This window comes from Lichenostomus cassidix, chromosome 10 (assembly GCF_008360975.1).
Source record: "Lichenostomus cassidix isolate B80296 chromosome 10, HeHo_3.0, whole genome shotgun sequence".
NCBI classification, from domain to species: Eukaryota; Metazoa; Chordata; class Aves; order Passeriformes; family Meliphagidae; genus Lichenostomus; species Lichenostomus cassidix.
Window position 1 is genome coordinate 5,198,549 of NC_139491.1, and position 66,182 is coordinate 5,264,730.

The 66,182-nt window shown below is 41.6% G+C and overlaps 1 protein-coding gene across 1 annotated transcript; it reads right to left on the reverse strand.

The window, feature by feature from the left end:
- Positions 1-17,331: 17,331 nt before the first annotated feature.
- Positions 17,332-59,967, reverse strand: LOC146432607 (uncharacterized). Its single transcript, XM_085070387.1, has 11 exons — positions 57,000-59,967; positions 52,819-52,938; positions 45,908-46,003; positions 39,590-39,630; positions 37,742-37,951; positions 36,721-36,800; positions 34,642-34,707; positions 25,814-25,933; positions 24,821-25,030; positions 23,185-23,262; positions 17,332-18,299 (listed from the first exon to the last, which is right to left on the reverse strand). Exons 2-5 carry the CDS (start codon positions 52,880-52,882, stop codon positions 37,811-37,813), a joined length of 342 nt encoding a protein of 113 aa, XP_084926513.1. The 5' UTR covers positions 52,883-52,938; positions 57,000-59,967; the 3' UTR covers positions 17,332-18,299; positions 23,185-23,262; positions 24,821-25,030; positions 25,814-25,933; positions 34,642-34,707; positions 36,721-36,800; positions 37,742-37,810.
- Positions 59,968-66,182: the final 6,215 nt, after the last annotated feature.

The following is a 66,182-nucleotide window of genomic DNA, read 5'->3' on the forward strand; positions in this document are numbered from 1 at the left end:
TTTCTTTCTTTTTTTTTTTTTTTTCTCTTTTAATATATAATGAAACAATAGGTTAAGAGAGAAGCCCCAGCCCAGTCCCAACAGATCTCTCCGTCCCCCGCGCTGCTCCATTTCCTGCCTTTTTTCGAAGCACACATCCCGCTTTTGTTCTCCCCCAGCCTGGCCAGCGCGTGTCGGCGTGGCGGCCACCAAACAAATGGGTTTTGGCCAGTGTCACCTCCCGGCCGCTGCCTGCCCGCCCGCCGCCGCTCGCTCACGGCTTCCTGAGGCCCAGCGGGCGCTGCAAGGCCTCGCAGGAAGAGATGGCGCGGCCGAGCAGCCGCCCGGGCGGAAGGGACGGGAAATCCCTGCAGCCGCCCGATTGCAGGCCCGGCCATGCGGCGCGCGGCGAGGGAGCCTTCCTGTTGGCCTGACCATGCTTCTCCCCCCGACCATGGAAGGCCGTGGCACGCTGGCTCCCACACGCATGCCGGGGGAAGTGCTGGGAGCTGGAGATAAGCTCTGCTCCTGCTGCGGCTGCCACCAGGCTCTGCCGCCATGGGGAAAGTGGGGAATGAGGCCAAGGCGCCTGGGAGGCTCTTCCAGGAGCTCTCCTACCTACACTGTGTGTCTCCCCAGCTAGGGTTTTGAAATGATTTTGACTCCAACACTGTGGTGGGAATTAGAGGGAAATTGCTTAGATATATCTAAATCCTCTGGGCAAAATTCTAAATCTTCAGAAGGGCAGGGCCGAGCAGATCGCTGGACAGGAGCAAAGGGATATGCTGAGATCTTCCAGCCTCCAGAGAGAGGTGTGGAGCAAGGATGCTCGAGGCTGGGCTCAGGTATTGAAATTTTAACACCCCTTCCCAATCTGCCAGTCTGTCTGCAAACTGGGATGCAAATGGGTTGTTCCAGACATATATGAATTCCAAAGGTTTTGGGAGTTTGGTCCCTGCCTTTGGCCAGTATGACACCAGGCCTCCTCCGAAGAAATATGTCTCTAATCACAATAAACAGGGTTGAAATTAAAAAAAAAACAGCCACTGATTTCTTTTTAAGTTTATATACACCCTGTCTCTGTCCAGGAGGAATTGAGTAGAACTGGGAAAACCAAATATTCCCTTCTGGCTGGAACTTCCCAGTTCCACATCAGCCCATGTTCTGATTTTGGTCTAAAACACTGAAAATTGAATAAAATTGAGACCTCTTAAATTGCTCATTAAGGTTCTGAGTTTTCCACCTTCCATCTGAGGACATCTTTATTATTCCCTTCATACGAGCGACCTTTCCTTTTGCACAGTGAATGCAAAGCTCACCAGCCAGGCAATGCAGGAGTTAAAAATATATTCATATAGACAAATTTGAACACTAAAATAAAATTGTCTTCCTGAGGTCATTGTCTCTGTAGACCAAAGTGAGGGAGGAAGTGCAGGAATGTGATGCTGATTAAGATACCACATGCTGGGCAGGTTTAAACACTTTAGACTGTTACCTGCTCAGCAGGAGAGACCTGAATCCACATTTGATGATTAGACCATATTTATGTCTCAGCTCAGCAAGTTTCCATACATTGGCCTGATGAACAGAGTGTATAAAACTCATGCTGGTGTCTCCATATTCCTCAGAGGGGTGAAAAAAAGTTTCACAGGTATGTCAGATTTTTAAATATGTGGGTGTCCAGGGCCCATTTACCCCAGGCTGTATTATGGGGAAATGAGATTCCACCCAGTCTGCCCCCTTTCACATTTGGGATGAATCATGCAGCAAACTGAGTCATCTCAAATTAATACTCATTCACAGTTGCACAGGCAACAAAACCAATAATGTGCTGCCTGAAGGAGGGACTTTCTAGCACATGGAAACTCTGCAGATATAGATACATACACAAATATACACACATCTATCTATAAACTCTACATGCACACCTATATGGGACCAATGTATAGATGTTTTGCAACTTTGCATGACAAGCAGTAGCTGCGTTCCTTTGTATGGTATTTGAAGGTCTCAAATTCTGATTAGCATTCTTGATGGGTTCTTTCAGCATGGTTTACTCAGGAAACCAGGCTTATGCAATCACAGTCTGTGTATGTGTGTACGCGTCTGTCACCATTAGACATCAGATAATTTACACAGGAGAGAGGCATTATGAATGTCCCTAGGCCAGGAAAAGCTTCCTGGAGAAATGCTGCTGGCAGTGTTTGCACCTTAAAGAAACAGAGTGAACCCAGCGACACGACATGTCTCCAGTAAAATTCTTCATTAGGCTTTATTAAATCCTGTACTCGTGGAACTGTTTACTCCATATCTGAAGAATTATTCTGAATAAGAAGTCACCAAAGAAGAAAAATGCTACTCATGTTTCATATTAATCTGCTACATTTTTCACTGCAAAGTGTACATTTTTAAAGGTTTTATTTTTCAATTTACTAAATTCTCCTCTTGGCTATACACAAGTAGGTTTGCAGTTCTGGGCAGAGCTCAGCTTTCAGGATATTGCACTCCCACATGACCCAAACCTTCTCACATGACACAAGGACTAATAATTCTATTTGGGAGTTAAAGTTGCCCTCCAAACACTCATGAGTGATGTGTGAGAGGAGTCTTTAGCCCACATGCTCTGTAAAATAGAACTCCAGAGTAAGGTCTGATTAGCACAACTTCTGCCGATGGACATGAGTACTCCTTCAGCAACAGCCCCTGAAGATTAAACCCCATAAGACCCAATTATGAACTTAGGATTTAATATAGGACAGTGGTCTAATTTTTTTCCTGGTGTTTTATGTTTTAGGGATCATTATTATATTTATATATATATATACACAACCTTGGCACCGGGGTCACACAAAGAGCAAAGAATTGGGCTGTGGTGTTGCTTACACAGAAAATCCAACTCAAACAGCTGTGATTTATCCTGGAGAAGTCCTGGCTCCTGCCAAAATCCATCTCTGACTTGGAGAGTTACTCTAGTACCCTGTTAGGCATTTTTACCCATGTACCCACTGCCTCAGCTCATTGTTACTGTTGGAGAACAGAAAATTTACTGGAGATCTTTTAGGGCAAATAATCCAGGGATATGGAGAAACCAGAAAGAGAAAGGGAATTATGGTTTGAATTGCTGATGTTTCTAAAGGAAAAACACCAGTTGCCATGACAATAAAAATGTGAAATATTCAAAGAGGTCAAAATTAAAATACATAATTTACTCTTCACAAAGAATGTGCTACACACACATACACATAGCTTGTGGATTTTAGTTCCTCAGATTAATTTTTTATTTTTTGTTATTGTTTCTTTATGTTCAGGACCATATCTTGTAGTATCCCTCACTGTTAAGATACCTTCAAACTGACCTCTGCTGTGAAGCCCCTTTCTGAAATAGGGTCCTTGTGCTTTCTGGTAATTTCTATAAAATTAGAAAAAATGTATTAAACATATCTAGTCCATCTTTACATCTGTGACTAAATGGGAGTGAACAGGCCTGGAGAGATGGAGAATCCCCAGCTGGGAAAAGATGAGAGCATTTGCTTCTGGAATACGAATATGTTGGCAAACAGAGATGCTTTGGGAAGGACAGACCAACAATCAGTGTTTTGTGTTTCTTTCTTTTCCAGTTCTCTGGAGAGGGAGGGCTGTTTTTTATTTTTAATTTGGTTTTAGCCTCCCTATAGCATATTTCCAATATAGCCACCTTGGCACCTCCTCTTTCCTTCTTTTTATGCTTCTGTAAGGAAGACTAGCTTGTACCAGAAGATTAATTCAGTATCTACATAAAAAAACTGTCCAGACACTCCATCCACAAAATTTAAAATTTGCCAAAAAAATCCAATACTTTTTGGAACGTTCAAGATAAAAAAACAGGTTTTATTTTTCCCCCTTGTGGCAGCATTCTAAAATGAAAGAAGAGATTGTCATTAAAAAAAAATTAAAACAAAATTCCCAGAAATTCCTCCTTCCAGGCTGGGATTGATCTCTGTTTACCTTGGAGGTTGCAGACTGGCAGGAGAACCTGCCATCTGAGCATGACACGTGCCAAGTTCTTCTTGCAGCCAAGTCCTTGCGCTGTAATTTACTTTCCGTGGAACAGGGAAGCATCCAGAAGGATCAGTGAGGTGTAAACCTTAAAGTGTACAAAGCCTCTTTTGTTATGAGCTAATTATATTGTTACTCATGTATGTCCTTGGCTGGAGATGTCCATGGAAGAGCAGCCAAGTTTCTACTACTTTCACCCTTGGTCACTGTTCCAGCCATAGAGGATGGTGGTGTTTTTGTCCTCAGGGCAATCAAGAGCAGGGTACTTCAGGAATTCATAAAATCAATAAAGAGTAAAACTGTGTGAGTGGGGAAAAGGGAGGAGAAAGGTCAGCAGAGGGACTAGCCTACCAAATGTCTAGGGTTTGTTCAGCGTGGGGTGGGTGGACCAGGGCAAGGTTTTCTCAGAAGCTCTCCATTTATTGAAATAGGTTGAAGAGGTTGAGCCACTTAAAATCAGGTTAGTTTTAGTTCCTTTGCTGTGCTTGCTCAGGAAATGCCACCAGTGACCCTTACCCACACTGTATTTTGAAGACGACAGATTCTGCTCTCTGTGGTGCTGCTGTACATCCCAACTGCATTAATTGTACTAGATTCCCTTTGTCCAGATCCTTACCAAATTGTGCATGTATCTCATTCACTGTCACAGGTAAAACTCAGTTGAATTAATAAGTAATGATTTTGGGAGTTCAGCTTTCTTTTCTTTTTCAGTTATGTAGAAGGCTGATTCCTTTTATTAAGAAAGTAACAATTTGCCACCAGAAACCTTTGAACCATTCATTTAAATTCTTGAATTTAGGACAAAACATTATGTGCAAAACAGGCTCAGCTCTCCTTATCTCCATAGCCTGAAGTATTCCAAGTGTTACCAGCTGTACAGTGCATATCTCATTGCAGTACATGGGGTTCTGAAGTGTGCCGAGTAATAAGCTATAAAGAGAGAAGCAGGACTCAAGCAACACAAGGATGCAAAGCAATATTTTCTCTTGACACCCAAGGTCATGGCATAAAGAAACGTGGAACAAGAGAGCGTCAATTTTCATTGGGGAACAGGGTACAGTGCCGCTGTACCAAGCTAACAGAAATAAATTAATGTGATGGCAAATTTAGAGTGTCCTCTTAAAATGTTTGTGAGTGTGTGAGTGTGCATGCAGCAGGATGATGCTGCATTGCTCTGTATATTTTCATGGCTAGCAGAAACAGGCAGCTCAGACTTAAAAAGAAACACTTTTTAAAGATAATCTACTCTGTATATGCTATAAATACCAACACACAGTTTTGCAAGGAGCTCTGGGTTAAAGAGCTGAGAGGAAGAAGTATGGTTTGCTGCCCAGTGAATTACTCATCAATACAGTCTTAACTCATTACCAATTCCCAACCAAAACATATACCCAAGATAATTTTTCAGGATTGATTATACTTATACTTGTGACCCTGGAATTACTGTTGTTGAATTCTTCTATTCTTTTGACTTCATGGTAGGAAATATCTGTGTATAGGGAAATAGAAGGAACCTTGTTTGTCTGTGTAGAAATGTAAATGAGGAGTAAATGCAGAAGAGGATTTGGGTTTCTGATTATTCTGTGCCAAATTTGGAGTCCCATGAAGTCAATGGAAAATCTTCCATTGGCTTAGATGGGGTTTATATCAGCTGCTTGAGCATTATCAAGCCAGCCAGAAAGATTCATAGCATTCACTCTATGGCTCCAAATTACTTTAATTCTTTACCTAACATTTCTGAAATGCAGACTGTAAGGGTGCATTTCTTTATAGTTAGGAAAGCACACAGTGCTTAATTTTAATGGAAAACTCTTTTTTAAACACAGACGGATCCTGCTGTGTTTGACAAATATGTTCCAGAAAGAAGCTCAATCTAGATGTTATGTGTAACTTTATCTTATTCCCTTTTGAGCACTACTGTTCTTGCAAAGTGATCTCTCAACTGCCCAAAGTCATTACACTTTTTCCCTTTCACATTGTACCTCTGTAAATGTCAGGCATAACTACATTTTTATTTGCAGAGATACCACTGCTATGAATGAGTAAAAATTTCCTGCTCCCCCGCCTCCTTCTCTTTACCCTGTGCGCTTTCTGCTAATATGATTTGTTGAACAAATTGTTCCATTAATCTGGGGCTGTTTGACAGAGTGAGAAAATAAGTGCCAAAGTGAGAAGATTCACAAGAATCGGAAATCTCAGTCCCTCTTTCTCAAGGTAAATAGTTATTATATCAGGGTGTCAGACTGGTGAAATGGATGTACTTTCATTCTCAGTTTGTAAATGTCACTTTTCCTCAGCCCATCAGGGTGACAAATGAGGTGTGGGTTACAGTAAGAGTTCATTCCTTGACAAAGTTCTTGCTGGCTTATTTCAATGGGAAGGTAACCTCCCCTTTCTGCCCCTCACCCAAAAGCAGGGGGAGGGGAACACATCTTCAGTCAGGAGAGAAACAAGAGCCAAGGCAACTTGGGCTTGAAAAATGCCCAAATTGCTCCCATTTGCTGCTAAAACCTGGCGGAGGTTTCTTCAAAAAACAAGTCATGATACACTTTGTTTGCTTTTCTACTCTTTTCTTGCTTGTTGTTTTTAGTGAAGGCCCATACGACATACTTTTACTGGTGCTTATGTCAATATTTATTGAACAAGTGGTCAAGAGAGGCCACTTTCTAAGCCCTGTGCTATCTGGTTGTTAATTACCGCACTGCAATGTGTTAATGAAGAAGAACACCCTCTTCTTTTGACAGGTAATTGATAAGAGATCAGGAGGCCCAATGAGTGACGAGGAACATGAAATGGCTTCTTTGATTGCCCCACAGATCACAACTAGCAAGGAGCTCTCAAGGCTCCTGGGGAAACACAGTGTCAGGGAGAAGAAAAAAGGATGATCTAAACAATTTGAGCACCCGGTCTTTTTTGATTTTTGAGTATCTAATAACCCTGTGGACTCTCAGGAAAGTAACATTTGCAGTAGCTCATGAAATGTCTCCCAAGGCTGGACCATTATCTTCAGGACATAGACTGTGGGGTTTTTTTCTAATGGTTAAGTAACCATGAAAGAAAGCTGCTCCTGCCAGAATTTGCCATAGTAGTTGTTCAAAAAGATATTTGTTTGATGTATTCAACTCCTTTCTTTCAGCTTGCAGCAGCTCTTAGCTTTTTGAATTATCTGATGACTCAATTTGGATTCTCATCTTGAGAATGGGTTGTGGGGTTACTGTGCTTGGTGCTCATGAACAAAGCTCTTATGAACAAAAAAGATGTGATTTTGTGAGAAATTCTGAAGAAAAATCAGGAAGAAAGTAACCATGGATGGATTTCTTTTCTTTTAGTCTCAGAATGAAACTTTTTTTTTTCAAAAATTAGGAAAACAAGCAAGCTGAATGGAAAAAACAGAAACAAGCAGCAGACTCCACTTGCATTTTCTTAGAAGCTTCTCAGAAGCAATATGTTTCCAAGTAACATTTTGCTTTTAGTGAATCAGCATTTTCTGATGAAAATACATTTCATTGCAAAATGTCTGCTCCGTTGGCACATAATCCTGCACATGTCAGAAGAAATGAAAAGGGTTGAGGGTGAATGGGAACAGGGACCTCCAGATCTGGATCTACTGCTTCAACTGAAAAGCTCCTAAATGAACAGCTATTATAGACTCCTGTGCGTGTTCGAACCCTCAGAGGGAGATATTAATTAAATGCATGTAACATGTTTCTTTCCCTGACTGATAAAATGTCAGGCTTTGAATTAGCTTGACGATGACAATGCTTGTGATTCAGAAATGGCAATTTGCTTTTCATTATTAAGAAAACCACTGTACTCCAACACTCACTTGAAAGAATCTATTTCTACCAACACGTCTGCTGTTAAATTCCCTTGCTAGAATATTTGTTGGAAATTAACATTAAAATGGAGACTACACATAATCAAAGCAAATCTATCTAATTTTTTCTCTGCGTGTGCATTTCCAGTATATTTATCTCTGTAAAATCCAAGTAGCAGATAATACTGAATTGTGTATGACATCATATGCATTTCAAACAGATCACAGTCTCATCACCATACGATTATGCTTTTCCTAACAAATCAGGGACTAAAAGGCCTTACTGAAAATAGAAATTTCAAAAAGTAATAGTACAGTGAATAAGAAAAACAAATCACTTCATACTGTGACTTTGTTTTTTTTTTAATGTTCTTCTCTTTTTCTCATCAAGCTTGCTCCAGCACATAAATTGTTCTTTGAAGACCTATTTTCTCCAGTGCTGGCTAAAATAAGCAGAACAGTTACAGTCAACAATATTCTGCCCACTTTGCCAGAGCCTTCATAATTTATGTCTAACCTGGATAGGAAAAACCCTTATAAATTTCAACAAATGTCTCATTAATTAACACCCCATCTCCCTAAGCCACAGAGCAGCTGGTGAAAGGAATTGTGTAGGTTGATTCTGTAGATATAAACTAGGTCAACAAGAGGGATCCATACTCACTATTGCAAGCTGATATTTCTCTGGAGGGTATTAATAGTTTCTCGGATCTTTCAGCTTAGACTCATAACTGTACAAAGTCAACAGTATAAAGCTGCTCAGCCTATGTACTTAAATCAAATCAAAATAAATTAAAAAAAACAAAACCCACAATGCATTACAAGATTTCTTTGCAATCCTATGCAATGGGTCAAACCCTGAAATCCCTCCTTAGGCCTTTAGCCAAGACAATAGGAGACTTTCTATTGATTTAAATGAACTTTGTATTTCAAATTTTTTCTTGTTTGTACTTGATCATGCAAACTCTTTACTGATTACACTATATATTCATGGAGAATCTGAAGTCCTTAGTCAGGCAACTGTTTCTTCTTGCCTGCATGATAAATTATCTAGAGAGCATTGTCCTCTGCTCATTTCTAAATACTCTTTTAGCCTATTCAGCATGCTAAATTTAGGGTAATTTATTTTTTTCTATAACTGTGCATAACTCCAATAAAATTAAATTAAAAATATAAGGCTGGACAGCAAGGAATTAATATTACAGGTCTATCTAATGCAAGGACTGGAAGGAACAAGGTGGAAAAATGAGAGGAAGAAAATGCCTGGGAAGCGTTTCCCTTGCTATAGATGTCTTGCATACGAAAACCTTGTCTGAAGTCATCTGAGGAGGCAGACAGGCAATTTTCACCTATTCTTAGTGTTAGTATATACTACATCATGATAGGATGCAGGGAAAGGAGAGGAGAATGCAGTGGCTAGCAGGGAAAGATTAGCATACAAAATTTAAGCAGGATCTGATAGCAGGAGGAGGGAGTCAATGGGCAGGAAGAGCACAGGAAGACTTTTCCACGCTGGCAGACTCATTTCAAAAAGGTGTAGAACCAGGAGTGTAAGACCAAAATAAATGATAGCAAGAGGGTGAGCATTTATTGGAAAAGAGGGAGAGCAAGTAGGGGATACAGTAGGATGTGAAAACAGCAAAGCAGTCAGGAGTAAAGCCGTAAAGCTCCTCGGAGGAGATAATCCTGCCTCTAGTGAAGTCAATGGGAGTTTTGCCATTGACTTCAACAGGGTCAGGATTTCACCCAGGGAGTGTTAATATGATGTGGAAAGAGATAGGAAGACTGGGGAGATACTCAAGAGAGAGAGCAACATGGTCATAGCATATAACATTAGCATATTAATGGCTATGGCTGTTTTATTTTACAGCTCTGTATGAAGCATGGAGACTATAGGAACTTAAAGAATACTAATATGTCCCTCATTATTAACTAATGCAATGTCAGGAATCCTCAAAATACAGATTCCCTGCCCACCCCCACCACTATTTCCCCCTTCAATGTCTCATGAGGGAGCTTGAGTCAGACTAATTTTGGTATTAAAAAAAGTCAGAACAAATATCATCATGTCCAGTAAGCCAAATTGATTGAATCCAAGCTGACCACAAAATTTAATTGCAGGTCCTTAATTATTTGAGGTTAGGAAAAGTTACATTATAGTTTCTGAGTTAAGCTAAATAGATCAAGACTTTTTATCTTGTAAAAGAACAACCTGGAAGAGGGATAAGGAGGTCAGAGATAGGTCTTTAACATCCTGACTGGCCTGGAAATGGCAAATAGATAATGAGTGTTCACTGTCTCTAGTAATGCAAGATTTAAAAGTCGTCAAAGGAAACTAGCACAGGGTATATTCAAAATGAACAAGACTTCTGTCTTTGTAGCACAAAGGCAACTTAGAAAATTCCTTGCAACAAGATTTAGAGGTGGTTGTATAGTTACAAAAACAATCTATGGAGAAATACATGGAAGAAAAACACATTGAGAGCTATTCAATGCATAGAGCGCTTTTGTTTGAGGAGTTTCTGAGCCACAGGGATTTTTTTCTGAAAAGCAGCACAGTAGTTTAGAAGAATATGCTTGCATAGTTCCTAAGGTATCTGCTTATATCCAAATCCAGAGAGCACACAGGGTTATACAGCTCTCAGGTCCAACATGGTGCAGCAATTCTCTGTTCTAAGGCAACAGAGGCAAATTTATTTATATAAAGTCTACATTTTTTTTTCCCACTTTTTTATCAAATATTCTGGTGATTCCACGTACAGGATAAAAGTGTCTGCAGGTAAACATTGGGTTTGTCAGAATAACTCCACCAGGCAGCTCTGGAAGGTTTAGCTCTGCCACTGCTCACTAAAAGGAGATGAGGGTGCCAAGAAATCGACAGCTTTGTTGGCTAGGATTTTGCCTTCTACTGGAAATTCACTTAGGAGCTAATCCAAAGCCAACTAAGTCAATGAAAAACTCCCATTAAGTTTAATGGGTTTGGGATCAGGCCCTTAAATCATATGTAGGCAGCTAAATCTGCCAGTCCTTTAAAGATGCATAAATTTACCTGCTATTCCCCAAAGCACAACTGCATCCCTCCAACACCTGTCTGACAGAACTATTGCATATAATAAGAAAACCTTCCAGAATCACAAGTAAGCTGTGAACACCAGCCTGCCACCAATCTCTTCTGATGCAGAGGTAGTTGGTACCTGGGACTGCTAAAAAACTATAATCAGGGATGGTGCTGAGATATGAAATACAAGCATTCCATCTGTTTAAGCTGAGCAGCTCACAAAACATTAGCCAACTGCTAAGTTGCTGCTTTTCTACAAACTGAGTCATCCTCATCACACATTCCGCTGGGTTTTAAATGATTGACAGGAAAAAAAGCTAAGAGAAGCAGCTATTTCTTTACATTTAGCTGGTTTGTCAGGGCATTTGAAAACTTCTGGATTAAGGTGAAAATGCTTAAGGATTAAGTGGGGAGTGAAGGGAAAGGGAATGAAAACATTTTAGTGCTGTGAATTTAGAAGTCAAGCAGACACGCTCAGGAGAGCTAGCAAGACCTTTACCAATATGCTGGATCTAATCAACAATATCATTTAGAGTTTTCCACTTTATGGAGGAGAAAAAAAGTAATGTTTGAAGGTTTCTCTTGCCAGCACTCTATCTCATCAGGCCCTTAATATACTCAGCATGTGTTTTGCAAAATGAGATTTTGCAAAAATCGGGGTCACCCCTTGCACCCAGGCAAGAGGTATTAAAAGATATTCATCTTTACAAAGAGTGTCCTGAAATGATGGAAATAAATATAAGTCTCAAGAACTTTTGAGAGAGTTACCAGAGGCTCAATCACACTAGACAGTTGTGAATCATAACAAGAGATGTCTGGGAATGTATTATTCAAATGGAAGTGCTGATATTGGTAATATTCACATTTAAAAGACTACTGTGAATTGTTTTAATGTTGCTCATCACATGAATAACAGACGAAAAAGAGGTACCTTTCTGTACTCCTAATTTCTTCACACTGTGGTAGGCAAAAGGTGACTTGAGGGGGTCAGGAAATAACAATTTCATTCCTTGGCCTATTGCAGGTGTCTGGTAATGTTTTGAGTACTTGGTTTTCTGTGTTTATTTCCCCATCTAATATTTTTGGACAGAAAAAAAAAAAAAAGAGAAGAAAAATCACATATTATCAATTTTACAGAGAATACTGGATAGTTCTGTGACATAGCAGGAGATTAAAACATCTTCCACTGACTGTGGAAGCTTGGTTTGGAAGTCTATAGGAAAAATTAAGGAAGTTTTTCAAATGCTCAAAGTTTAAAGACCCCAGGGAGGAAAAAAGCAAGTAGGAAGAAGAAGAAGATTTCATATTATCACTTGTAGGAAGATGTTTCTTTTGCAGAGACCCCCAGAGATGGGAAAAAAAAAACATTAAAAAAACCCCAAACCAAAACCACAACAAAAAACGAAATAGTGAATCATTAATTCTCAGCTCAGTTGTTTTCTTTCATGTTTGCTATTCAGAGTAAGTATTTTATGTCCATTCTGGGACTGGAAACGTTTATATACACAGTAGCAGCAGCATCAGCATCATAACAACTGAATAATTTATATTTTAAAAAAAACATTGCACATTTTATAAAACAGTACACAGCATTTTATAAAACAGTATACAGGTATTTCTGCATTTGCTCATGTAAAGGACCACACCAAATCTCTGCCTAGAAAATGTCCCAATGTTTAGGGGGAAAAAAATGTAGATAGCTAAAGACAATTACCACTATTGAATAAAATGTTTGAGATAATTTCACTTTATTGCTAAAGATTGATTCATGTAACACACAAAAGGAGCAGTTACAATTCAGGCACCTATCACAGCTCTGATTATTTCTGAATTTTCTTCCTGGGGCAATATCTGGAGACTCCCAGGCAGCTCAGATTTTGGGTGGTGTGGCTGCTAACACCAGGTTTTAAGGAGCAGTGCTGATTTCCTTAGTGCTCCTCACAGCCTTGCATGGCCCATATCCCACTTATTTCAAGGGTCTGACTGGAAATTCTTCTGCTCCCATGGCAGAAATATGCTTTAAGGGAATTGAACCCTATCCTGAGGATGTCTCTGTGATGGCATCTTCACTCTGAAATCTGCTTCCCTTCAATCCCAAACCAAAATTCCCTGGCTCCTCTGACCAACACCAGCTTGTGGACACACCATTGCAACAAGCATTCTCCACTGGGCACCAGTTCAGGGTCTGCTTTATCAGAAAAGAGGCTCCAGAAATTACACTGATTCTTCTACCCCACAAAAAAGCCCAGCCTGACACTGTGTGTGTCAATGAGTTAGTTGGATTTAATTTTTTGAGGTACCTGCTTAAAATAAAGGGGGCAAAAGAAAGACGAAACTAGAGTCTTGAAACATCACATCATCAGCCAATCTGCACCCTTCCAAGCCCTGTAAAACACATGTAGGTTAACATTATTAAATCCCACTTAAAAATAGGTTGGTTTTGTTAAGTGTGGCATGATTTTTACAGAGTGTTCTGCTCAGCCTGGATTCTGGACCTTGGGAAGCACATGGAAACACACGTGGCACTTGCTGATGTAGCCACCTGGCTGCAGCTCTCTATCAGGTTCTTAGCCATTCCCTCTTATTAGTAGAGAGGATTTTTTCCTTGTTTTAATCTGCACATTGCACATGCATTTAGTTTTACATTAAAATGCATGCATAATTAGGCATAGCAGCGATGAAACATTCCCTTTTGGAAATGTCCTGCCCAAACCCACACAATTCAGTGTCACATTTGGTACCAAGGTTTTTTAGTACATGACAGTCCATTATCCATTAGTTTTGAATCTCTTCTGTTAAATGCCTTGTTTCAGTTAGAAACTGCACAGTAGGAAATTAAAACATGTTGATAGATTGGAAAGTTATTAAGCTTCCTTGCAGTGTTAAACAAGAATTTACAAGAATTCGCTCTCCAGATTTATCAGGGATATATTTACAGTACTTGAGTAAGTGTGAATATTACTCACTGGAGATATTTAGTCACATACTGTATCTCTCTGAAGGGAGACCATATTGCATTAAATGTCTCCACCATGTTCTGTAATTTGAAAGATAAATCCTTGAGTGCTGATTAGTCATATATTGATACAGAACATCTATTATTTTGGGTCTATAAGAAGATTTTCATCTCTGTAATATTAATTTCTTGGCTATCATCATGCTTTTTCTTAGCAACCATCTTTCATTATCATAACTCAGGCCACTCGATATTGTTAAATTTCCTCGTGTACAGTGCCAGAAATGGCATTGCAGGTGGGGGAGGTAAATCTTACTTAAATTAAATGGTTCGGTGTGGGCTTAAAACAAGAGCAGATATTGCTAAGGTTTTGTGTGAAGTTTTTCCAGTGACACATTTTGTGGCATTATGGAAAAAGCTCAGACTCACAGGGACTCCATTTCCACATCCAAAAACTGGGTTGTAATGTAATTTCCCAGAGACATGGGGAGATGTTGTTTTTATTCCCAAATTATTATGTAATATATTAGTTAAAATAGGGTCCAATTGCTAAGATCAAAAATAGGTTTTAGCACCTCGACTCCCACTGAATTCAAGTATCTGGCTCTGCTTGTGTATCTGGTAAGGGGAAAAAAAATAGGTACTCTGTCTTGCATGTGTATTCTGGTCTAGTTATGAAATATAGGTAGCAATGGTGACCAGAATTAAACCTCCATTTACCAAAAGAAAAGATAAAATAATTTTGATCATTTTGTAGGTAGTGAGAAATATCAGCTGTATCTGATACACGTGAGCTTTACTCAATACTCAAAGCCAAAATAGCTCTCGTAGTCCCATAGCTCAAAGTTGAAGTTAGGAGCAATTTTTAAGCATTGATTTTTGACTAACCATCAGTGTAGCACTAGATTTTTCTGTCTTTAAATCACAGCTGGGAATGGTATTCTCAAAATACTGTGGTTGAGTAAGAATCGAAGTTCCACAGAAAGTTACTTTTCACAATGCGATATTGTTCCTATACATTAGAGAAATATCAGCTCTCCCCATCTGTCTTCAGCCCACTTGTCAGGAGAAAAAGATTGTCATGTTTTTTCAGTTTTTCTCATTTCCCCCCCTTTCCATTGAAAAGCAAACAAACAAAACCCCCAGTAAAATAACTGCCACTAACAAAGTCCACCAAGGGACCCTAATTTACTTCTCCCCAACATCAAGGTAGCGCAAGTGTTTCAGAAAGAAGATTTACTCTTTTCCTGGACAACAGACACAGCAAAGGGATTTGGTGCCAGATATCCTAATCCTGCCCTCTTAACACCTCTCAGCTGTGAGACAGAGGGAGGCAGAATTCGGATCTCATCCCTGTGCCTTTCCAGCCCTGGTCTCTCCGAGGCACTAATGATCACCACAGCCTAGGCAGCTCCACGTCTTTTGTGATCAGAGAAGCTGCTCCAACACCAGCAATTAATTTCTCCTATTGGGACATCAGGGGCTTCAAACAGTTCACAAACCCAGCAAAATAGATGGCAAGACTCCAATTTTCTTCCATGAACTTTCTAGGTCAGAAATCAGGTTTTAAGGGCACAGGAGATCATACTGCCTGGTTGCTCTATAATCCTGAAAAAGAGACCTGTCCTAGGCTGACCAGTTTGTGAATCGAGGCCGCCGTGTTACTTTAGTAGGTCCTGCAAAAAAAAAAAAAAAAAAGATTTTTTTTGGGCTGAATGCTCAGAATTCTTATGGAAATAAAGGATGAAAAAAAGGGAACGGAAACAAAAAGAAAAGGGAAATGGAAGGGGAAGGGAAAGGAAAAGGGGAATGAGAAGGTGAAGGGGAAGAAAAAAGGGGAAGGAAAAGGGGAAATGAAAACAACTTCTACTATGTTAAAGCCAGCTGGATATAAGCCTGCCATAATTTCACACACAAATCTTAACCTTTCCTCCCTCAGCTCGACCAGACTCCTGTAGTTCACAAAATGTTATCACAACCAAATGGAGCTGGCTGCACACTCACAGCCCTCCGAGCACTCAGACCAGTATGAGACAAACCAGCTGTGCCAAAATCCTGAGCTGAAGCACTGCCATGAGGTTCATCTGGTTTAGATCAAAGGGCTATAGGGCGATTCTCATCAGAAAGTGCTGGGAATAGGAAACCTTTTCATTCTTTCAGTCCTTCAACCTCCATTAAATTAAAATATTTAATCAAAATCTAATGGTAGTGATCTTGTTTGTAGAAATGCTTTATTATCCTGTGCATTTGAACCACAATCTGCCTGGCTCCTAATGCGACCTAAAGAACTAGTCGGCATTTATTACAAATGCAAGGCAGAAAGCTTCTGCCTCAGCAATTAATCACTGACATGGAGGAATTTCTTCTCTCCAGGTGGGGAACCCATCCAAAAACTAAGAAAAATAATCGGGCTAATTAATTCTTATCTGCAAAGAGCAATTAGATAAATGACCTAAAAACAGGCCTGTCACCCCTAGTGAGGTGCTCGGCTTCTAAATAGAATAATGTCTCTTTGCCAGGCCATCTCTGCAGTGAAATGGAGATCACAGGGAGGAAGGGGAAAAGATGCCATGTGGGGAGGGAATGGACTGATAGGGGAGTAGGTTAATTAGAGCTGAGACCAGCCATTGATATAAAAAAAAATTAAACCAAAGCTCTGCACTCGGGTAGATTTGCTGTGATCCCATCACCTTCACAGCGATGCCTTTGTGCAGACAGAGGTACTAAGGAGAGGGAAGCCAAGTCTCCAAGCTGCTTTTCGAGAGGAAAACCACTCACCAGGCTTATCCAGCACTGGATTGCATTTTCACCTTGGTGAGTGGCACCCCTGACATGACACTCTTATTAACTCTGAACTCTGTGTCTGCGGTGTGGAATGATGGTGCAAAAGTGAGATGCAGAGTACTCTGCTTCAGTTAGTTTGCTCCAGCAGACTTCTGGTCTAGTTAGGAAATGTGCAGTGCAGAAAGCTTCAGGAGTGAGCCAAATTAATCTAAGCAGCACAAGTGGGAACACAACAGCATTTGCACAGCAGAGCTTCAGTCAACTGTGTGTCCTCAACAAAAGTCCTTTCACAAACCTTGTCCAGGCACAAACCAAGAAAGGTGATCAAAAGAGGAGAGAAAGGGTTTTGGGACATTCTAATATTAAGAATTGGTTTTCCCTCTCCTGTTCACAAATATGTTCCTTGCTCAGTGGCACAAGGTATCATTGCCCTGATCCTGCAGTTCTGCTTGCTTCTGTCGTGACACCATGCCATTTCCAAGGGCAGGAGACAAAGGGAGACATTGAAATAATTGATTCAGACTTATTGAAATATATATAGAAATAAGCCTAAATGACCAGATATCAAATACTACAGCAGTCAGATTAAAACAATCCACCCCAGTTATAGTTAATCAGTGCTTTAGCCTCCAAGGAGCTGATTTGAAACTAACAAAGTGTTTTCCAGCTCCCAAAACCCATGTCAATCATGTTACTCCTGCCTTGGAGCTGTTAACAATACCAAATACAAAAGTAAATACAAGTCTGTGGATAGTTTTACTGTTTCCAAGATCCAAAGCTTCTTACAGTAAAAAAAAGAATTAAAAAAATCACTATCCCCAAGGCTACAGATGCTGGTAAGAGACCTTTGTCTCTGTCTGAAACCTTGTGTGACCAAGGTTCCTATAATTTATACAAAGCAGATGCCTGCTTAAATGCTTTACTCAAAGCTGTCATGGCCCCTACATCCAAGCAGTTAACAATAAATTACAAGGACTAATGGATTAGATTAAAATGCATGAAAACACTGTATATATTCTGAGGAATGATACTTCACGTACCAAAAAAAAAAAAAAAAACCACCACCCTGTGAATGTTTGGAAAAGGGAAGAAATATATATTCCAGTTAAGTACTTTGCTGCTTGCATTGGCTGAAATGCGGCGGCACAACAAAAGCAACCATCTGTGTTTAAACACAAAGGAAGAGACAAGCAAGTCTGTGTCAGTTTAAATTTATATTTTCCCTCGATGATGCTAATGTGAGGTTTAAGGCAGAGCAGAGCCCACAGGATGCCTAAGGATGTTTCTGGAAGATGGATGCATGTGTGGAAGGTGGGCAGCTCAGGCCCAGGTGTGAGCTTCTGCAGGACTGGGGATGGTCTGGGGAGAAGGTTTGCTGCAGGAGTGATTCCTTGCTGAGCTTGAGTCCACTTTGTAAACTTTGCCAGAGTTCAGAGAATTCAAAGATGAATAAGTTTTAGTTTGGACTTTATGCTGCTTATATTAAAATGGACAAGGCTCCAGGCACAGGCTGTTGAGGTGGGATAATTGGAAGATTGCTCTAATAAATATAATCTATTCATTTTTTGCTAAGATGCAGAAAAGTTCTCAAGAACTGTAAATTCAGACATAGATGCATTCCAGAGTGGTTACTTGATAATACTGCTGCATAATAGAAGTGCTGGAACAATCTGAAAATACCACAGGAAAAAATGAAAAAGTTGGGAATTTTGCAGGCAAATTGGTGTTTTCAGACAGTGTCTTTACAAGAAATGCCAGTGGCACATTCTCCAAACTTCCCAATAGAAAGACTGAATGATGCAAATCAACACAGATTCACTAATAATTTAATTAAATTTAATAAAGTAAAAATCAAAGCTGCATTTTTTCTGCCAAAGTTCTTCCCTTTTATTCCTGAGCCTGTCAAGAAAGGCCAAACCAAGACTCATTCCTATCTTATCTAGAGGGTATTGACTGCACTGCATTGGTAATATTTATGGTCACAGGAAAAAACTGGACCTACTTAGAACTGAATTTTTGGGAGCAGCTGGTACATAAGAATTAGTCTCCAGCCCACTGCAAATATCTGCAAGAGGTGTTTACATGCATCCTGCACAAGGATTTAGAGTCAGGAGAAACACGTTTTTGTTTTTTTTTTTATCTTTCAACCAGCTCACTTATGTTTAATTTATACAGAAATAGGTACAGCCTCCTTCAGCACAGAGCATTAGGGTGTTTTTAATGAATAACTTACAGGAAACAGTCACCTGCTAACAGGTCAGCCTCCCTTTTGTGTTTCATTCTAGTTTCATTAGTAAAGGAAAAAAAAGCCCTTTGATTGGATTAATGGAAATAGAACCACAGGGTCTAAATTATAAAATATCCAGTGGTTATTTCTGGTAGCTCCTACTTTCAACTGGGACCATGATTTTTATCATCTCAGGCTCAAAGCTTTGGTGTTTGACTGTCTTGGACTGCAACACAGAAAGGTTTTCCTTTAGCAGAAATCACATTTCATCTTTCTCTCTTCAGTGATGCAGCTGAACAGCCTCTGGTTTTAAGGCTATCACCCCTATTTGATCCCTGAGCTGCTGGGGTTGCCCTCGACAGGAACTTCTGAGCAGATTCCCTTTGCTTGTTTGCTTTTTTCCTCCCCTCTGCTTTTCTTCTCACCGTATCCCTGCACCACCACCTTCCAGCGAGGGGCTATTTTTATTTATGTATTTATTTCTTCCCATTGAAACTGCAATGTCTGGAGGTGGCTACAGGCAGGACACAGAGCCATATGCTCAGCCTAACTTATATAAACAGCGTCCTGGGTGACAGCCTTTCCTAGCCCATCTGCAGCTGCCAGGGAATCCATTATTTTTCTGGTCCCTGGGGAGAAAAAGTTCTTGAGCATCATTACTCCTAGGCAAATGTAACTGACTCCACCATGCACCCTAATTTGCTTGCCATAATTATAGGTCGCTCACCCCCCTTTGCTATTTATAAACCCTTTTTATTTATTTTTTGTACTTATCAATAATGAATGGAGGCTAGTGAATCATGGGGCTGTAAATTTGAATATTATGAAAATGCTAATAACAAGGTATCATAGGCAGCAGCACCCAGGTCTTATCAGCTGGTCAGATGCTCTATTAAGCAGCCAGTGAGGAGTTCAAGCAAATTGGTTATGTTAATGTCCTGTAGTACTTGGGGAAGACGAGGAGTTAGCAATTAATTTTTTTTTTTCCTTCTTCTTCTTCCCAGGCTGCAAGCCGACAAGGCAAATTTATATTCCTCCTATTCTGTGGGACCCCAGCTCGTAAGGGGGGCAAGGTGAAAATGCAAGAGGCTACCAAGAGCTTTCTGAGATCTAATTGAATGGTGCAACTGAAAAAGCTGCTAGGAGGGCAAGGGGGGTGAGCAAGGAATAAATAAATAAATATATAAATAAGCAAGCAAGCCCCAAAACAATGGGAATGAGGCATTCTTACCCATTCATTCAGCTGACAGTGCTTTTGCAACTTAAACCTGTTTTATTAATTATGTTTGACATTTCCTTAATTAGTTTCATTTACATCCCATCAGCCCCTACCAGACGATTGCCCCATACATCATTTCACCAGAGGACTGAGATGCCTACAGAATTACAAAAACACCCCCCCTCTCCACAACCCTCAGTAACTCATCACTGTATATTTCACAGGTTTTGAGAATTAATCTTTTCACCTCCTATTTTTCTTTAAAAATGCATGGACATTTCATCTTTTTTTTTTTTAATTATTAGGAAATTTTCAAAGGAATGTGATGCAGGACTAAATTTCTAGTTTCCTCCCATACATACAATTTGCTTTGTTTCACATTTCCTATGTATCCTGACGTTGACAAAATATGGACTTTAGTGAAGGATCCAATTCCATGGACTCTGTCCTGGCTCCAGAGCCCTGCTAGTCACCCCAGTGCTTTCTCCAGTTAGCTCTAGAAACTCACAATATTTTAATTTATAGACAGATTCATGCTGCCCCCACAGCTGTTATGCAGTTTTCCATGTATTGATTAATTTCTACAGAAGCCATGACAGACTTTTTACAACTTTAGTAAGGATGAAAGGATTTTTTTGTCATTTCATGCCATTGCTCAGAGCTCTGGCGTGTTTGTCCTACCTCTCTCTCCATCCCCTGCAGGGGTTGGTGTGCTCACTGTCACTCTGCATGTTGAGCAGCCAAACACAGGACTGGCATTAGAGCCAGGCATTTTGAAAATACACAATATTTTAAAATTTTAAGATTTTAAATCAGTGCATTGTGCCCTGCTGTAAAGATCACTCACAGCTCAGCACCAGGAGCGTTGAGTGCTCTCAGTCTGGAAAATCACACAGCCAAAATCACACTTTGCTGCCTCAGGAAATCATGTCCTGCTGGAGCAAAGCCCTGCACACCTGACCTGGGAGCCACCTGGCAGGAGGCTGGACCTGCTGCCCACCAGGGCTGTCAGATGTCTGCTGCAGAACCCAGCTAGCTCTTCTGTCCAGCACTCAGCACAGAGTGACTGTTCCTGACTGGGGTAAAGTGACAACCTGTTTTTGCTCATCCCAGAACGTGCTACCAGGAGCTGTCATCTCAGAGTCATCACACTCTCTGTTGATATCACTGAAGTTAATCATGCAGAAGGAAGAAGCTTGTATTAAAGCAGATAATTATTCCCCAGTTCCTTAATAATACATGCAAAGGAAAGTGATTCTTATTGTCTTGGCAAACGGTGATATTTCAGCACATTTTCTGCTTAATATTGATGCCCAGGTATCTTTTCTCCTTTCCACCTCCCAGATCAGGGTTGTTGCACTGTGCAGCATCTGAAAGGTTTCCTTACTGTGGACTGCTATTCTTTATACTCAGCCCATACTTATGTTGTAACATTGGCACAGTGGGAGCTAATTGCCAATAAGTAACCTGGTTATCTTGATTGATTTGAGAAGTTTATCTGATTAAAAAGGCAGCTGAGGAGATGCTGTCCCTATCCAACCACCTACCCGTCCTTGCTGGGCTGTCCAGATCCCTGTGTAACAGCACAGTGAAGGGATCTGCCAGCTCAAGCCCTCCCAATACAAATACCAGATGGACTCACAAGCCCCAATAAAAGAAATATTAATGCAACATATGGAAATATATTCACTAAAAGAAACAGACTCAAAGAAATATTGATGTGCTTGCTTTCTCAGTGGGACTCATTTGCTAGGGCAAAGCTTGCTGCAGTCTCTTAACCACATTTCTCAGCCCTTTTGGCTCTGGAGCCAGGTCACGCCAAGCCAGGCAGATATTTCTGAGCCTTCAACAGGATCCAGATGTCACAGATGCTCTTGGTCTTCTGTCCTCTCCAGCCTTCACATGGATGGACCTAGCCTGGGTTATAACCAACTGTCTCCTCAAATTAAGTTTGCCCAAAACTTTAAGCCTTCACTTCAATAAAATTTTCCCAGCCCTCAACCCTCGGAGGGGAGGCAGAGGGGAGATGATGGGGGAATAATGCTCTCATTTCACCTCAGAGGTTATTACATCTGTGCTTTGGGAAGCAGCAGACATCAGGGCTAGAGTTCCACAGTTGGACTAGACATAGAGAAAAAATCTTGCAATTTGTTCTGAAACCAGAGAGATTTCATCCTGTTTTGGATGCCTTCCAGGTAAAAGCCATGTCTGGGACCCTCTCCAGATTTTCTGCAAAGCACTGGCTGTTTCATTTCCAGATCATTTCAATCCTCAAGATCAAAGGGAGCCTGATTTTAAAAGCAGGAATTAAGTACTGGTGAAGAAGAAGGCAGTTTTAACTTTGCTGTAATCACGCACACGATTCGCAGAGGAGTTTCATCAAAAAGTTTGGGGGGTGCTAGCTTTGTTTTGTTGTTTGTTTCTTGCTTCATTCCTTTCCTTGTTCTCTCTTATCTTTGATCCAAGCATTTCCCCAAGACACTGCAAGAACACGGGTGTGAGAGGAATACGAAGCAGATTATAGGGAAAAGGTTGATAAGTCCCATTCAAAAGTTGCTGGTGTTTTTCTTTCTCAAGAATTCAGCTCAGAAGCAGTTCAGAGGAGATTTGGAGAGATGAAGATGTGGGATGAAATACATATCCCTGTGGGGCCACAAACAGCCCTGGGTGATGTTCTTTGGGCTCTTTCTTCACACAGTGGTTCTTTCTGAGTGAGGTTGGCTGCTTTTTAATAATGTCCTCTTCTGTCGTTGATGCTCTTTCATGGCAGGTTAACCTCAAAGGGTTTAGATCATTTCCCAGCTTTCCTGCTTGGATTCCACTACAAACACACGAACACAAACCCCAAACCCTCCAGCTCAATTATGCATAGTTAAAAACCTCCACTAAAGTAGCTTGGTAGATTTACCAGATGCTGCTGGGGCTTCAGATTTATCTCGAATAGCATCAAATGGCCAAAAAAGAAAAAAAAAAATTTCTGTCACATGCTGTCATACATTGTCAGGGAACCTTGTGCTGTAGCTGCAGTGAAGTTGAATCTGATTAAAAGATCAGCAAACAAGGCAGGTTGAGGGGAATTTGATCTCATCATTGCTATGCCTGGAAATACCTGTCATCTTCTAGGTTGTCCTGCACTGTGACACTCTTTCTTATCCAGTTTGCCAATGGACATTCATGGTGACATTCTCTGCAAGCAAAAAGGGGGAAAATAAAGAAGAAAAAGAGGGATTTGAACCATACCAATTTCATTTGCAAGTTCTGTATTTTTATTCCTCTGAGATCAAGTCTAAACATAAATACCAATTATCAGAGCTACAGACAAATGAATAATTTGTTGTAAAACAATCCTGCTTTATTCAAATGAAAGTAGAGGTGAAATTAGAGCTACGCAGGATATTATGTTAAAAAGCACACACACACAAAAAGAAAACAAAATGCCTAATTTTAACATAGTGTTGTTATCTGTGATTAATGATTTCCGTGGGTGTATAACTCTTATGCAAAAATGCCATGTAATCATGTACATATTTGATTAAATAGCTTAATTTGTGTTCATTTAAAAAAAAATAAAATAAAGCCAAATAAGCTAGATAATGAGTGGGCGTGTTGTAGGAAAAGCAGATGGGATTTGAGGCACTAGCTGTGTTCAAAGGAAGCCACCAATTTCACTTCAAGAATATTTGCGTATGAAAGCTGATATTTTCTAGAAACATTCATGAGTAGAACACAGAGGGAAATTTTGCCAAATTCTGCTGTTTTTAATGAAGGCACGCGGGGGAAGAAAAAGTTCAGCTGAGCCCAGTTAAATTCCCACTCCATGGGAAGAGCATCTTTATTTATTTATTTTTCTATATTTACTGGGAATGTTTTCTTTCTCTGAGTCAATTATACCTAAAGCATCCTTTTGTTTACTTCTGAGCCTCTGACAACAGCCTCCCCTTTCTTTGCCTTCACCTGTGGAATTAAATACTTATTTTTCATCACACAATAAAAAAAAAAAAGACACCTCCCCAGACTGGAAATAATGGGATTCTTTTGTGGTAAAGCTGTGTAAATCACGGTGTCAAATGAATGGACAAAGCTTTAATGGGGCTAATAAACACGTCCCTGTGTATTGAGCAAGGGGACTTTTTATGAAAATGATCAAATAAAGTAATAAAAAAGAAGGGGCTTCCCCTCTGGGTTTATGAGCTCTCTTGTTACACATCATGTATGACACACTGACTGGCAGAATATATGATGGACTGTCATACATTGCAGAATGACTTCAATTAGGATGATAAGATGACAAGTTCCCATAGTTCATATCTGGGTTGGCTGTGGGTTTTTTTTCGACGGGGCTCTTGCTTTGACCTCTTTCTTTCTAATGTTTGATATGAAATTTAAAGGGCCAGTTGAGGTCGTAGGAGACAAAATATGACTTATGTCAGGGGAGGGAGAGGAAGGCCGCTTGTTTCTTTGTTTGCTCTTATATCCATGGGTAGGATCCTGTAATTCAGCCTCTGACTCACTATTGAAAATAATTAATGCCAACAGTTCAACCCACACTCACAACTCCAGAATTATAAACCAACATGTACAGCCTGCTACTCAAAACTGACTGCAAAAATCACTGCAAAACCCCCAAAAACCTCCCAGCAAATCTGGAGGCACATCAGACAAGGTGACACATGATCCAACATCCAGGATTGTCATTTATTTGCTTCATACTGACCAGTCCTGCATGTGGGATTACAGGGAAATACCTTTATTTCCACAGGAAAGAGAGACTGGTTTTGGGCCCATAAAGACACCCTGGACGAAGCAGAAGGCTGACATAATTTGCACTTCTGGGATTGTCCAGCTAAAACCTTGGTTTGAATCTCTCCACGTGGCTGAGCAGGTAGGAAACTTTAACCTGAAGAAGGAGTTGTGCCTGAGATGGATGGTGAGGCAGTGCTGTCAGCACTTTGAACCTTAGAGAAGAAAGAAGAAGGTACAAATTAGGATTTACTTAGAATTTACTGATGGTTTGGAGAGTCTGAAAAATTTCACATTAAAAAAAAATAACTCCCCAAAAAGCCAGCGTACAAGCCCTTCTTTTAGGGCTATTTTAGAGTTCTTTAAAAGAATATGTTCCAATGGTCATCAAGAGCAAATATTGCTCTTGTAAGACCTACATATAATACTACTGGGTCAGGCTCAATCTCAGACTGCTTCTTCTTTGGCAGCTATAAAACAGACAGAATGAAGATGGAAAGCTATTCATCCTCTGCAGGGCTCAGCAGGCTCCCTGATATTGCTGATCCTGGAGAGCATCATCTGCCTGACCCCAGGGATGCTCCCTGGCTGGACAGCATTGCCTCACCCACTCAGAACCTGACCCAAGCATTTTTACATGGCTGCATGATTCGGAACAGCCCACCAACGTGGAAAAGGGAAATCATTCCCAATGGAAGATCACATATTTTCCAGGTGGCTTATTCTGCAGATTCAGCGTTATTGCAAAGGGTTTGCCTTCAAAGTCAAAAAATTGCCTGTGTACAAGTCTCAAAAGCAAATCAGTAAGTGGAAGGAGTGGGATAATGGAGGCATTTATCTCTGAACAAAGTCACAAGTTGGATTTGCATAGATCCTGGCAGGAATGCCTCTGACTGTGAAGAACAGCACATGTCACGGTATGGCCACAGCAAAAATATAACTCAAAAAGGAGGGAAAAGCAAAGCCCCACTGGGTAGAAACTGAATAGAAAAACTCACTTTGCTTCTCCTTAGCTCTAGTAAGCAACAAATATCAGGAAGCTCGAGGAAGAATTTCCTGGACATCTATTCCTTGGTATAAATCGAGGTCTAAATCTAGACTAATATGCCCAGAAGTTCCTGTTGAAGGAAAAAGAGAAAGAAAAAAGAACAGAATATAGGGGGAAAATTCAGCTGAGTTTAATCTGAAGAGTGTATCCATCACCAAAAATGATACAAATCAGCTATTACTGGATCATGCAAAGGCAACTCCACTACCTGTGATCCTTCCTTCACTTTCTAAACCTCTTTTCAGCCCAGCCTAATGAATTGTCAGAACTGTCAGACAGCTCCAAGGAATGACAAATGTCTATGATTTGCTGCTGCTACTTTGCTGAAAACACCTGATGTATATAGTCCTGAAATCCTCTGTTTTGTATTAAAGGCAAGGGTAAGCTGAAGGAATTGGTGTACATGTAGAGTTATTTTCTTTCCTTTTACATAAACGTAGCTTAAGGAGACGAATATGATAAAAGTTCAGGTTGAATATTAAAGTACTCCTAAATCAGGAAATGTCAAAAAATAAGGCAGAAAATACAGCCTCAACCACGGCCCATTTTGAACATTTTGCAATCCCACATTTAGTTATATTATTTAATATTATATATAATAACTGTCTCTGACTCAGTATAAAACTTGAAATGATATATCTCCATACTTGCATGATGTTTTGTTAATCAGAATTATAGATAATACAACACAAAGCATTCTAACTCCACAAAGAAATTGTTTGACACACAATAAGATCAGTCAAATAATTAATCTGACAAATATCAGAGTTTGAGCTATACAGGCTCCAAACATTTATTAACTTGCAGCCAGATTCTGTGAACATTTGTCATTGACTTAAATGGGTCTAAGATTTCACTTCTTGACGAGTGACAGGCCCTGATGGGTATTTAGTCATTTCTGCTATACCAGATTGGCACTGTACTTAATACATTTGCTAATTCTGTCATAGAACTTACTCTCTATAACATTCCCCTGCATCTTCCCTAAAGAAACTCTTGTGAATCTGTCCTTTCAATAACACATACAGAAAAACATAGTTTTGAAAAACAGACAGTACAAGTCTTGCCTAATTAGTCACTTGTCCAGCACTGTAGTGCATTTAGAAAAAGCTCCAGTTGACTGGGAGAATAATTTTTGCTGCTTCAATGCTTCTTAGATAATATTTTCACAACAATCACTTTGTTTGTATGACTTTATGGGGAAAAGAGAGAGACACAACCATGGTACTATCCTTGAAGGTAGCAGACACTGGGAGGCTGATCTGAGCAAGGTTGAGAGAGTCACAAACTGTGTTTGTCAGCTGAAAGATTGGAGACAAAACACTGAGATTGTAGAAAGCTGAACCAAATGTGTAGGAACCAAGTGGAGCTGATCCTTCCTTTCACTGTCACAGGGTGAGGTTTACTGTCACAGAGTGAGATGGCTTGGGGCACAGGCCAGATTCAAAACACTGCTAAAGTAGGAACCTTAATGAGAACTATGTCATTTTCTTGTAGACCACCTCATTTCTGCATTGGGAAGAAAAAAATAACACTGTTTGTAGATCAAAAGGCACTGCAGACTACTCCTCTCCAAGTGGGCACAATGATCTCCATGAATGGTAGAGCCAAGGGTGATACTTCAAAGATGGAAAACGAGGTTAAGCTAGGTCTCAATGTTTTATCAACTTTATTAATGCTTCAGGCTCTCTGCAAGCCAAAAGCATCCTCAAGTCTTATTTCCCGATGAATCAAGCCTTGTCCAAAAAGAAAGTACTTGCCCAACCCTTGTAAGTCTAATTAAAGGGAGGGTTGGGAGAAACAACAGCAAAAAAAGCCTATAAAATTTTTAAATTGATTAATTGACTCACATGAAAGGCTGCAAAATGGAAAGCCCCTGTGCTGTGTGTCTTATAATAAAGCTCCCCTGGCACACCCTTGCACAGCTGCTGCATTGGTGTGGATGTCTGCAGATGATACAACATTGTCATCTCTCTGGATATCATCCCAGTGAACACATTCCTCCTCAAACCACTCCTGTGAGCCTCCCTGTTTTACAGACAGGGAGCTGAGGCACAGAGAATCCAGCTAAAGACCTCCAAGGCATCAGTTTGCTGGCACCTACTGAAGTCCAGAGAAATCAAACCTCTAAACAGGGGTCAAACACTGGAGAATTTCATCTGGGAGGCTTTGCCCTCGGCGGTCAGTTCCAATTAATCAGGGGATGGAATACATGTCCCCACGTGTGAAGTGACTGGCTAAATACTGGCATCCTGCCTCCTCTCCCTGTTGAGCAGACGTGGGTTTGGGCCAAGCCTGCCTGAGTGAAGGCATTGGGCTGTCATCCCCTGTGCTGTCACACGGATGGGACTGTCTGACCATCTCTGCTGCTGGAGAACAAAGGGGAATTGCTGTTTTCTCAGCTACCAGAGCTGAGCTCCCACAAGCAGCCTCAGCAAAGGGCAGCAGGAAGCTCTGAAATACTGCAGGTCCCACAGACCCACTGCAAATGAAGATGTGTATGCCCAGGCAGGAGGAATAATGAGAAATATATGCCGAAGAGATTACTGGGTTTCTCTGTTAGATTAACTCTAGTTTGACAGTGGTTGGGTTTGGGAAATCCTCTATGATTTAAGAATAAGAATTCTTCTCTAAGTGGCCTAAAACTCACTGCTATATCATCACTTGCTGTTGTCAAATAAATAATCATGCGAAATCAGCTGCAGAGAAAAGTCTGCTGTAGAAGAGAGTTCATGCATGACATATGATATATCTTTTCACAGGGACAGATACATCTTTCTTACAGCCAGCATGCAGCTTCCTTCACTGCACCTTCCCTCCCATCCAAATCACCTCAAATAAATGTGAGTTCTGCTGTGTTCACAGTAATTCCTTCATTTTTAAACACATAATGGAAATGTATAACTAGTCCTCATAAAAATTTATATCTCAATTCGTCCCTTTAATTTATAACAGGCCCTCCAGGCAGTTATTATTCAAACATTAATAAAATGCCTATGGATCACCAAAAGCATCAATTTTCAGATCCACCTCCCCTCCTATTTGTACATATATAAAGCCAGATTACAGTTAATGCCACTTCTGTGTCTAACAACAATTACGCCTTTAATAAGATAGGAACAAATGATATATTATCTTAATCATGTTAGGAATTTGAGTTCTTTCCATGAAACAAAGTTGAATTTTTTATGCCCTTTATGACAATTGTTACTTAACAGCCTATGTGTTTGGATATTGCAGTTTATGCAAATGTTCATGTTCTATAAATTTTAGATTTATCTCCATTTATCATTCCACATGTTCTAATATACAGACATTATGGTTTAGCGTCTGACTCTGCACACAGTCTAAAATATGATTAGGATACCTTTCATTTATTTATAACATGGAAAAAAGGATGGGGGGGGAATAGCTGTTGTGGAGGCAAGATCCTCAACTTCCATAAAACCATGTGCTGTGCAGAGCTGCAAAAACCATCTTAGAATTTGGTCTTTCATTTACTAAAACAGCTGAATTTCAAAGGATTGAGGTTTGTAAGGGAACTCTTCAATCTGTGCTCTAAAATCAGGCACAAGTTCATTGTATATCACACTTTAACAACCCTTACTCAGGAGAGTAATTATGGCTAATATGAGCTTTCCCATAGAGAGACAACGAGACAACTTGCATGCACAACTATTTTTGGATTGAAGCCATTTAAGAGGATCATTAGGATCGTAAAGATTTGTAGGAAAGAAAACCCTGGGATTTTTCATTTTTCTGCTGGGAAATTTAAAGCTTCTTGAATTTGGAGAAGAGAGTAAGAAAAGTAGATCCTATGCCATAGTTTCATTCTGCAAAAATCACAACAGTTGGATTGACCTCAAAGAAACCACAGCAAATTATGTAATTGGAGAAGCTGGACCTTTGCATGATGTGGGGAAAAAACCCCTGAGAAAATACAAAACAAGAACCCCCCCAAAAACTAACTACAAAACCTCACTCAAACCTGAACTCTAAAGAAGGTTAAATTTACTTTTAGATTTCATCCACAGGAACTCGCAGTGATGTTTCCAATGTGTGCTGAGCTAAGGGGGAATTACCAGGAATGCAGAAATGGTTGTGGTTTCTTTACACCAACACAGTGACAGGCAGGAATTCAGCTCTACCAGCCTGCCTTCATGACAGAACCTGTGTTGCAACCAGGCTTTGGCTGTCCAGGAAATCTGTCTGCTCTGGAGAGCTCAGCATTGATCTGGAGGGTTTTACTGCCTTATCTCCCACCTTGCCAGAGGGAAGTTCCCATTCCATCCCCGAGGTGTCTCTGCATTTCCCAGACAATGCAGAAAAAGCTGATGAAGACCCAGGGAGGGACCAAAACTAAAGTGAACCCCATTAAGACAGGAGCTGCCTTCCTGTGTGTTTCATTATTAATACTGAGTTCAATTACTCTGATTTCTTCTGTTGATGAATTAGTAGCACCAGAATCAAGTCCCTGGCTGATACCCATTTGTCTTTGCTTATAAGTGCTAATGTGATCCTGTTCCTTTAAAATCAAACTCCTGCTTCAGTCACTTTACATCTTTGCAACACTAACTGTCTTTTCACTAATTGGTTCTGTGTAAATGAAACAAGCTGAAAAACACTGTGGCACCAATAAATATTAATAAGTTATTGTTTGTTTTCTTTACCTTGCTTATGAATTCATACAAAGACAGTGCTAAGACATTAACTCCAGTCTATTAATTGCCACCTGATAATTGCCACCTGATACTTTTCTCCTGGATAATTAGGTACCCATTAGTTCTAATCAAGTAGTTACTTAATTATTGCAGTAATTAGTCTAATGGACTAGCAAATTGAAGCTTTATCACTTTTGGATACTTAATGTTCCTGACAGAGTACTTCACAAGTGTCAGGGTTCCTGATTCAGCAACCTGCCATGGATGAACCCCCTGCTGCCATCTCCACCCCACCCACGCTGCTCCCTGGACACACACAGCACAACTTGGCTCTGTGCAGCCAGAGGCAACACAAATTTGAGCCCCCTGTTCTTTCTCCTTCCCATTCCCACCCCTGCCTGTTGCCTCCCCTCCTGTGCTCTTCCTGCTCAGCTCACTCCATGCCAAAAGAACTTTGTTGGGAAATTAAATAACATCTTGGCATGGAGATCACATGCATTAAGGCTGTACAGCAGCGTGAGTCAAAGAAAGGAGCTAATGTTGGCAGGTGTGGGAAGAAAAAAGCAACTGTGAGGGGAGAAATAATAAGGAGTGTTCATGAATACTCATATACAGCCCTGTTTGGAAAGGACAAGGGAGAGGAGCAAAGCAGACTGGTGGTAAATGAAGGCTTGGCTCCAAGGTCTGGGACTGGTAATAGGTCTCTCTTTCATCTCCAACTTGGAGGTGCAAATATAACAGAGATTTTTAGTGAATAAAAAATATGGAAAGTCTTTTTTTTCTGCCCATGGCCTCTGCATCACAGAGTTGGTGGACAAGAGGTCATTTCTTTGCCCCATAGTTTTATAAATTAATATCATACTTCATTCTTCTACAATATTCCACTGAGAAAGGCATGTGAAATGCCATCCTCAGCCCTGTGCTCTGTCCGTGTCCTCATCCAAACAGTCCTTGTGCACTGTGCTTGCTTTTGGATACTGTGTTTGAGATGGATACAACACTCACAGACATTTAGAAGAATTAAATGTGAATTTATCTCTCCCACTGATCATCTGATGCAGATTCTCTCCTGTTTCTTCATGTCAGATTTGTATCAGAATTGATCATCAAACCCTTTGGCAAGTGTCATCTGCCCCAGATGCTGCAATGTGTAACATATAAGCATTCATTGTACTGGGAAGGGGAAAAAAGATTGATCCTGACCAGAAATAAAGAGGCTAATTCCATTCAATAAATGCTTGACAACTTGCTAATGATTAAACTACTTCACATATGTGGTAAGATTATGCATTCTGAAATAGATGTATTTATCTTCCTTGATCAGATAGCTCATGTTTCCATTGCAGTCTCAGATATTACCCAGAGAAACAAGCTCTGGAACACATCCTGGGTGGGTCCTGCTGGGTTTCCAAACAGCCAGGTACCTGGGTCTGCTTTTTTTGGATGGCAAGGTACAGGCTGGTGGCACTGAGGAGAAATGAGTGGTGTTCACCTGGGCTTTGACCTACAATGGAACTGGAACAAGGGCAAGTTGTGGGTCAGATGCCTCTTAGGTGTCAAAAGCTGTGTAATTTATAATTTAGGTTACCACACAGAGACCAGAGTCCCCTAGTCTACCATTTAATGCACACTTATAGACCAAATTAAACTCCACAACCTAGAATCCTCACAAGGTGTGGAATTTATTTTACTTGCTGACCTCTCCTCAGTATGTTCATACTATCAGAGCTGACAAGCCAACAGTTTTCAGGGGAGACAACTAAATTAGTAACTTCATCCCTCCTAATTCTTCTCACTGCATGAAAAGCAGTGTCCTTTTACAGTAGCTCTGCACTCTTACCCAAAATATGATCAACCATGACAGAGAGGTCACTGGCTCCTCAGTTTTCTGCCACAGCTCCACATGCATCCATCACAACCAGCTGGGGATGTTTCCTCTGAAGTTACTCATGAGGTAGCAGTCAATAAAACCTTATGCTGCTGCTGGAAAATCCTGCCACAAAACTGCTTAAACACCTGTGTGGGGCCACTGAGCAATAACAATCCCACACATCGAAAGCAAAATTAGGCAAAACATATTTGGCCCATTAAGAAAACACATTGCTTGAAATTGCAGTGCCCCAGGATGCCTAGATCTTGCTCCTGGTGCTGGCTCAGGAGGAGAGGGCTCTCAGGTCTGTTCAGCATGAGACCTGGATTGACCTGAATACAGGTGGCTGAGACCACTCTCTCTGCTGAAGAAATCTGGCAGAGAAGCTTTTGATGGTGAGAAAAAGCAACATTCTTGTCCATCAATAGCCACAAGGTGTAAGTGGTGCTAAAAAATCAACAAAGCCACCTGAGGAAGGCAGAAAACCTTGGAAAATCTGTGTTGCTGGATACATCTGGGCTCCTGAGTAGTGCAGGCACCCAAGACAATACAGGAGTCCCTCAGAGAGCAGGAAACACTGACAGCCTTGTCTGATTCCCCAAAATTACTTGGACTTCTCTGGAAACAACCTTGGTGCAGAGCCACTTCTCCATGAGTGTTCCCCAGTCCATGAACTGGCATTTGGAGGACAGAGGGGACAGGCTGGACAAAGGGGCAGCAGGCTGGGGGGACTCACCATCAAGGTCTCACCCAAACTGTGCCATCTCTGAGGCTGAGCAGAGACTGTCTGTCTCCAGCACTATCGATCCTGCACAAGCACTAAATTCATTTTAAGGATGCTGAGAGACAGCGAGTAAACTCTACGTGACAGATGTTAGTCACGTTGCTTAATGTACTACTCGGAGGTGTTCAGATGCTTTTGTGATGAGGGTGCAAATAAAATCAAGGCAGAATAGAGTGAAACAGGCTAAGAAAGGATTTTTAGTTTTGCAAAGGTAAAAAATGGGGTTTTTAGCTTGAGGGGGAGTAAGTATCACAGTATTTTTCCCTCTGGACCTCACATCATCGATTTTCCCTCTGGATCTGACTTTGAAGCAGACTTTTAGAATTCTTCAGAAATGATGCTGCAACAAGCAAATTAGAAGACAAACCAAAAATACCTTTATGGTTGAAAATACCAGCAAAAACTGTCCAATGATTATTGAGACAGATGCAGAACTCATCAAGGCAAAAGTGTTTGGAAAGCCTACGGTGGTGTTGCACACAAAAGAAAAGAGAAAGAACCCCCAAATAATAAAGCAAAATCTTTTGTAGCCTTTCACCTCTTCTCTCTGTGCTGTTTCCAGCACTTCAGTTCACAGGCTCAGTTGCAATCAATTTCATCTTGTAACAATTCAGCAGTTTAAGATCTCCATAACAGTTTAGACCACCACTGTTCCATGGGCTGCACTGCTTTTGGAAAAGCCTGGGGAGGAGCAAAGGGAAGGAAGAATCAGGCAGGCAAGCTGCTTCCAATTTGTCTATCCAAAATCTAAGATCTTTTTATGGGGTGTGGATTAATATTGGAAAGGTCTTAGTCTTCACCTCTTTGAGGAGCTCTCTGAGTGCTTCCTTAATGCATTTTGCCATTTTCTTGCTTGGAACACACTGAACAAAATGCCAGCCCACAGGATGCAGGGGATAAGACAAGATCCAAAAAAATCATTCAGCTTTCTACCACTGAATAAAGCAGGGCTGTTTGCCTGTGTGGGAAAGTCAGCAGCAAAAGTATCTCCAGGGTGACCACTAAGTGGTTCTTCTTGAGAACCTCTGGTGAACACCAAATGCAAGACACCTTTTACAAAAGCAATAGGGATTTTGCCTAAGAGAGCCCCCTGAAATGTGAGTGAGGGGATGCTGCCATGGTCAGTCTGGCCCTTGTCCCCTTCTCCTGATGGCCCTGAGCAGCCACATCCTGGGAAGAGTTTGGCACCCAAGCAATTCAGGGGCAAAACAACACTCAAAAGCAGTGGCTGGCAAGCAGCATCTGAGGAAAGCAGAGTGATTAATTACTTTGGAAAGACACCCCAAGCTGTGACTTCGTCCAAGCCATGATTTCATCCTTCTGGCCATCACCAGGCAGAGAGCTGGGAGGAGCAGCATGCACAGCAAGGATGCAAAAAGCACAGCAATCCTAATTTGACCTCCCAGAAACAGCTTGGGGGTGTTGGATGGCCTCTCACTTATCCTCTTAGAGCGGCAAGTTACCTGATTTCCTGCTCACCCTGCTTTCCTCCTCTCATTTTAGTCATCCTGGTGGAGCATCAAGAAGGTCTGAGGGTATCTATGATGACTGATCACTCTGAAATTTTTCTGTATGGGTGGTTGAACCCCTGGATTTGGGGATCTTTGCTTTTTTGTTGTGTTTTGGGGGGTTTTTACAGGTTGTTCTCAGCTGCCTGTCAGATGGGGCCATGATGAAACCCAACATCTTGCAGAGACATAAAATGGAAAACAGGCAACTCATCAGAAAAGTAGCAGCTGTTTTACACCATCGCTAAACAAAATCATCATACACTAAAAACTAGATTTAGCAGTTTAAAAGAGCTACTAACGCAAAATTAGCTGGAGACAACAGCGTGGTTTTGTAACTGACAGTGCTTCACTCCAACGCCCTAATTCATGCAAAAACAACTTAGGAAACATTAAACGGCTGATGCTTTTGGAAAGGGGAAGAGCATCCACTTTCAATGGCTGCTTAGGAAGAACGTGCAGATTTATTACATCATCTTTTTGCCTTTTACAAATTTTAAATAAGAATTGTGTCAAAACTGCCACCTCTTAAATAACAACGACGCTATAGTCCTCCTGACAGAGGGAGATACCAGCTTTTATTGGCAAGTCATTTGTATTTATTGCAGGCTGAAAGCCAGCAAAAAGGTTGTGCAGAACTTTAACGGTGAATGAGATGGAATAAGAAGGCCTTGAGCACTTTGGATCATCAAATACTTCAATAACTGGATATGGCTGTTCATACAACCATAAATTCATACTCATAGAGAGGATATAAAGACACAATTGCCATATGAATGGACTTTCTGTTGCCTTCTGGAAGCTCCTCTGTGTGTGTGATCTGTGCTAGATACAGGTGCCACACAAGCTTTCCTTTGGCCCTGCTGTGTTTCCCATTGAGGACAAAAATTTCCCCGTGTTGTAGAAATATCCTGTCCATAACCAACACGTCTGAGGGTTAGAAATCTCCCTGGAAAAAGATTCAACTGATCACTCTTCTACCAAAGGATGGGTGGCTTGGCCGGAGGTCTGTCATCTCATAACAGTGAAGGGGTGACTCCTGATTGCTTGGGACTGGATTTAATTTGTCCACACAATTACTAAGATAAGGACTTGGCTTATTTTTCCATGAAGTAGCTGCCCTGCTCTGCCTGAGGTGCTTCCCTATCTCCCATATTGTCAAGTCCCTTCATCTGTGTGATCTGACCCTGCCTGTCTTAGGGCATTCTCCCATTGAGTCCCATCAAAATCCTGCCTGAGGGAAGAATTCAGGGCTGGATAGAGAGGGAAAAAGGAATAAAGTTTTAGCCAAGGTCTGGCTATTTGTTCTGTGCAGACAAGTTGTGGCCCTGAAGAAGTCTTTTGTTTCCTAAAAAATTGTGAGGGTGGGAGCATAAAAAATGCCCTGTGCTTCAAGGGTATTTTTATTTAGATCCTACTCTTCAAAAGACTATATATAGCAGTAAGAGTCTAGTTGCAATCTAAAGTTTGAAAAGTTGCAGACTCTTGCAGACAGTCTGATGGATCTAAATTTTTCAGCTAAACAACATCTATGCTCTTGACCTGAGACCTAGATTTCACATTTCAGGAATTAAATGAGCATCATTTTCTAAAAGACATTAGACCAAGGCTGGGCTATCCAAAGGATGGCTTCACGATTTAGATGGAGATGTTGTCATGTCAAGGAGACTTAAAACCTGACATATCTTTTTTCTATTGAAAAGCCAGACCTAGTTTGTTAAACCACACTGTAGCTTCTCATGTGAAGGAGACAAAGGAAAAGTGGAGGTTTTTCTGGATTTAACATCTCTTACAGGATTGTCTGCAGGGCATACAGATCAGCACCCCAGAGGATCTGGCCTTGCCTTATATTGCTCTGTTCCCAATTTATCCTAAGACTGTGCCAAAAACCTGCCAAAATATAAAGGAAATATTTGTGACCTCTGCCAAACTGTGAATCTTCTGTGTCTGAGATACCTCAGATGCTTTGATTAGACTGAAGGAGTTGAGCCTGAAGAAAGGGGAGTGAGAAAGGAAAGGAAAGCTATTCCTTACCTGCTGCTGCAGAACTCAGGTGGGTGAGTGCTCATCCTGCTTCCATGCAGAAATCCTGTTTTCTCAGGAAGGTGTTCAACCTGCTTTAAAAAAAAAAAAAAAAAAAAGATTAAAACAAAAAGTAAATTGTGATGCAATCAAGTAAAGGAGATCTTTCTCCCTTGAAAGGGCTGCATTCAACCTCAAGGAACTGGAGCCCTCACTTTTCTTTTGCTGCAAACAGAAAAACTCAAGCTGTGGCTCACAGGTACATCCCAAAGTGGGACCTTCAGCCCCTACAGCCACCCAGATATGCCACTGCTGCAGCCCTGAGGGGACAGAGAGAAAACCTCCTGGCATGCAAGGCACAGAGCCAGAGGAGAGATTGAGTGATCTTGTTTCAGATCAGATGGATGGCTCTAAGTGACCTGTAAAGACACTCCCTGAGCCCTGAGCCACAGCTTTAAGAGCCAAGACACCACTAGCACGTCTGAAGTAGTTATTAGTGACTGGAGTAGCACTTGTCAACTGCGACTTCAGTTTCAAGTAATAGTTTAACAGCATCAACTAGAAGAAAGGTTATATCTCAGTGTGTCTGGTGTGCTGCTGACACTTAAAGGAAATAATTGGTAGACTTAGAGCAGGGCCAGAAGCCAGTGGTAGAACAGGGGAGGAGGTTGGGCACTTGAAACAAAACTCAAATATCATGTGATACAAGAGCCAGCAATCCATCCTAAGCCCTGGCATAAAAAGTGTGAGGAAGCTGTAACCCAACCTGTGCAAAGAGCTCTGTTCTTGCCACTGGGAGCTGGGTTGCTGTGATTTCTGAACTCTACAGCTGCAGTTTGCTGTCCTGACAGGAGGACAAAAACATGTTGCCCCTTGCAGTTGTTGGCCAGCCTTTTGGAAAGCACATGTAATGCAATCTCCAGCTGATTTTTGGCTTCAGGTCAGCCCAAGAGAGAAAGAGTGTGTGTGTGTTCATGTGTGCTGTGGAGAAGGCAGGAAATTGTCTGGAATGAACTGCACAGTCTCATTTTACCTGGACTTGGGCTGTGTGATGCTAAAATAGAGGAATTAGCATGCAAATCCAGCAGTGCCCTGGCTGTCATCACCTTCCAATTAGCTGCATTTGATTTTGGTGGGCGCTGAAGGATTGTGTCAGCAGGTGAGGTGGGATGTCTGAAGGGTGCTCTGAGGGTGCTGTGTGTGCATGTTTTTCCCCTGTGCTGGTGGCTGGAATGATGCTGGCCTGCCAAAATAAAAGCACTGCTGTCACTCACGGGCCAGAGGAACTGATTCTGCTCTTGGTGACCTTACATTTCTGCAAACATTGGTGTAACAACCACAGCATCTTAGAGTATCCTTAGTGGGAAGGGAACTACAAGGATCATAGAAGTCCAACTCCTGTTTGATCCACCAGTTATCAAGGGCAAAGCATGGTGTCTCAAACACAGGTTTTGGAGCATTGTTTCTGGTTCCTGTCCCTTTCTGCTGAAGATCTGAGGAAAAATCTTCCTTTCCGAGAAGGAAGCCAAAACAGCAACACATTGGTCATGCTGATAAGCTGGGGAAATTACATTTACAGAGCAGTTTTGAAAAATATGCATGTGATCCAATTTGTTCAGAAAAATAAAGAATGTTTCCACAGATAAAATCCAAGTAATTCTAAACCTCGGTAAGAGTTTCAGTTGTGTGGAACACCAGGAAATTCAGCATCTTTTCTCTTTTTTATAACTAAAACTGAGAAAGATATAGGCACATTTTGTAGGTAATAAATTAGAAGGAAGTGAGCCAGTTGAAAAAATTCCTTACATTTGAAGCCCTAGTAACAAATATGAACTCCACACCATGATAGAAAATAAAAGAGAGTGAGGCAAAAGGGCAAGATTTTGTGGAGAGAAAACTGGAAATTCATTGTCAGCTTAAGATGACAGCTCACCATGAGTGAGTAAAAGTCAAAGGCCTGCATGAAATCTCAGTTTTGAACAAAAAGAAACAAGTCCAGAGTAGACTTGTGAGTCATTGTCAGAGCAGTGATGCTTGAGTTTGGATATGCAGATAAGGCTGCCAAGAGAAAGCTATGGGAGCAGAATGGGAGTAAGGATTTTTATTTGTGAAGCGAACATAAAATTGGAGGGTGGGGAGATGATGCAGAGCCTGCAGTCAACCAGAGCAGCATCAATAGAAGACTGAGACCTGGGTGCTCAGAAGGACAGATTTCAAAAAAGTAAGCAGTAATGCCAAAAATTGCTAATGGGTCAAGAGGCTGCAGCTGGCAAATTGCTATCAAGTTTTGCCTGAGAAATACAGAAAGGTTTTGTTGAGAGTGATTTCAGTGGGATGTACAAAGAAGGTGGAGAAATCACACTGAACAAGCCTAGATAGGAAAGGGGGCAGGGTTTCCAGAGAGGAAAACAGAGACAGAGAGAAATTATTTCAAGCGGAATAGAGCATTGTATTAATGAGAGCTGGAGAACACAGATGAGTGAGAGGTTCAGTAGCATGAGAGTTGGAATGAGAGGGGAAACTAAAGATCAAGAGATGAAATTAAACTTCTGGGTTAAAAGGGTAAGAAAAGGAGAAAAATGTTTGTGACTGTGACGGGAAAGGGGGAAAGAAGGGCAAAACAACCTGATTCATTTTTCTCTTCACAAAAATAAGCAAGAGCCTGTACACTACTGTAAACAAAGAGGAGAAGGGGGAAATTGAGGAGGAAGTAAAACATGCATTTGGAAGAAGATATGAGAGATGAGGACCAGGGGCTGGAAGAGAAGAAAAGAGAAGGCATCACCAGGAAAGAGGAAGCAGATAACTCAGATGTGGAGGAGAAAGTGAAGATGGAGTGGACCTGATAACTGCACCAGTGGAAGGCCAGGATGGGACAAACCTGAGGGCAGGCAGCACAATATATTCCAGATCCAGCTTGACCTGCAAAAAGATCATTGAATTTATTCTAAGGGCAATGAACAATGGGAGAAGAATTTAAGCTACTGTTAATAACAGCATAGCCTTTAACTGCAACAAGAATACCAATGATACTCTGAGCTATACATCTGTTTCTGTTGGGTTGGATTATCCTAAAAGAGAACAAAGAAGCCAAAAGAAGCTTAGAGTCCTGCCCTTTGGCACCTACCCCAAATCAGGCCTGCACATCCACCCTGTGTCTCCCTCAGACTGAGAGTTTCTGTCCTTGAAATGTTAAACTCATTATCTGGTAGGTGTGGACAGTCTTGTGTATCACAGAGCCAGGAAGAAATTTTACATCAGTATGTCACAGAGAGGGGAAAAAACCCCCAACTCCTGAGAAATGTTGAGCTTGCGTGTATTTTTGGCAGAGGATACCAGCCAGACATGTCAGCTGATAGCATCCATAGCGCTGGAAGACTGAAAATGAACTGCAGCACAACAAACAGAGATTTCACAACTGAAAGCAGCACACTGACATTTATATTAGCTCTCTTTGACATGACCTGATGAGCTGGGCTTGGCTGGAGCAGAGCCTGTCACAGCAGCCACCATCCACCCACTTCTGGTCCAGCTCTCCAGCCCCCCTGCCCTGTGCCTTCCTCACCCTCCTGGAAAAAAGGGATGTCATGCCCATCCTAGTGCTCTTTGTTGTGGGAAGGTCAGATCCTGGGCCAAATGCTCAGCTAGTGAGGGGAGGCAGGGCTTTTACCTTGTTCTGATTGAGGGGACCTTGTGGCAAACCATGGCCACCAGCCAGTCAGGAGGGCTTGACAAGCTCCATCTAGAGAAGAAAAGCAGAGGTTCCCCTCCTCCAGGCTATTCTGCACTGACCAGAGTGACTCCTTTGACCTTGGTGGAGTTACCTTGATTTACCTGAAGGAAGCAGCAGACTCCAGCCTGATAAATCCCGCCTGGTTTATGGCTTTGCGTAGGAGAGAAAAGGAAGTTTGGACCTGCAGTCCCCAGGGCTACTTTGGGGGCTGACTGTCAAGGTGTGTTTTTTATTGTGTGTACTGCTTGTCTGATGATAGGAACTAAATTGAGAAGAGGCTCATTTCTCACAGGCCACTGAGCAACCAGAATGTGCTAACTGTCATACGTAGGAAGCACTCAGGTGTCGGGATTGTCAAGAGAGAAAGTGCAGTGCTTTTTATTAACTGCAAGAGCAATCAGCTCTGTCTGGGTCTGCTCAGTCTTGTGGAAACACATAGTTCACACTGGGCAATGCTCAGAGGCTTAACACAGGTATCAACACTGTGCCTCCGGTAATAACTTCACATCAGAGCTGTTGCATTACAGGCTGTTGCATAGTCACAACTGTACTTGTGGTGCTTGGTAGTCTGATCCCTTGAAGGCATTTGCTAAGCCTGAATGGGCTGAAAATTGCAGGACTCAATTGCATATTTAGAATGGATTTTGTCTTGCCCTCCGAGGTCTCACACGGTGTGTGCAAAGGCTGTGTGAGCCCCACTGCCTGGACTGGTGCCCTGCTCAGGGGCTGCCTGTGCTGCTCCATCCTCTGCTCTGAGCAAATGCAGCTCCTGCCAGGGCTTTGGAACAGAGCAATCCAGCCAGGCAGAGCAGTGCAGCGCAGAGGGACACAAAAAAGAAAGAGGGGGATGAATATTCAAGGTCAGATCTGAAGGGGTTTTGAGCAACCTGGTCTAGTTGGAGATGTCCCTCTGCTCATGGACTAGATTACCTTAAATATCCCTTCCAACCCAAATTATTCCGTGATTCTGTGAAGATGATTTCAAGACATTTAGAATCTTTTTTTGCTCAAGTTAAGTTCAGGTCCACTGAGCCCTTCCCTGAAGGATGTGAAAATACCCTCAGATTTTGAGGGGAATTCAATCTGATCTTGATTTGAATTTGGCTAACTTGATTTGAACTAAAATTGGGTTAGATTCAAACACAATTAAAAAGAGGAATCAAATTATACTTTTGAAAAGTGTTTCTAGCAGCAGCATCAGTGCCACTTAATGGTGGCCAAAAGGTCAGAAGTGGTCCCAGGTTTCATTTGCATCCTGACACTGTGTCACTGCTGGACTCTGTGAGAGGAGCTCAGGGACTTTCTTTTCTCAGCTGGGACATCTCCAAACATGACCCAAAGCCACGATCACAAGCAGCATGCATAGGAAAGAGGTCAAATATCCCCTCAAATCCCTAAATTGCTTCCACACTGCCTAGAGCTTATCAGAAACAGTACAAAAGGTTCAATCTCTGTCAAGGACTCCCTACGTCCATAAGAGCTGCTCCATCTCAGGAAACACCAGAAGTGGGGGGAAATCTCTAACCTGTCGCCTCAGCTGGGATTTGTCTTCCTGAAGTGATAGGTCTATTACATTTCCCTAGCATAAAATCAGCTCACAATTAAATATATATGTGTGGGCAAAGTTCCAATCTGTTTACTTCCCCGCTCTACCCAGGGAGAGCCCTGAGAACAGCATTAAAACAAGAGGCCAGCTGGGCCAACAGAAATGTTCACGGCTGGCTGCAGTGCAGCACTTAGCTGCAAACACAGAAAACAGTTTACTGCATCAGAGGGAGAAAAATGAAATACGTGAGGCATGCTGCCACCGCAGTGCCTGAGCAGCTCCCTTCTCACATGGCCAGGGATGCTCAGCCTCCTTCCCTGGTGCCTCCAGGGTGAAATTCTGCCTCGTGGTGCTCTGGGAAATGCCCTGCCCCAGAGCCATGGTGTGATCCCTCAGGTTATGGGGTGAGCTGCACGTTTTGAGGGCGAGTGAAGTGACACATCCTGTCACCAGAGCAGGGTGGGTCAGCTGCACAGCAGTCTGTGCCCTTAGCAGGTGCTTCAATGTCAAAGGTATTAAAGCTGGTTATTTTCAGCGCTGTGCCAAGTGCCGTGCGGGTTTGTTCCTCCCCTACCCCCATTCTAATTAAATTTATAGGCAGCAACTACGAGCTGGGCTAAGAGTGGAGCTGTCAAGTTGAGAGAGAAGCACCAGCACTGCAAAACCCTCCAGCTGGAAAGACAGAGTTTCTGATGGTTGCTGTATTTTCTGGAAATTATCTCTCCAGTCTCATCTCTCACACACTTCCCCATATATCTCATCTCTCTGTGTCTCTCACATACCCAGGTGCACACACACACACACACACAGAGGCACGTGCAAATCTGTGAGTTATGTGCCACAGTGCCTTGATTTGGTGGATTACCCCTGTCTTTACAGGAATATATACAATATAGCTGAGGGCTCTATCCTTCTGCCAGCTACATCAGCATAAGGCAGGCTGTTCCAGCAGTGAAAATGCCTCATTTAACCCTAGATACAGGCAATTCTCATTTTCAGTGGAGCTGGTGAGAACAGGAGGTTTGCAGCTCTCGACTGATAGTCCTGTGACTGCGTGGTGCAAAGTTGTCCCAGAGTTTGCAGCTCATCCACCACCATAAGCCTTGTTAGAAGACTGCTATGGGCATGTCCTGGATAAATTGGGACAATCTTGGTCACTGTTCCAAGATTAATTTCTCTAGCAAGGCACGAAACTGAGGTTTTCACATGGTTTACAGTGAACATTTCCTAGTTTTCAGCTTCACATTAGGCCATCCCTGCAGGTCTCAGTATCTCAGAGGAACTCTCTGATTCTGCCTAAGCAGTGCCTCCAAGAAAACTGCACCTTAAAGGATGAGGCATCCCCAGGACCTACAGGATGCTCTTTTTCCCCTCTTCAATTGTTCTTTGGGGGTTCCCCTGACTGAGATGGGGAGAGGTGATAAGATTGAAGCCAACAGTAAAATGGCAGCATGCTAAAAAAATCCAAACTTTCTACAGCCCTTCCAAGGGTCATGTTACTTCAAAATTACAGTGTGTTGTTACCTGCACACATGTGGAGTGCATTGGCTGATCTCTGTGTGGCACAGAAAAATGCTCATCCAGTTCATTCCCCTCTGGCCCAATTGTAGGAGGACAATAATTCCAACAAAACTATCTCATCCAGAGGTTGCTCACAAAATCACCAGGGAAGGTGGCTTGGTGGAGGGTTTCAACATGTTGTTGTACACATTGCAGCTGGCTTTGGAGCAGCTTAAGCAAACTGGAGGATGATGTGGTTCTGATTTCTACATCTCCTGGAGGAGATGTTGCATTGCAAAGTCCAAACCTGGTCCCTAGAATTTTCAGAAGAAAAACTCCCTCAACCGTTCTACTGCCACAGCAATTCCTAAGACAGTTTTCCAAAACTGAAAAAAATCAGACAAAGATGAGGGGAATGATATATAAGGGACTAAAGGATAAAAAAATTCCTTTTGGTAGAGCAAGGGACCTGCAAGAAGTACTGAGTGTCTACAAACAGTGGGAGGAAAGAGTGAGTTCTTTCAGAGCCAGATGTTAGGTTTTCCCTGTCACTAGTTGCTGGTTTTGTCAAGGAAAAAAAGAACTAACTAAAGTAAACAATCCAAAATTTCATGGCTGTTAATGCTAGAAAGTCTTTCTTTAGGATCTGGTGGTAGATGATGCAAACACATGTGATGCCTTGGTACCATCTTTAAGTAAAATCCAAAGAGTGAGGATTGGGTGCAGTTTAGGTATCCCATGAATGGCTTAAGCTTTAAGATGTTTTGAGATGTAATCTGGAAAACTTGTCATCCCTTTGTTGCCCACAGAGAGGCTAATTGATGCCATAAAATGCAGAAGGTGATGTGTACCCCTTTCTGATGTCAGGGGCCCATTTTAAGGTCAGTGATTGAAATTCTCTACTGGTGTCAGCTCAGCCTTTGTATCTCTTCCCAGGATTTTACTCACCAAGGACTCCTAAGACCAAACACATTCATTAGTTTAAAAGAAGATACAATTACCCATCCAATGCTCCATTTCCTCCTAACCTTGCTCACCTAAGCAGGTGGCAATGAGTGCATTTGCTAACTGGTCATTACCAAATTAGTTGGTTGGTAAAACTTCATCAGCACAACTTTGAAGAAAAAAGTAAAGTTAATAATCAGTTGATCTTTTACTTCAACATGATGTAATTTTTATTAATTTAGCTTGAACCAATTTTTTAGGGTAAGAAGGGAGAAAGAGAGGGAGAGAATTTGTATTCCTTTGAACTCATACTGCAACAGAGGCAAACAAATGGGAAAAATTCTGAATGTACTTATATTTTAAAATCCACATTAATTATAAATCCATTTACTCTTTGTAAAGGCAGGGTCTGCAGCCTGGTTGGGGGAGGGAATAGGGGGTCATGTATAAATTGTCTCCCAAGGACCCCACTGAAATTTCCATAGCATTCGCCATATGACACTGATGTGTGAAAATTGACATGAAGATTTGAAAATTGGGACCGAGGGAGACCAAGCATAAAATAACTTCAATTTTGCGCCTCTCTCTGTCTCTCGGAGGAATAGTGCAGTGGACTGACCAACACCACACAAACAAGTGAAGGGGAGAGAAAAAAATATTCAGGGAGAAGGATAGTAGTTATTAAAGAGAAAACACACTCCTCACTCACAGAGAGAAAGGATGATCAATGGATTTAGTCACAGAGAAATTCAAGCAGAAAATTGCTGCTGTTTTTTATCTGAGAGGCAGAAAGTTTAACCAAACCAGAATTCTCTCAACTCACACCCAAGGCAAACAGAGAAGAAAACCACTCTGTTTTGAAACAGTGGAGGAACTGTGTTCATGTATATGTGTAAATTTTTGTTTGTGATTTTACAAATGTTATGATGCCAAAGAAACTGTAAGGTAAAGTTCTCACCTCCAAAAAAGAGTTACATTTTATTCTATCTCTATTCTTTCATTCTTTTTATGATTCTGAATGTGGTTTTGCAGAACTAAGTTGTGGTATTTTGGAGCCTCTTGCTAACACTTGTCTACATCCATAAAACCAAACCCAGCTTTGGGACTGATCTTTATGCCTCCCAATAATTTTGCAAAGGCAGAAGGTACAAAAACCCCACCAGCCTATGGAAATAACACCAAAGTTCCTCTCCTGAATTATAACTGCTGTTCAGGAAATAGATATCTATAATTTTCCTAGCAATGACTAACTATTCAATAGTTCACATCTTTGGGTTATTGGGCAATATATTAAAGGTTAGAAATTCACTTTGGACTCTCAGCAGGACCATCCAGCTCTGCTGTGTTGTATTGCAGACAGATACCTACCCTACCTGCAAGACCATGGGGGTTTTGCAAAACCAGGTTTGTCATAAACTTGGCCTTAAAATTCCACATCAGATCTGCTCTGCTTTACAGAGACACTCAACACTCACCATCACCAAGAGCATCAGAGAAGAGTCCTGTTGCTTCTACTGCCATTTCCTTTTTGGGTCCCAAGTTGTTTGCTGGTCCTGTTATCCCAAAGACACCTGCAAGACCATGGAAGTGCAAGGCTATACATTCCTGCTGCATATATAGATAGAGACAGAGATGAGACAGGCATGTAGGCCACGGCTTTAGCTTTAAAACCACCCATTCTCTAGTTGCTGCAAGTCCTGAGGTCATTCTGGGGCTGAGAGGATGCACTGCACAGCCCTGAACACTCAGCCGTCTCCCCTCTGCCTATTTTTCTCGGGATTACTTACTTTATTTTATTTAGCTTTGTGGCACATAAGGTTCCTCGTGCTTGCTGATATGATGATCTACAAGAGCAGTGCTCACATGCTATGGATCTCATTTATTACGAAGTGAAGTATATAATAATGAAAAATAGCTGCAGCTATTCCTCCCCTCTCGAGGGTATCTCGGCACCCTTATGGATGACCGCACACACAGGCAGCTCCATAGAAACAAATGGAGGGGAAATGGCAGCACAGCTCTGAGCTGGAGGACTGAGTGCCTTTGGTCTGGAGCACGCTTGATCCATAGCTCCTGTTGAAGGCACATTACGGAGAGCGCTGGAAAAAAATATATTTTTTGCAACAGCGCGCCTGGATGTGGAGCAGATTGGCCTTGTAGGGACTGGGGAGCAGGCAGAGGGGAGAATTCTCTATTATAGCAGCCTGTAGGAAGCATTTGTCAATAAACACCTTGAGGATTTTCTGTGGAGTCCAAAGGAAAATGCCCCACGATTCACAGCCTAACACAAGAGCTGCCCATCATTGACTCTTAATGCTCTGCTGAGCATGAAAACAACAGCATGGAAACAATATGAAAAGGCCTTGCAGGTAATTTCACAGGGTAACAAGAAATGCCAGGCTTATTGTAATTACTGGCACTGGTGACGACGGAGTTAGTTTAATTTAAATGCTGGGACCTTTAGGGCAGCTTCTGTGCTTCACACACTGCCTGGATTTTATAAATTTTGTGCTTTGACTCATCTGATGTAGTTACATAAAATTAGGTGATTTGAGTTGCACTCAAAATGTGCTTTTGAACTCCTTTCCCCAGCTAGGAAAACTAGGATGTTACATTTAAATTAAAAAAAAGGAATTGGAAATTTACCTGATGATCACCTGATTTCAGCATCTGAGGCTTTAAGGAAAATGATGAGAAAACTGCAAGAATTCACAATACTAAAACAATAATAAGGATGATGATATTAATAAGGGTTTATTATCATGCAAACAGAAAATAGAATGCAAGGCCACAGTTTCTAATGATTTCATTACTTTCTTTTACAGCCTGTTGCAATACACTGGCCATAAGCCAGTATTGCCTTGAACTATAGTTCTGTAATGTGTCTGTCTTTTATTTAAATACTTACATTTCTTTGTATTGTGCCTGAACATGGCAAGGCTGATGCCATCTCCCCTTTAATGAACTCATATCATCAAGTTACTTCCAATTTACAAAACTATGTGACCAGAAGTTGGCTCAATACTTCTATTAGCACTTTTAAATCACTCAGAAAATCACTTTACCAATTATTTCTTCACTCTAATAAGAGAACTAATGCTTATAATGTGTATGTTTCCTGGGTTTGATTTCAAATACTCTTTAAAGGACCTGAATTTCTCACCTTTGGAACTCTCTTAGTTTTGTATGATCTCTTCGGTAAAGGCGCACTCATTCCAATACAAAGGTGATTTAAAAAAGATTTTCTCTACTTATTTATGTATAATCACAGAACAGATTGCATCAAATGCTTTAGAACACACATATAAAACACTCCTGGCTGCTTTCACGCACTTGGGAGATAGTCATCTCCCTGTGAAGTTTGAGATGAAATATTCAAATAAGAAGAAAATCAAAAGGATAACACCTCCCTTAAAAAGGTCTTCAGAAACCTGCTGGGGAGAGTTTGAGGAGGAAAGATAGGAACGATATACTGCCATTTCTGAGAAGGGATGGGAGAATCACCTCGATTACTACCACGGAGAAACGTTTGCAAGGTTACTTTTAACTCCAGAGCAATAGTAGCAAATACTTTGCAAGCTGCCCTGAAGATTTTAACAAGAAAAGTGATGTTCACAGAAGCAAAAAAGACAGTTATAGGCCGTTGGGTGCAGTGTAATTGGCACTCTGCCCCAGTCAGAGGTTGGAACTACATTGAAGCTCTCTCTGAGTTTGACACAGGGCAGATATTGAAGTTGGAGGCAGTTTAGTGAAAGCTCATTTTCTTGGACTATATAGTTCTGTCAAAATGCAAGCGCTTCACAAACGGCTTCAGAAATAAAGATGGAAGAATATAAAGTTCCCACGATTCTGAAATGTCCACTTTTAACAGTTTGGAAATAGAGTTTGAGGTTTGTGTGTAGTTTTTATGTATTTTAAATCGTTTAATATCTATATATGTAAAATACCCACAGTTTTAGATTTACAATTATATATTTATATAATATATATATGTATATATATACATATATATAGATAGATATGTATATATACATATAGTGTGCAAATATATATATGTATATATAAATATATTTTCCTTTATTGGATTTTTTTAAAATTCAAATTTTCCTTTATTAGAATATTTCCCTTATTGTAAAATTCTCTTAAAAGCTGAAAAGCAAAATAAAACACTGTTTGCAAAAAAAGATATTCTGAAACTTCAAATATCTCAGAAGGGAAAGGAGATTAACTTCAAATTCTTTTTGTAAGTGCTTCTCTGCAATGGATTAATCAGACTTTTCCATTTGGAAGCAGAAAGTGCAGGAAGAAACTATCTGACTAATCTTAAGGTAGGTGTCATGGGTAAAATCAACTAAGTGTATAGAAGAAACAGCCCTTCTTGGCTTGTAGGCATCACATTTTTTTTTTACGGACAGACAAGGCTTCTTAAGGACATTCTTGATATCTTAATACCTCAATCTTGTTCAGTGTCATTTCTGAATGAGACCATTGTTGAGGCAACAGTGAGTTGCATAGCTCCATCAACCTTCTTTAATTTGCTTGGAGATTATGGGAAAACCTCTATAAATCAGTTTTACGACCTCATGAAAAACTTACAGTTGTATGGCATCACTTGCATGAATTATGAGATAGCCACAAAAAGGACCAAAGATGTCAAGGACACCAAAGTGAAGCTTTATGTACCCTGGGACATGGCAGCACATGTCACAAATCTACACTTGGTAGAAATACCAAAGGCAGACATGGAAGCTAAAATTCTGTGTGTCTCCTAGGCATGAAACAGGACTTGGAAAGGCTGGGAAGGAATTGTTAAAATAATCTTGATGAGAGTCATTAGCCTGAAGATGTAACAATTTAATTCTTCATTAGCATTTAAAAAAAAAAAAAAAAGCAGAATGTGCACAGACAAATATACTTAATTAAAAAAGAATGCAGGTCAAATAATCTTTTTCTTATTCAAATGAAAAGTTTACATAATGTCTTTTTTAGAGACTTTATGCAGTCTGGATATGCTGCAGCTGCAGCCACATATTCGGTATATTCACAAAATAGACCTCTAGTTGCTCTTTCCTGGAATTCCTTCTGCTTCAACATTACATCTCAATGTTTTTCTCATATTTGTCAAAACCTAATCCAATCATCACTGAACTTTATGTTGCATCATGGTACTGTAAACCTAAAGCAAAGCCTGAATTTTGCAAATTGATTTGAAAGCCTTAGAGATGAGCACCTGGAGGTCAGGATTTTTGTAATGCTAGGAGCAGAGACAGCCATACATGCCCTGACTATTAGTTAGGTGCTTCCATCAACACTAAAACACTCATAACATCAAACTGATCTTGACACTGCTTCTTTTTGGAGGAAAAACTAGAAGATTCTCACTGTGCTACAGAACCCATGCCAAATTTTTGAGGGGACGTGACACTATTTGACTTTACATTTTAATTTTCCATCATATAAGAGAAAATTATTAAAAAAATATATAAACCCAAGCAAAATATTCTGGTTTTGTCAAAACATTTCTTTCTTCTATTGACACCAAATAACTCTTATGATGTTTCCTGGCATGAATACCGACTGTTTCCATTGTCACTCCATGCAGAAGGGAGCCAGGCTCCCAAATCTCAACCTCCCTGAGTTAAATGAAATGTTTATCCTCCACCAAGTACTTACCAAGCTAAACATAACCCCACTGCAATGTGCCAGGATGGAGGAGGCAGAAGGTCCTGGGCTCAGCCAGAGTGAGCCCTGGCCAGGCTGATGTCCCCTCAGCTTCCCTGTGTCCCTGCAGCTTCATGCTCAGGGAGGGGACAGAAATGCAGCTCTGTGGCACCTGTGGAGGGAGGATATTGCTGATGCTGTGCTGGCTGTGCTGCACCAATGTCCTGCAGCCACTGAAGGTGGGTCTGACAATATCTGCTCTCCCTCTGTTTAATTCCCACCTTCTCCCCTTCCTGTCCTCACTGCAGATTTCCCTAGGACTAATCTTATACCTTAGTGCAGAGCAGATTTTTAGCCCAGGAGAGAAGAAGCCACTGAATACAAGATATCTGGGCCCAGTGTGCTAAACAAAATGATCCCATTTTCTATTTTAACAGAGCTCAGTGTCTCTCTTTGGAACAGAGAGCTGAGATGGAGAAATAGACTTTGCCTTCCTCCCCTCCCCTGCTCTGCTCAGCTTGATGTTCCTACTAATTCTCTCACTCAGGCCCTGCTGTTTGAGTCTCTTCTCTCTTTTTTCCCCTCTGCCATTATTCCAGGTGGTTACTCATCCCATTTGACTCCCCCCAGAGTGTCACCAGGCTGCTGCCAAAAGCTCTTCTGTTTTCTCTCCTGTTGTGTTCGCTCTTTCTCTTTTTTTAACTTTTAATCTCAGCCCTCGGTGAGGTGTGCTGAACAGTCACGATGAAGCATTCAGGATGTTAGAAAGTAAACTGCTGGAAGAGGTCAGCAAGAGCAGAAACCAATAAAGCACAAGAAGGAAGTTTGATATGTACGAACAAAGCAATTGGTAATGATGTGAAATCGTTGGGTCAAGCAGGGGCAGTGCACGAATGAAAAGATTCACCTCCAAACACCTGAAAAGTTTACCTAACCTGCTTCTCCTTGGCAGGAGTTGGTCTGTTGCTGTGAACCACTGCTAACAGCTTTATACTCTGCTTTATTTGCACATCCCAACACCCATATGAGCGTCTGGCCATCAGCAGCAGGGTGGATTCCTTTCTTCAAAAGAAACTCCTGAAATCCTATAAGCCTCCTGTTTCCTTTTCTTTTCTATTCATTGCTGCTTATTACCTGGAAAGTGTGATTTAAGACTAAGTTTCCAATATCCTCTCTGAGCACCAGTAAAGCTATTGAATTCAAAGGGGTGGCCTGTGATGTGTGGGATTGTTCAGGGTAAAGGTGGCCTTGTTGAGCTCCTACTTAGTCAGAGAGCAATCAGATACTGCAGCTCCTACTAGAGAGGGAGAAATTCCCAATTTTCCAGGCAGGAGAGGTTTGCTTACAAGTGGAATATGCTTTTTTTAGATAGAATTCACATCTGAATTCCCTAAACTGACCCAAGAAAAGGTGAAGGGAAAAACAAACAAACAGAAAAACAAACAAACAGAGAGAAATGAAAAAGAGAAGAATCAACTGTCAGTTCAGATTAACCCATTTTCATGCTTGGGTAAAAGCAAGGTATTTTAAAATAAGTGGTGAAAACTAATAGCAATAGGAGACATTTCAGGCACACCATTTTAGGGACAGTCTGCTCTCCTTTCCTCCCTCCTGGGGTGGTGGTAGTGCAAGAGAGTATTTATTTTTCCTCCTCTGACACTTGCAAGCCAAGGCCCTTTTCTGGCTTTGCTCTTGGTACAGCTCAGGGGAAATATTTTCATGAAATTTCCTCAGGAATTAAAGAACTCCCTTTTGGTCCCTGGTGCCCCTGTGGCATTGCTGACCTCCTCTAAGGAAGTGTTCTGGCATTTCCACAATGGCTGAGGTACACTGACCTGGAGGGAACAAAATTCCTAGAGCCTTGCTCAGATGGCAAATTGGACAGGACTTCTCCCTTCTCTGGGAAGGCAGCCAGCCTTCCAGCTGCAGCCTGGGCCACCTCAGAACAGACCTGGAGGGCACTTTGCTAGACCTCAATGAGAGCAGCCTTTATTAAAAGGAGAATTACAATATTAATAGGAAAATTATTTTGCTGCTAATGACAAAGAACTCAGTTTCTTCATACTTGGCCGCAGTTATATTCCCAACTATGCCAATCTCAATATTATCTCAGATGGATACTTGTTCCCAGGAGGCCCTCAGGGGAGTGACCTTATGTCCCTCTACCTTTGATAAACCACTGCCTGCATGCATATAAATCAATTAACACCATCAGCTTATGCTAATTTTGAATTTAGATGGCATGCTGGAAACAAACAGGGGTGTTTATGCCTGTCTAGAAAGAGACCACAACAACAATCTTCCCTCTTCCCCACCTCACACACAAACACACCCATGCTGAATCCACACACTCATCAGGATCCAGCAAACCCCCAGCTTCAAGGAGCCCTCATTTAGCTGCTTGTGCTCTGTTTTCCAGGGCAATTTGGACAAACAGAGCAGCCAAAATAACACCATGCAGCATAGAAACATCCCTCGTCAGCCATTTGCTTTCTGGTTTGCTGCTGTGTTGTTCCCATTCCTGCTTTTGTTGTTGTTCTGGTATTGCTTTTTTTAATTTAGGGTACTCTGAGGGTTGTGATGTTACCAGACTGGGAAGAAAAACACATTTAGAAGTGGGAAAAAATTACTCTATGAATACAGCTTCCTTTTTATCATAGCCTGAGTATCCACAAGAAATAGCACATCACAGCCTCCTCCCAGCCCACCACAGAGCATGACTTACTGGTGTTGATGGTCGAGAGCCATTCCAAAGTGTTGGGTCCAGACAAGAGCAGCTGGGAACACATCCAGGAGGGACACAGAGCCTCAGGACACAGAGGATGATCAAAGGAGCTCCAACAGCCTTTGTGAACAGACCAAAGGAAAATTGCCCTCTTCACCTCTCCCCTGGCAGTCAGGTGAATGGTTCACAGGTGGTGCCCAAGGCACAGCAAGTGGACATCCAAGGAGCTTTAAGGCCCTCCAAGCTCATCAGAAAAATCTCCTTGTGCTTCCTTCTGGAGGACTTCTCCTTGCCCAGGCTCTGTCTGTGTCTGGACAGTGAGTGGAGTATGAGGGTGCTATTTGTAGAGCAAAACACATCAGTATATGATGACATGTTTCAGTGCAAGACATGCAGAACTGTGTGCTGAGAATCTATTCTCTGCCATTGACATATCTCCATGATAAACATATTCATGAACTAGGGGTAATTTTTATCTCTGATTAAAGCTGTAAGCAGGCACAAGTCTTTCCCAGTTGACAGCTCTGGGCAAGGAATGGATATGGCAGAATTGTCTAAAATACAAGTCAAGTTAATTTCCTTGGATCCTGCAATTCTCATCAACATGGGCATTTTCTGACGATCTGATTTACTTACCAGCAGTGCCCAGCCTTCTATGCCAAGGCAAAGAAAAACAGAGGACATATGCTGAAAAATTTGTAACATGGTCCCCTAATCAAGTGCTGGCTCCATCCTGTATCCTGTTATAAATTGTAATCTACATTGTGTCTACTGTACACATGTCATTATTCTTTCCTCCACTCCGCCTGATTGCATTTAAATACTTTTTTAAAGTCATTATTGGTTCACCTATTATTTATATGTTGTTTGGTTTGGTGGTTATCCCCTTTCCTTTTTAGCAGAGGCACCCAAGGTTACTTTTATTCTTCATATCCGAGGAGTCAATTAATTTTCAGCATCCCCCAATGCCATCCCAATAAATAGAGGCTGCTGTAGCCATATTTCCTGACACAGGGAGACCACGGTGTTGAGCCAGTTCTGAATCCAGGCTTAGCTCTACTCCATGGTTGAGATATTTAGAGGATGGTCTCAGCTGGAACACTGACTGCTCTCCTGATTACTGTGTGTTTCTTTCCTCGTTGCTTTTCTATTGCACTCAGAGTATCTGTGTATCACTTTCACTCCCAGCCCAGAGAGACCCCATTTCTGAGTGGTATAGCAATGAGAATATCCGTGGCTGGAGAGGGAAAGCTGAGGGGCATTTTCATTTTTAGTGGGTTTTTAGTTATTTTTAATATTTTTGCCATCAACTGCTATTTTTTCCCTTTGTGTAGATGCCTTACTTCCTCCTTATAAATCCACAGAACACCCTTAAAATTACTCATCTTTTATCTAAAACTGCTGGGGGCTAAACTGGACCCTGTGCAGTCTGAAGTGAGGAATTAAAACACCACAGCAGCTTTCATGGGAACAGGTGTCCTAAAAAGGGAGAGAGGCACAGGCACACCCTGGGCACAGCCCCTCTATAAATAACAGAGCTCCAGCCCTCTTAGATATCCTCAGTAATTCCCCCTAGGAGTTTTAGGGAGACATCACATTCATTTCAGCCTGGGCAGCCAGGCATCTTCCTTGCTGCTTGGGGGCAGAGGAGCAGTGCCAGTGTCAGGTGGTGGCTTAGGGTGGCAAAATGAAGCAGAAGCAACATTTATAGTGCTCTCTGCCTTTATACCTCTCTGTGCCTCGCCCTGTTTTCGCCAAACTGTCACCTTTCAGTGCGGGGGCAGGCGAGGCTGTGCAGGTGGCTGTGCTCCCAGGACCGGCAGAGGGATGGCACTGGAAGGTGGCCGAGTCCCGGCGGTGCTTTACGCCATCCCAGCTGGTGGCACTCCATCATCCCCACAGCGCCAGGCAGGTGTCCTGACGCTGGCAAAGGGGGAGGGCAGGGGGAGAGCACCAGTCAAGGTCAGCCACACGAGCAGAGAAGGGGGAAATGCATCACGGGCTCCATGCTGAGCCCGGGAGTGGCTCGGAGAGGATGCTGAGTGTGGGACTACCCAGCTTCTGCCACAAAACTGGGCTTTTCTCCCTCTCAGGGAGAAAAAGAGGCATCCTTCAGGCAGCAAAGAGCTGTTTGGCTCAGACTTCTAGAGGGGAGCATGCTGAACTGAAAGGCAAAGAGGTCTGACGTGGGTAAAAAACACGTAAAGAAGGAGAAGTGCAAAATCTTTCGGGCCAATGGCAAGAAAACCCTCTGTTTGTGAATCTAATAGGCGTGTGACACACACATGGTGGTAGTAGTTGAGCCTTCCCATCTGGCACTGCTGATTAATCAAGTGCCTCTAAACCGAGGAAACCTCCGAAAATATCCATCGACAAGAGCTGAGAGTGTGAGAGAAAGTAAGACAACTCCAACTGTGTCGGCAGAGGCTGTGCTTGATGCTAACAGGTGGTGACGAACATTGCATGATTTAGAGCTCAGAGGGGAATAGGAATCTGAAAGATCAAGTGTCATTCCAAAGCCCTGACAGGCTTTGGGACCTGAACCTTCAGGCTTGAGGTCTTCCAGGACTGAGCTGAACATGAACACAGGGAGAGGAAATGGAGAAATCGGCTCCAGTTCAGCATTTCCTGCCTACAAGAACTCCCAATTATAAATAGCTAAAAAATAAATTATTTGCTCACCTCATATGCCAACCTTCTTGAGAATGCAGAACAATACAAAGTCTGCTTTTGTTCAGATCTTAGAGCAGTTTTCAAACCCCATTCCTCTCTAACATTAGCACCTTGCATCCTTTACACATCAAGTTGCAGGGACACCCTTGCCCATACCCCATACAAATGTTGATTGGCAGGATGAAGACTGGCAAAAGTGGGATCTACAAGTGATTTATGAATGCAATTCTGTGGCTCTTGTTTATAAACAGCCTGGTTTGCTGGATTGCTGTCCAGATCATTCCTGCAAAGATACACCCAGGTCTCCGGTGCAAGAAATCTGCAAGGTACCAAGGAAGTGGAGAGGTGCAGTAAATTAAATAGAAGCTTTGGAGAAGAAAAAATTCCTTTCCCCAAAGCTGCAGGACTGAAGTTGAGCAATGGAAAGGACTCACTGGCCTGGAAAGCCCTGATGTTGCCACAGGAAAGCACTTTGGGACTGCCATAGCACTGTCCCCAATATCTTTAGCAGATATACACCCTGTTCTTCTCCTGAAACACAGAACTGCCTTGAAAACAGTTTATCCCTCTTACAGTCAATATTAAGCAGTCATATTTACCAGCCAAGATTTTGCTATCAAACCAAATAAAATGTGATCAGAATTATGGCTGATGAAGATCTGCACTGAGAAGGATTCGTTTTCTTTTTCCATTGTGTCCCTCTGAAAACAGGACGGTGCAGCTTTAATAATAAAAAAAAAAAAAAAAAGAAAAAAAATGAAAGAAGGAAAGAAAGAAAAAAAGAAAGAAAGGTGCCTCAGTTGTCTCGGCAGCTGATCAACAAAGGAGCAGTCGTGAGCTGTAACCTCTTGGAGCTGCAGTCTGGAACATGACACATGTCAGGCTATGATAAATGGTGCGGAGTGTGTGCAATTTCAAGCGCAATGCCCTTGAGATGCTCAGGACCCCGATCGCAAATGTTATTGTTAAATTAAACCTTAAAGGAAGGATTGGGAAGGGGAGGGGTGGGTTTGTGAGTGTGTGAGTATGTGTGTGTGTGTGAGTGTGTGCATTTATTTATATTTATATACATATATATATGGATATATGAAATTAACAGAATAGAAGGGGAAAATGGCAAGGTGAAGAGAGAAAAACTTTATATTTCTTTTAATTGAATTGTGCATCTTCTAGGTCTGGCTGAGCTATGGGAGAACTTCAGGCAGGGTTTTTCTATCCTACAGGCATTTTATTGCTTTTGCTCCATCACAATTTGATAGCTAGAGATCAGCTAAAGTAGGCAGGTGCAAGATTGGAAAACAGGTAAATAAATAAATAAACACATGCCACAGATGTGCAGTTTCTCTAGCTCAAGTGTTCTGCATCCAGGTACCTTTGAATCCAAATGAGTGAAGTTTCAGAGAGTACTGAGTGCTGATTTTTGGGAGCTGCTGGTCTCCGAGGGCTTGTATGTTAGTTGGGTTGTTGTTTGATGGTGTGTGTTTGTTCTTTCTGAGACAAATACTCACTGTTAAAAGCTGCTCTGAAAAACAGGCAACGTTCACATCCACAACCCACTGTGAGGAGTGCAGGGACTGAATTTTGCAAGTCCTCCAGGCAGATTTGGTCCCCAGCCTGCAAGAACAGCCCCGACGTACAGCACGTTGCTCCTGCAGCATCAGCGTCCTACTTTTCCTGTGGTTTTGGAATTGGAGTGGGGAGAGAGTCAGTGAACAGTGTTTGGGATGAGCAATTGCAATAGAGTGAATGGTCAAGGGGTATGCAACAGGGAGGGAAAGAGAATGAGTAAGAAACAAAGCAACCTCAGGTTATGCTGAAGAACCTTTTGCCAGGGGAGGTGGCAGGAAGCTGTAGGTCTTACCTCCATAAGCCTTACCCTTTGGATTTTGCATCATGTGGGTGCTGTGGAGAGCAGGACTGGATCTCCTGGGCTCCCATCTCTGCAGTGTCCAGGTGCTTCCTTGCTCCCTCTAAAGGGGTGAGAACAAACATGCTCCTACCTTGAGGTGTCTCTGGTCACTCTGGACCTGGCCTTGGATCTGTTCCTCTCTTCTCTTCCATCCACTGCCTGTTTTATGTCTTCCATCTTTCCCATGTGTAGAGGAGTCTCCAGTTTTAACTCACACAGATTCCTCAGAACTCCTCTCTTTACTTTCTCCCTCTCCACCCTCCCTCCCCCAGCACATCCATGCTAAGTGCAATTAGTGTAGGCAGTGCAGGAAACACGGCGGAGAACGGAGCTGTGCAAACGAGGAGGAGGAGGACATGGAGTGGGTGAGGCACGGGGTGGGGGGAGCTGGAAAGTGTTCAAGGGGAAATGCTTGCATGGCTCAAATAATTGAAGGGAAGAAAGAAGCAATGAACATAACCCTCCACTGGAGAAGGAGATGGGAAAAGCCTGTAAATCATGGTGAAAAGTAAATTCAAACAAACAGTAAAAGGTAACAAAGGACTAGGGATGACTCATTTAGCAAGATATATTGTTTGTTCTAATTTTTACCAGGTACAAGATAAATCCAGTGGTCTGGAACAACCAGCATAAGAGACCTCCATGACCTATTTAAAACACTCAGGACAAGGAAAACAGGTAGCAGAGTAATTCATCTGCTTATTTCTCCTGGTTGCCTCCAAAATGACTCATTGTCCATTAAACCCTTCAGCGTGCCATGACAGCATTAAAACCCAGGCTCAGATTTGGGAAATGTAACAAATTCAAAGAACATATTAGATACCAAAGAACTAAGATTATTATTTTTAGAAGCATCTTGCGAACATCCTACAGCTTGTTTTGTACTTTTTGGCTACTGTTGCCTAGCGTCCAGGAAAAGTCAAGTCCTTTTTAGGTTCTTTGGAACATTTTCCCCATGTTTCTTGTTATTAAAGAAAATAAACATTAGACAAAAGCGGACTTTATTGTATCTATTAATAATTCAATGCAGATGGATTCATGGAAAATACCAGCAGGCAGATTTTCAGGAGAAAGAAAGAAAGAAAGAGAGGGAATGTTTTAAGGTTAGATAGTAAGGAAACAGAATGAGTGAACTAGCAAGAAATCTCAAGATATAATGAGAAGAGTAGACACAAACAACAAGATAACTAATGAAGGGTAACTGAACATAAAGGTACCTTGGAAAGGCAACTCAAGTCATTTAAAAAGTTTTTATCCTTTAGTTATGAGTATCCTTCCTGCTACCAAGGAAAACAAGGCATTTCTATGTGTCTTGGGAAAGTACCAGAGACTTGCATTTAATCATCTCTCATACTGATGTGTTACCTCTCCTAACTTTTCCTTTTGGAGACAGGTGGCAGGTGTTGATAATGTTGAGATGATTATTTAATGATGTGTCCCTCCTCTATGACCTTTCACAAGATCCTGTGGACTTAAAAGCTCATGTGGCTCATGTGGATGTATGCATTAAAAATAAGCTATATCAGCTGAAAAAACTTATTCAATGTTCTGTCTCATCCTGGGAAAACACCCATTCCATTACAACATGGAATGTTATATGAAATGAATATTGAAAAAAAGCTTGGCCAGTAGGTAGGAGGAGCTGGTGAAGAAATGAGTGGTGTGAGGAAAGAAGGGGCATTTTTAGGAGGAATAGAACAGCTTTGCTTGATTGCAAACAGCCGTTTCAAAGCTGCCAATTTTGCTGATGTAGCACCAGAAAAGCCTTCCTTGAGGTGTTGCTTCTGCCAGGCAAAGTGGAATAAAAGCCAGTTAAGAACTCAGCTGGAATCACTGAAGCAAACATAAAGCAAAAACTGTAGTATATGGAATTCCTCCCTGCACCATGTGAGACATATGAGGCCTCTTTGTCCAGTCACTGCTTGGACAGAGATTGTATTTTTCTGATGAATCTTGGCTTTTGTGTCTGTGCATAACCAAAAGGCATGGATACCAAAGTGGAAAGCAGAGGAGCTGTGAATCAGGTCTGTGATGACAGCTGAGTGTGTCTCTGCTCCCTCAGAATGCTTTTGGGAAGGTGCTGCAGTAGTGAGCTCTCCTCTGCAAACTCAGGGCATCAGGAGAAGGAGACAGGAAGGTTTGGAGGGAAGAGAGCCACCCACCCACAGGTGGGAAGAAAGGTTTGCTTCAGACATTAGAGGAACAGAAGTAGAAGCACAGGGAGAAATCCTCTTCTTGCCATTCTGCTGCTTTGCCACACGCTGGGGGAGCAGTGCATTGTTCTCCAGCTGAACAATGCCCAGTTCCCACCATGTGCAACAGGAAAAGAATGTGAGCTTTGCTTTGCTTTATTATCAACTTGTGCAGTGCAGAGATAACTGCACAGGCTGCTTGGTCCCCGAAAAGCAAAGATGAATTTTGATCAAAATTGGATTACAGGGCATTTCATTTCTACTTAAGAATGGTTCTGAATTGGTTTCCCATTTACTCAATATCCACAAAAATAACAAAATAAAAACTGTCAAGACTGAATAATGCTGCTGAAAAGAAAAATAAAAGCTCAAAAATTTGCCGAAAAATAATTGGACTGAAACAGCTCCAAGTCAGATTAGCATTAAATCTTCTTAAGAATGATGAAGGCTCTTGCAACCAAAGGCAAGTTATTTCATTAGGCTGATTCTGCATATTTAATTCTCAGTGTGCCAATTTAATGTAATATTTTTTGGTTATCAGGGACCGTTTTTTCTTGATATATAATAATGACATTGCATTTGGTTTAAAAGTAGAAGTCTACAATCAAGGCAATCACAGACTATTAAGTGCTCAGTCAAGTCCCAATCAAATTGTGTTCAAATGGGTTAAAGGGAGACAGTCAGAGCTGCCAATCCCAAAATACAGCCCAGCCCTTCAGCCCATCCTGTGGCCAAAGGAACAGCACTCTCTTGACTTCAGCAGACTCTGTGATGGAAAATATTTCTGTCCAAAACAAAATTGGCCTGTAATCTGGGTAAGCTATTCAGAGCAAACAGTGGCAAATTTAGCCTTTTCTCCTGTTCACAAATCATCCATGTACGGGCTTAGTTGTTTTAATGCCTTTGCATGTATTTGTCTGACAAATACTAAATATAGAAATGGCTCAGCAGCCTGGTGACATTGATTATATGTTGTATTATCTCCCATAGATTGTGGTATATGACTGGTCCTTTGGGTTATGCTGCAATTGAGCCATAGAGCAAATATGTTAAAATACCAGTGTAAAATGTACTAAATCAGATCCTCATGAATTTTAAAGCATGGAGTCTGAAGCTCTTCCTCAATCTGTTTACCAAATCAGTGCTGCTGCTCTCAAATTAAAGTGCAGTGCCCCATAAGCAAGATCAGACTTATGAGCCATCATAAACCTACTTTGCACTTGTAAATGGCAGCTGATTCAGCTGTAACCTGAAAGCAGCTTTTGGGACCACAGTATTAAACATTTCCAAAAGTTTCTTAGCATTGTCAACCTTCTAGACTCCTTCAAAATCATCCAGCATGCCAGGTTGTGGGTTCTGAGTTGAGTGAAATGTCTGTCCTGAATGGGCATTTACTGAAATGCAACAGAAATGTCCTTTTTGTTTTAAAATATTTGTTTTATAACAACACATGGTTATAAAAGTGTGTGTGTTTGTGAGGGGATTGATTGAAAATAAGGTCATAATGCTGAAAAGACGAAAATCTAAATTTTTGCCAAACAGTGTAGAAATGTTGTGCTTTAAGACCAGATATGGAGGTAAATTCAATTTAAAGGGTTGAGGGTTCAGTGTGATGGCACAGAGTCCTTTGAAAATGTTTGCCACCCTCAGCCTAATTTTGTCACAAATTGCTGCTCAAGGACCTCAGGTTTCACCTCTCTATGGAGGAGATAATGTTCATCTTATGGTTCAGTCGTTTTCCTGGTGCCAAAAGGGCAGAGCCAGGGCTGTGAATGTCTGAAGCCTGCCCACAGGCACAGGCTGCCCAGAGAAACTGTGGATGCCACATTTCTGACTGTCCAAGGCCAGGTTGGATGGGGCTTTGAGCAATCTGGTCTGGTGGAAGGTGTCCCTGCCAATTCCAGGGGGGTTGGGCTGGGTGAGTTTTGGAGGTCGCTTTGAACTCAAACCTCTCTCTGTGAGATGACTGAGGGATATCCATACATTCCTCAAGCCCTGAGTGGACATTCAGCCAAGAGAATGCTTGTTCTATAGTTACACAAAACCTATTTATTACCTGTGAGAGATCTGATCCTCAAGTATGTGCCAGGAAAAGGAAAGTATTGCTTGGGTCATGTTGACTCCTCTTGTCTCGGATGCTTTGCAGTATTTCTCTCCAAGAAGAAAACTTTTCTTGCTGATGTGCCAGTCTCTTGAAAAAAAAACCAAAAAGACAAAAATTCCCCTTCTGCCGACATTCCCTTCCGAGTCTGGGAACCTCTATTGTCTTTTCTCTGGTAATAAATGATAATAATTAAAGGCAAATACACAATAATTAGTCACACTAGGTTTATCCATCTGGCATACCTGTATCTCATCACTGTGTCTTTGAAACAGATGACAAGCACCATATTGCACAACATCCTGCTAATGGGTCTGAGCAGGGAAAAAGAAGGTAAAAGGGTTACCAGGAAAAAAAAAGAAAAAAAAGATAAAGTAAAGAAAGTAAAAGAAAAAAAAGGTTAGCAACAGGGACTGACAACATTATAAACAGTATAGAACATTAAAAAAAAATAATGGTGGCTGAATGTCAAGTTATAAACCACTTACTGGCAGATGGGCTTTTGACTGGGGGTTAGGAAAACATGGAAATATGCAGCCCTTGGCTTAAACTGCCTCCTCCTTAAAATACCTGTACCTGGCATACCTGCTGTTGAAATAAGGATCATTTCCTGGAAGATTTTAGCTGGGCATGCAGATATATGAGGAAAACAAGCCATTCTAAAAGCTAAGTGGAAAGTCTGGTTTCATTCTGAGGGTAAGGCATTATGGACCAAGCAATCATCTATTTTGGTCCCTCTTCCCTAGGTTGATTGATGCACACCAGGAGTCTCTCCATCGCTATCAGGGCTGCCTGAGAGAAGGCAGAGGAAAATTAATACAGCAAAGAATTTTCAACAAATATTTACTTCTTTTAGAAAAAAATGATCATACAAGTCTGGCATTTGATTTCTGGGAACTTGTGAGAAGCAGAGATTTACTTGTATAAATAATCACAGGGAGCCAATTTCAGTCACATGTATTCAGATTTCGATTAAACCTCCATGAGTTCTTCAACTTGCTTTCAAAGAAAAAGCAGACCCTGGCATGCTCTGGGAGCTGATTTTCTGGTTGTAATGATTTTTGGGTTGCAGTCATGCCCAAGATACCTTCTGTGGAGCTGGGCCCAGCTGTGTTATTTAGCTGCATGAAAACAAGGAAAGCAAACAAAAGCAGTGCCTGACCAAAAACCTCCACAACCTTAGTGTAAGATGAGCATCAAGGACAAAAGTGATTTTGTTCTTCCTCAGGTCTAACCCACCTGAGCCCTGCAGAGCTGATAGCTGAAAGCTACCAGTTGGCATTCTCTAAAGCAATAGTATTAATTTTTAAAGCAGTCTATAATACATTCTGAGGGGGGAAAAAAGTAATTTGTAATTTACACCCACTACCCATCCAAGCTTCAAGGCAAAATCTTCCTTCAGAAACATCAAGCTGCCCATCAAGCTGCCCTGTCACCTGCACTCTGAGAAGATTTGTATCTGGCTGGAATTTAGGGAACATCTCAACTCTGCCTTTGCAATGAAGGTGCCTCTTCTGTAGGTGTTATTGAGCTCAAACTCACACAAGTCATGGGGTGGCTGATGGGATGCTAGTAGATGAACTTTTCTCTGTTGGACATCCCAATCTCAGGAAGAGAGATGACTTTGGCCAAGCTTCCCTGTGCTCAGGCAGTGTTTGTAGGAATGGTAATGGCAAATTGGTTAATTTTCATGCAGTTCTTGTGCATTAGGAACCCTGATAATACAGGAATATAAAGAAAATAATGGGAAATGCATTTTGAGTGAAGGGAGGTTCTTCAGGTGGTGCTCTCCTAGCACCTCCCAGTCAACTCTGACCATGTGAACACAGAGAATGCATCATTAACAGAGCTGGCAGAAGAGATATTTATTTTTGTACACCTGGAGCTTACCTTGCACAGCTTTGCCTCCCAGAAGCATTTCAGCCAAGCTAAGCCCACTGGTGTACACCACACACAATGAGCTGTGATGCTCTTGCAATAGTCTGGAAATGCAAAAAATAGCCTTAGTCTGCAAATGAATTGTCTCCCTCAGTCTGGGAAGCACCATGAGCCTCTGGGATGGGCAACTTAATATAAAACCAAAGCAAAACCCTGGAGTTTGTCATTAATTCTTCCTAGGCAAATTAACTGGGGACAAGCTTTTCAAAATACTTCCTGTACATATTTTCTATACAAAGAGGCCTTCTCTTGTTTGTTTCTCTCTTCCTCTGGACAGTCCCTAGTGATGATTTTCACAGCTCTTATGGAAGCAGCTCATTGTTCTGCAGAGACTTAATTAAAGTGTACTTCCATGTGAAATTAGGCTATTGTATTTATTTAATCTTTATGGTAATTGCTGTAGAAGGGCTGTGACTGCCTGCATCCTACTCTCACACCCACGTCTCTCCCCACCCCACGGCCACCACTCCCCTGAGGAAATGGCAAGTTGTTCTGCCCTGGTTGAACTCCTCATCTGCTCAAGTGATGCATTTGAACTTTAACCCAGGGACAGCAATATTTGCTCACCATGCCAGCGTCTCTCACAGGCTTGAGGTGTGCTGGAAATGCTCTGCAGGGAGAAACATCTTGTCTGTGGTTTTCTTCTCCCAGGTGTCAGCTGATGCTGCGTTGACTTCTTTTAATTGTGCTGATTTACCAGCAGAGCTCATGTGGTATTTCACACTTTCTGTGCCACTCCATAGGCCTTTCCTAGGCTGGATTTAATCTTGAAACTGTGCACTCCACTGCCGTGGGAAAGTTTTTTCTTAAAATTAAAAACTAAATAAATGTCTGTGAGTCCAGCTGAATCACCTGAAATGTTAAAGATACAATGTCAATAAACATACAATTGCCAGGTTATCATTTGTGTACAAATATAATCAAAGAAAAGTGTAAAATAAAGCTCTGGCACTTGATTACTTGATTACTTGGGGGCAGGAGGAATGGTTACAATTTGTTTTCAGAACATTTCCACAGTGAGATGAGTCTGTTTTCCAAAGAGATGTTAGTAAATTGAAAACAACATCAGGTTTCACTGACTCCACTGTGCCTGGAAACGGATGAGTAGAGTTGCAGTGAGGAATAAAAACCAAATAAATCTAATTAAAGTCTCCAAATGGTCTGATGCCAATGTGATTGGCATTCTTTATTTTGTCCTCAAAGACTGAGCTCCCAAAAAGTGTTTGTCCTGAGATGCACCAGCAGACAGGCGATCTGCCCCCTTCTCAAACCATACCTAAAGTTTAAGTCTGACTCAAGAGAGTCACATCACAGGAAGAGGAAAATTGAGGTCTCTGGCTCATCACTGTAAGGATGAAATTGCATTTTCTGTCATAGTCTAACATCCTGTTTAAATTACTGTTGCTGCAATCCTCTCACATACAGAGGCTTCATATTTAACATAATGTTTCAGATTGGTTGAATGAAACACAAGAATCCAGCATTTCATATATCAGTTATCTGAAGCACAGATTATAATCCAAAGCACTTCCACAAATTCTCTCGTTTGTCTCCTACCAGGTATGCATTTTATGCAATTGATAACCTCCACTTTGTTTCCATATGAACTGACTATTCTCTTTCATTCTGTCCCACAGGGCTCTGTCTGGCTCTGGTGCTTGTGAAGCTCTGAATTGGCTTCCTCTTCTAAATCAGCATGAGGAGTGAATTATTATTGCAACATCACATCACTATCACTCAGATTCACTTTGATTTATCTGCAGGCTGATCCCAACAGCCCAGCTCTGCTTTCTTGCTGGGTTGATGCAGCTATTGTTTGGTAGAGAGAATGTAGCTGTGCTCTTTCTTTGCAGTTTTCTTTTCTGGATGGTGGGCTGTGTAACTCCATCCTGACAGAAGGGACAGGCCCACCACTTTGGAAGAAGATGTGAGAAACCACTCACTAGGCAAAAATGGAATAATTCATCTCCATAGCACTGCAAAAGCTTTAACCTAATCCTTTGGGCACAGAGAATTGCTTCAACTTGAAGTTTTATAGCCATTGAAAACTTTTTTGGTGTTAACCCTGACTATTTCTCTCCTCCACGTAACTTTTTGATGACTGTACAGATTCTACTAAAGCCTGACTGGGAAAATCTTCCCACAAAATTGACTTTTCTGACACTCTAATACCTGAGTTAATATTTCTTATTCTGTTTCATTTTTTGTTGCAACCACAACAAGGTAAAAAAAAGGATGATTCACAACTTCTGAAGAGGTAAAATATTCAAATATCTGGAAGCTCTGGATGGGTTTGAGGATAACCCCACACAGGAGCTATGTTTTCATGTCAAATGAGGCATATTCCAGTCTGAGAGTTCCTCCCATCTTAGGAAAACACCAGATTTAGTAGATACCTACAATAACCAAAGATGTTCCAATAATGACAAATCTGCTCATTTTCTTGTTTTTCCTCAAAGCAAGCTCAGTTTTTAGGTAAAGGGAATCTGAGGGATTGTTTGTGGGACTTCACTTTGACTTGGTTTTGCCCCATAGCTGTGACCTCAGCTAT

Coding starts and splice junctions, on each gene's coding strand:
- LOC146432607 (XM_085070387.1), bottom strand. CDS start 52,882: ATGTGTTCCCAGCTGCTCTTGTCTGGACCCAACACTTTGGAATGGCTC. Junction 46,004..52,818: donor GCTCTCGACCATCAACACCA/GTAAGTCATGCT, acceptor ATGGTCTTGCAG/GTGTCTTTGGGATAACAGGA. Junction 39,631..45,907: donor CTCTGATGCTCTTGGTGATG/GTGAGTGTTGAG, acceptor ATCTTTTTGCAG/GTCAAGCTGGATCTGGAATA.